This window comes from Mus caroli, unplaced genomic scaffold, assembly GCF_978045245.1.
Source record: "Mus caroli unplaced genomic scaffold, Mus_caroli_1 scaffold_6, whole genome shotgun sequence".
Taxonomy (NCBI): Eukaryota; Metazoa; Chordata; class Mammalia; order Rodentia; family Muridae; genus Mus; species Mus caroli.
The window spans coordinates 66,718,374-66,777,910 of NW_028227261.1; the positions used below are offsets into that span (position 1 = coordinate 66,718,374).

Below are 59,537 nucleotides of genomic sequence, written 5' to 3' on the forward strand. Positions count from 1 at the left end.
GTGAATAAATAAACACAAATAAATAAATAAATACAAGCATACATACATACATGCATACATACATGTATACATAGAAATGAATTGAAGGAGAACAAATGCCTTTGCAGAAATATTTAGGCAAATTGTTTGAATTCCTGCCAAAATGAGTAACAGTTTTGGGATTTCAGAATCAGAGCAGTGAGATGCAGTGTTCTAGTCCAGGGAAGGTCTCTCCACACTTTGTCTCAGGACTCACTCCTTCTCACTCAGGCTTGCCAGCAAGTTGGCTGAGGAAGACAGGGCTCTCCAGACTTCTGCTCTGACCACCTCCCAGGCACAGGGGCTGTGTTTCTTCTCTCTCAGGTACACAGTGATCCTATGGAAGTATTTCCTCACAGCCAGCAGGGAGTCTTCCTGGGTCAGGGGGGATTCCTGCACCCCGACCTGTTGCATCAGACAGGCTTTGAGGTCATTGAACTGCTGATGGAGGTCATTGCAGAATGAGTCTAGGAGGGTTGCATCCCAAGCAGCAGATGAGTTCTTTGATGAGAAGAGGGTCAGGATCTGTTGGGTCAGCTCACTCAGGACAGGGATGGCTTGAGCCTTCTGGATCTGCTGGGCATCCACCTTCTCCTGGGGGAATCCAAAGTCCTTCCGGTCCTTCAGGCAGGAGAGAGGGGAGAGTCTCCTCATTTTTACCAGGAGTGTCAAGGCTCTCTTGTTCCTGAGGTTATGAGTCTGAAGGAGATCACATCCTAGAGAGCAGGTTGACCAGTAGCTCAACATCATCAGGACCATCAGGAAAGCACAGAGCCTAGCCATGGTGAATGTTGCCAATACTCCTGGTCTTCTGGGCTGTTTGGTCCTGATCCTTCCCCTCTAGGTTCTCTGAAGACCATCCTGGGTGGATGTGTCTTAAATAGGGCAAGCACTAGTTTTTACTTTCTGAATGCCCTTCCATCACTTTCCACTTGTCTTTTCACTTTCTTTAACTCATTCTCTGCTTGCGTCTGGATGTTTTTCTAAACCATTGTGGTTTTCATTATTGCTTCCTCGTTCACTGGACCTCACCAAAAGCTTTCTTACATTTCTTTTCCTAATTTGAATTTTCATTAACTGTTACAGCACTGATAAACTGTCCTTACTTGAAATTTACATATTTAGTATAAATCAAAGTTTTCTGTAAAATAGTCTATAAACATTAACCAAATTGATTTTATAATTAATTATTATTTTATTTATATTGCTTACAAAGTATTTAAATCATAATAGAAGGTATGGTTGTATGTTTCTCTCAATTAATATACATTGAAGCAAAGGGATACTTTAAAAGTTCCCAATATTTAAAGTCCTAAATTTGGTTTGTTTGTTTTTTTTTTTTTTGAGTTACCTTCATTAAAAGTAGCATAAATTTCCATGAAGCTTGATTTAATAATCACTGTATATTAGTTATTTATCTGATGATTTTAGTGCCATCAGGAGGATGCAGGGTGCACAAAGCTTGCTATTAAACTCAATGAGCTGAGTGTGAAACCACAGTTGCATTATAGAACCAATGCATGTACAAGAGCCGTCATCACAACATTCACAGCATTACAGGTTTGTGCATTCTCTATCTATCTATCTATCTATCTATCTATCTATCTATCTCTATCTCTATCTCTATCTCTATCTCCCTTTCTCACTCTCTATCTCTTCCCCCCTCTCTTTCTTTCTCTCTCATTCACACACACATACAATCACACAGAATTGCACATTCACGCAAACACTCACTTGTGACAAAGGCACCTCATGTGGGTTATTATCCTCTACCTGCATTCTTCTTTAACACACTGAATTCTTTCAGTTTAAAATTTCTTCTCTGTGGTTATAGCACCTTTTCCCTGATTTTTCTCTTTCATTGCATGGAATGTTGTTCTGATTTTATTTGTTATATTTATACATGGTCTTTTAGCTACCTGTGTCTCTGACTGTCACTTTCAAATCTTTTTCCAGAAATTCAAAACTTTGCTTTTTCTCTCAGAAATCTACCAGGCTCTTGCACATTCTTGGTTTTAAAGCACCTGACAAAAGAAATCCCAGTTGATTTATACTCCTAACAGACCAGTATTTGCTCCCCAGTGTCTGCTTGGAGACCCTCATTTGTTTTTTTTCATTTCTTTTTGTGTCATTTCACAGGACTGAGAATCCAGCAGAAATGGTCATAATGTTTTGTGCCCATCTCAATAAACTGAAGAATCAGAAACTCAGCCTTGTTTCATTTCCTGAAGCAAACAGCACAATCTCCCTTTTTTTACAAGTTAAATATCAGTGTCATTATTTGTCACCCATTTTTTTGTGAATAACACTGTAGTTCATAATTTTTCAGACACAAATATTATAAAATTTGGAGACTTACTTAATAATTAAAATAGGCAATAGGGGAGATAGCTGAATCAGGAAAAAGTTCTTCCGGTAAATGAAGAAATAGCTGATTGGTTTCTGAGAAGTCATGTAAAGGCCTGTCGAGGAGTACATGCCTGTAACCTTGACTCTGGGGAAGAGGCCCAGACCTGTACCTGTAACACTGTATTAGTCAGTGTTTTCCAGAGCACTTGAATTTATAGAATTTCTATCCGTTATACTCTCTATATATATGTATATATATGAAATATACACACATGTGTATTGTGTGTGGTATTAGAATGACTTACAGGATGGGGTCCAACCAATTCATAAAATGTCTGCCTATGAATGTAAGTTCAAAGAATCCAATAATTGTTCACTAGGATGGATTTCTTAGCTGGCATTCACTATGTGCCAGATTCCAATACCATTAGGCTCTAGTGTCAGTGAAGGAATGGATTGCTGGCAAGGGGAAAGCACACAGGCAACAGCAAAAGCATCTTTCTTCATGGACTTACACAGGCTTCCAGAAGAAGGCCTGGCTCATAGCACAGGTGAGTCTTCACACCTCAAAGATCTGAATTAAAGCTGTGTCTTTCCATTTTAGAGATCTTGATTAGGGTGGATTTTCCCACTCCAAGTTAAGCAAATCTTAATCACAGGTGTGCTCCTAACTTTGGGTTGTCAGTTAATTTCATTTTATTCAAGTTGACATCCAAGAACAGCCATCAAAAGATAACAGGCCAGTCAGTCTGAGAGCAATGGTGAGCCCTTGATTAAGTAAAATATCCAGTCACAGAAAATGAAGTCAAAACCTGACATTGATTGACATCTGGCAATAACTGTACAACAAATGTGTCCAATAGAGATTTTATAATCTAAAACATGTAACAACTATTTGTTGCAGTTAATTAAAATTAACTATTTATTATTCATAAAGTGAGTACAAAGTCTACAGCAGGGGCTGGAGAGATGGCTCAGTGGTTAAGAGCTCCGACTGCTCTTCCAGAGGTCCTGAGTTCAAATCCCAGCAACCACATGGTGGCTCACGACCATCTGTAATTAAATCAGATGCCCTCTTCTGGGGTTGTCTGAAGACAGCTACAGTGTACTTACATATATTAAATAAATAAATTTAAAAAAAAGTCTACAGCAATACTGAAAAATAAAAGAACTGGTACAGGTGACACCAGCCTAAAACTCACAATATTTTACAGACCTATAATGATAAAAAGAGCATAGGTTTGGTATCTGAACAGATGGTTGATCTATGGAATAGAATTGAAGACCCATATAGAATTCCTTACACTTACTGAAATCTTATTTTTAAGAAAGAATATAAAAGTACACACTGGAAATAAGAGACCAAATGAATGGTGCTCATCTAATTAGATGGTTGCTTCTACAAGAATAAAAATAGATCCATCATCCTGAAAAAGACTGAAATATCTAGCATCAAGAACCTTGATATATGACTTGATACACTAAATCTGATAAAGGAGAATGTGGTGAATAGGCTTCAACTCATTGGCAAGTGCAAAGGGCTATGGATGTGCTGAACTGTGCATGTAGAAGATAGAAATGGGTGTCACGTACACTCTATCACTCTCTTCTGAATACCTTCCCCACAGTGCCTCACACTGGCCTTGAAGCTTTCTGATTAAGCTAGGATGTTGGCCAGATTATTGGGGTGAACTTCCTCCTTTAGTTAAGATGTTACTGTGTTCTGCTCTATGTCAGTGGGTACTGGTCACTGCAGCTCAAGAATAGCAGACACCGAGAACTGGATATAGCCGTTTTCACACTCTCAATCCTGAAGCTTGACAAACTTGGCAGTCTCTAGCTTACATGGTGTTACTGTACACAGATGTGTCTTCATGGACAGCTGTGTGATGCTCCCTGACTGTAATGTCCTTTCTATGTGGCCTGGGTGTGCATTGAATCAAGTATGCTTATGAGTGTAGGAATGATAGCTCACCTACTGCATTCTCCTGTCTCAGTCTTTCCATTTCTTCTCTTGATTCCCAAATTTTGTTAATAAGAAAAAGTTATTGAATCAAAGGTGTGGAACAGTTCATGTTTGCTGAGCATGTTGATATCTTGAGCTATTTCATATTTTTTTATCATTTAACCATGAAAGTGATAAAAGTTACATTAAAAATAACCACCAAAGAAAGAGTACAGGAAGTCATATCTTAAACATGTTTAGTAGTCACACTAATAGCTATTTATCCAATAATTAAAATCCTCAACAAAGTCTACTTCAATTACAAGATCTGTACTACTGTAACTCACCTTGATAATCACTTGATTTTTGGCAAATACACAAATCACCAATGTATTTCCATATCTATATCTATAGATATAGATATATATCACTTATTCATCTGCTCTCTGTGAGGAATCAGACATGGAGACACTCATTTGGGCATTTTCACCTTCCAAAGAGACAGAGACATCATTCTCCTGCCCATGGAGTCAAGGGCCAGAACAAAACATCAAGGAGGAAGTTTTTGAAATTGAAAAGGAAGAGAAGTTCTAGCATTTCCTTGGCAGTTCTACATACAGATACACATTTCATTCATCTGTTCCAGTGTCCTTCAAAACTCAAAGAGGCTGAGGGGTCAAGAGTCCCTGGTATGTTGAGCCATGTCCCTGTAAATTACAGATCTTGCCCCAATAGACGTATGAACTAAGTTAATCTGCATTGATTTAGAGTGACCATGGCCTGGAACATAGATTCACATTGCACCATGTGCATGCGCCATTGTGGAGTAGGTTACCTGAACTACTGAGGTCACAGATCAAAGACAGTCATAAATCAGCATTGAGTGAACTCAATGTTGCTGGCCTCAGCAGGCTGAGGAGCAGGTGAAGAATCTCTTTTATGGCTTCACATGCAATCTTACAGAATTACGAGCTCAGGGTTGGTTGAATCAGTTTCTCAATGCATTACGTACTGATCAAAGTGATTTGAATTTGACTATGAATCCCTACAGTCCCAAGGGGGACTGCACACAGACCCCTTCTTTTCCAGAGATCTTCAGTTGTAGGAGACTAGAGGGAAAGGGCACAAAAGACCTTTCTATGCATACTTATCTGTCTGTTGTTCAGAAGACATGACCTACAGACCCGAGGGGGCTTTTCCTTCCTGAGTTTGAAGGGAATAGAGTCTTCCTGAAGTCAGTTCTTCTGGGGAAAAGTGTATTTTAGTGTGGATGAAACTCTGCCAGGAAACAGAATTCATAAGGAACTTGCTGGTTTGTTCTATGCATACCAGGCCAGTAGGTGGCTCTCTTCTTCTGTACATTTTTCTCGTGATTGAAGATTTGGTTTTCCTTTCCTTTCTCTCTTTCCTTCCTTTCTTCTTATTTTCCTTATTTCTCTTCTCTTCTCTTCTCTTCTCTTCTCTTCTCTTCTCTTCTCTTCTCTTCTCTTCTCTTCTCTTCTCTTCTCTTCTCTTCTCTTCTCTTCTCTTCTCTTCTTCTCTCTCTTCCTTCCTTCTTTCAACTTCTTTTTCTTTTTTCTGTCTTTCTCCTTTCTTTCTTCCTTTCTTCCTTTCTTTCTTTCTTTCTTTCTTTCTTTCTTTCTTTCTTTCTTTCTTTCTTTTTTCTTTTTCTTTGATGAAACAGCATTAGGTCATTAGAAGAACATTGTTGTAGGTCTAAAATTAAGAGGAAATCCTCATACATGAGCGTTTCATTCAAACCTTGAGCTCCTTCATTCTGGTTTCCACAGTAGTCATGTGTTTTCATAAGAAAAAAAAAACCTCCAGTCAGGAATCAAGATGTAATAGACAGCAGCTGTACAGTGAGCAGAGCTGGGTTATGCAGAGAGAATGAGGAGCACACACTAGGGCTTCCTGCATCAGAGAGGAGACAAGGGCAAGGACACTGAAGGATGGAATCTGGAACAGCAGGTAGGTACTGGGAGTCTATCAGAGAGAAAGCTGTGTGTGCACAGATATGTACATATATATATGTACATACATGCATGCATATATAAAGTTAATGTACTTTAAAAAAGCAAAGCTATGTACATACATACATGCATATATAAAGTTAATGGTATTATAGATCATATATACAGGACATCATATACAATATATGCATTTATCTGTAATTCTGTAATTAATTTCTGTAATTCTGTAATTACTTTCAATTTCAGTCTAACACACTGATACCCATATATTTGTCAGCCATTAATTCTTATTGAATATTGAATTCAGTGATTAATCTTCCGTGGTGCCCTATGTGTCTAGTGGCATAGATGTTCAGTTACTTATGACAGACAGCAAGAGCTTTCCGTTCCTCAACTTTCTGTACTTTTCCATTTGCTTTTTCTTCTTTCCTGAGGTGTTGATTTGATGGTTGATATCTCCAATTCTGTTCTATTTCTCTTCTCTACTTTTCCTAGAAAGAAAACCCTGGTGCAGGTTTATGGCACAGAACTAAAAATACAATGTCTTTGGAAATGAAAATCTAAGGAAGGAACTGATGCATCAACCAAATGACAAAGTAGTAGCAAAAATGTTAGCCACTAAGAAAAAAAATCTATGGCTATTAATAAGATAATGTTATGAAAGTGACTATACTTTCAGGTAGTCTTCAGCATCAATGCAATCCGCATAAAACTTTCAGTAATATTAACCTGAGAAATTTCATATTTAAAATATATGTTGAGCCATGAAGATAACAAAGAACAAAATCAGTGCTGTATTCATACTGTCAGAGAACCTGATTTGAAATTAGAGCTTATGTCTAAGAGAGGGTTCCTGCACTGGCCAATGCTTACCATAGAACCCTCTTACAGTCCTTGACAATGAAAAGAAAGACTCACAACTGGTCACTTAGAAGAAAATAAAGGGCTGATTTCCTGGCCTCAGAGATCATTAAAGAAGAGGGACCAGAAGAATTGGAAGAGCCAGAGGCAGTGGATGACTGCAGCAAAGCTGTGTTCTAAGACACAACAGGGTAGTTACTCATGTGAACTGAGAGTGGATATGACTGAATGAACAACACCAAGCCATACAAAATATCAGCTTAGAAAATGGAAACAATTTCACCCCCAGTTGAGGAACTATGTCAACTGATGGCTGCTAGGAGAAACAGATTCAGGTACCCTCAGGGAAGGGTCCCTAAGAGCGGCTACCCAAGTTCCACAAGATGGTGCTACTCATAGTTCAAAGAAGATGAAACAAAAGTAGCAATGAGGAGGAGGAGGAGGAGCAGGGAGAGGAGGAAGAAGAGGAGGATAATGAAGAACAGTAACAGACAGAGAAGAAGTAGAAAATGGGAAGAGGAAAGGTCCAGGAGATAGAGGATCAGTGGTGTTTCAAGGGGCTAATTTTATACTCATTTCACTTCCCTGGTGGGATTTATTCCTAGGACTGGTTTGTGAGGTTATTATGAGTGGGCTTAATTCCCAGTTTCTTCGTGGCTTGCTTTCTGTGCTATATAGGCAGGCTAGTCATTTTTCTTGATCTTTATTCTTGATCTCACTCATATTTAGAATCAAAACCAATTAAACTCATTAATTATGAGTAGATGATAAGTATATGACATCACAGAAATCAGGTGCTAAATTAATCCAGAGAATATTTTGTCAAATTGGACTAAGGAATATGACAGGAGCAAGATTCTCTGGTTTCTACTGCACAGCATACTGTCTATACATCCAGAAAAATACTGCATACTAGAGAGAAGAAGATAAAAAGATTTAGGGTTTGTCTAAATACTGTACAGTGCATGTATGTATCTTCTCTGATATTTAGAAACTGTTCATTTGTACAATATTTATAATGTAGGCTCTAATGTTAAAAATATTTGATAATGTTAAAGAGATATCAAATTAACTAATCTAAAGTGTCTTATGAATCAAATTTATTTGAATAGAAAATAAGTTAATTACAAATGATAATTTGGTACATCAAAAATATAAGACTGAAATATTTAACACAATGACCTTAAATTATATTAATAGCACAATAAATAAATAAATAAATAAATAAATAAATAAATAAGAAAGAACAAATGGATTCAGATACAAACATGGTTTTGCATATTGAAAATAATTGCTCAAGATTGCTGAAACATCTATGCAGGTTGTTTGTACTCATATATGAAAGTTATGAGAGTTTTTAAAGGAGAGCTTATAAAGTGAGATGCAGTGTTCTGGTCCAGAAAAGTCCTCTCCACACTTTGTCTCAGGACTCACTCCTTCTCCTCACTCAATCTTGCCAGCAAGTTGGTTGAGGAAGACAGGGCTCTCCAGACTTCTGCTCTGACCACCTCCCAGGCACAGAGGCTGTGTTTCTTCTTTCTCAGGTACACAGAGATCCTGTGGAAGTATTTCCTCACAGCCAGCAGGGAGTCTTCCTGGGTCAGGGGAGGTTCCTGTACCCCCACCTCCTGCATCACACAGGCTTTGAGGTCATTGAGCTGCTGATGGAGGTCATTGCAGAATGAGTCTAGGAGAGTTGCATTCCAAGTAGCAGACAAGTCTTTTGATGTGAAGAGGTTCAAGATCTGCTGGGTAAGATCTCTTAGCACAAGGATGGCTTGAGCCTTCTGGATCTGTTGGGTATCCACCTTCTCCAAGGGGAATCCAAAATCCTTCCTGTCCTTCAGGCAGGAAAGAGGGGGGAGTCTTCTCATTTCTTCCAGGAGTGTCAAGGCCCTCTTGTTCCTGAGGTTATAAGTGTGAGGCAGGTCGCATCCTAGAGAACAGGTTGACCAGTAGCTCATCACTATCAGGATCATGAGGAAAGCACAGAGCCTAGCCATTGTGGGTCTTGTAGATGCTGGTCGCTCTCTGGGCTGTGGGTTTGAGTCTTCTCCCACACGTTCTCTGAGAGCCTGCTGTGCACATCTCTCTTAAATAGGGACAAATACAAGTTTCTCCTTTCCCAATACCCTCCCCTTGCTTTCCAATTCTCTTTTCACTTTCTTTACTTCACTCTCTGCTTGTGTCTGGGATTTTGCCCTCCCCTCCCCTGCCCCCTGGGGATGTGGGTTCAATCATTGCTTTCAGTTTCACTACTGCCCTCAGAAAGCTACTCTCCAGGGTTTCTTTTTAAATGACACTTAAATTGTCATTAACCACTACTCCACAGATATACAATCTCTGTGTGAAAACTGCACATTTACTGCAAACACAAAATTTCCCCTATGACTGTATTTTAAAGTTATTGTAATTCATTTTACAACTTTTTTGTTTTATTTATACTATTTACATAAATATTTCTGTCAAAAAGTAAAGTATGGGGGTAACTGGAACCAGTAGGATCCAGGGATGCAGGAAACCTGCCCGACAAATTTTGCTGGTCAGCACCAGTCTACCTTGGGCTCAAACGTAGTGGACAGTCCCATGGTCCCCAGAGGAGTCTCCACTCCCAGGTGTTCTAGCATGTCCAGGATTTTGGGATCACTGTTGAGTAGAACACAACATCTGTTCCAACACCACCAAAAGTGACTGGGACCAGCAGGATCAGGAGATGAAGAAAACCAGCCCAACCAGTGGCTTGGGTTCCTTCCAGTTGGCACTGGTCTAGTTTGGATGCAAACTCAGAGGACAGTCCCACAGCCCCCAGAGGAGGTATCACTCCCAGGTGCTCTAGCATGCCCAGGATGTTAGGATCCCAGGATCTTGGTCACACCAGGATCTCAGGGTTGCAGAGGAAGCTTGACTCCCAGGAACTCTGACACACCCAGAATCTCAGGATCACAGGATGCGGCAATCACAGGATTACAGAGACAGCTGGACTCTGAGCTATTCTGACTCAACTGGGATTACAGGGAGGACAGGCTCCAATCAGATACAGCAAGGGTAGGGAGCTCTTGAGATAATCAGATGGCAGGAGGCAAGCATAAGAACAGAAGCAACAGAAACCAAGTTTACTTATCATCCTCAGAACATTCTCCCACCATAACAAGTCCTGAATACACCATCACACCAGAAAAGCAATACATGTATTTAAAGTCATTTCTCATGATGATGATGCAGCACTTAAAGATGGACATAAATAACTCACTTAAAGAAATAGAGGAGAACAAAGGTAAACAGGTAGAAACCCTTAAAGTGGAAACACAAAAAGCCCTTAAAGTATTACAGGAAAACACAAGCAAACAGGTGATGGAATTGAACAAAACTATCCAGGATCTAAAAATGGAAATAGAAACAATAAAGAAATCACAAAGGGAGACAAGTCTGGAGACAGAAAATCTAGGAAAGAAGTCAGGAGCCATAGATGCAAGCATAATCAACAGAATACAAGAGTTAGAAGAGAGAATCTCAGGTGCAGAAGATTCCATAGAAAACATTGACACAACAGTCAAAGAAAATGTGAAATGCAAAAAGATCCTAACACAAAACATCCAGGAAATTCAAGACACAATGAGAAGATCAAACCTAAGGATAATAGCTATAGACAAGAAGGAAAATTTACCACTTAAAGGGCCAGTAAATATCTTCAACAAAATCATAGAAGAAAACTTCCCCAACCTAAAGAAAGAGATGCCCGTGAACATACAAGAAGCCTACAGAACTCCAAATAGTTTGGACCAGAAAAGAAATTTCTCCCACCACATAATAATCAAAACACCAAATGCACAAAACAAAGAAAGAATGTTAAAAGCAGTAAGAGGAAAAGGTCAAGTAACATATAAAGGCAGACCTATCAGAATTACATCTGACTTCTCCCCAGAGACGATGAAAGCCAGGAAATCCTGGGCAGATGTCATACAGACCCTAAGAGAACACAACTGCCAACTGAGACTACTATACCCAGCAAAAATCTCAATTACCATAGATAGAGAAACCAAGATATTCCATGACAAAACCAAATGTACACAATATTTCTACAAATCCACCCCTTCAAAGGATAATAAATGGAAAACAACAACATAAGGAGGGGATCTACATCCTAGAATAAGCAAAATAATAATAATAATAATAATAATAATAATAATAATAATAATAATAATCTTCCAACAAACCCAATAGAAGATAACCACACAAACATAAAAATAATATCAAAAATAACACGAAGCAACAATCACTATTACTTAATATCTCTTAACATCAATGGACTCAATTCCCCAATAAAAAGGCATAGACTAAAAGACTGGATACATAAACAGGACCCAGCATTTTACTGTATACAGGAAACACAATTCAGTGTCAAAGACAGATACTACCTCAGAGTAAAGAGCTAGAAAACAATTTTCCAAGCAAATAGTCCCAAGGAACAAGCTGGAGTAGCTATTCTAATATTAGATAAAATCGACTTCCAACAAAAAGTTATCAATAAAAATAAGGAAGGAGCCTTCACACCCATCAGAGGAAAAATCTACCAAGAAGAACTCTCACTTCTGAACATCTGTGCTTCAAATGAAAGAGCATCCACTTTCATAAAAGAAACTTTACTAAAGCTGAAAGCACACATTGTACCTCACACAATAATAGTGGGGAACTTCAACACCTCACTCTCAATGATGGACAGACCAGAGAAACACAAACCAGAGACACAGGGAAACTAACAGAAGTTATAGAGCAAGTGGATTTAACAGATATCTATATGACATTTTATCCTAAATCAAAAGAATATATCTTCTTCTCAGCACCTCATGGTACTTTCTCCTAAATTCACTGTATAATTGGACAAAAAACAAGCCTCAAGAGATACAAAAATATTGAAATAATCCCAGGCATCCTATCAGATTACCATGAATTATCTTCAGTATGATTGTCTTCAATAACAACAAAAACAACAGGAAGCCCAAATACACATGGAAGCTGAACATCTTTCTACTCAATGATAATGTGGTCAGGGAAGGAATAAAGAATAAAATTAAAGACTTTTTAGAATTTAATGAAAATGAAGGCACGACATACCCAAACTAATGGGATACAATGAAAGCAGTGCTAAGAAAAAAACTCATAGCTCTGAGGGCCTCCAAAAAGAAACCTGAGAGAGCATACACTAGCAGCTTAGAAGTTGAAAGCCTTAGGAAAAAAAGAAGCAAATACACACAAGAGGAGAAGACCACAAGAAATAATCAAATCAGGGCTAAAATCAGGGCTGAAATCAACCAAGTAGAAACGAAACAAACTGTACAAAGAATCAACAAAACCAGGAACTGGTTCTTTGAGAAAATCAACAAGATAGATTAAACCCTTAGCCAGACTAACTAGAGGGCCCAGAGACAGTATCCAAATTAACAAAATTTGTAAGAAAAATGGATATGTCAAAACAGAAACTGAGGAAATTTAAAAAATCATCAGGTCCTACTACAAAACCCTATACTCAACAAAACTGGAAAATCTGAATGAAATGGCCAGTCTTCTAGCAGATACAAAGTCCCAAAGTTAAATCAGGATCAGGTAAGACACCTAAACAGTCCTGTAACCCCTTAAGGAAATAGAAGTAGTCATTAAAATTCTCCCAACCAAAAAAAATCCCAGAACCAGATAGGTTTAGTATAGAATTATATCAGACCTTCAAAGAAAACCTAACACCAGTACTCTTCAAACTATCCCACAAAATAGAAACAGAAGGAACATTACCTAATTCGTTCTACAAAACCACAGTTATACTGATATCTAAACCACACAAATACCCAACAAAGAAGGAGAACTTCAAACCAATTTCGCCTATGAATATCAATGCAAAAATACTCAATAAAATTCTCACAAACCACGTCCAAAATCACATCAAAAGAATCATTCACCATGATCAAGTAGGCTTCATCCCAGTGATCCAGGGATCATTCAATATATGGAAATCCATCAACATAATCCACTATATAAACAATGTCAAAGAAAAAAAAAAACACATGATCATCTCATTAGATGCTGAAAATGCCTTTGACAAAATACAACATTCCTTCATGTTAAAAGTCTTGGGAAGATCAGGAATTCAAGGCCTATACCTAAACATAATAAAAGCAATACACAGCAAATCAATAGCCAACATCAAACTAAATGGAGATTAACTTGAAGCAATCCTACTAAAATTAGGGACTAGACAAGGCTGCCCACTCTCACTCTATCAATTCAGTATAGTACTTGAATTTCTAACTAGAGCAATTAAACAACAAAAGGAGGTCAAGGGTATACAAATTGGTAAGGAAGAACTCAAGATATCACTATTTTTGGATGATATGATAGCATATGTAAGTGACCACAAAAATTCCACCAGAGAACTCCTACAACTGATAAACAACTTCAGCAAAGTGCCTGGATATAAAATTAACTCAGACAAATCAGTAGCCTTCCTTTACAAAAAGGAAAAATGGGGTGAGAAAGAAATTAGGGAAATCACACTCTCCACAATTGTTACAAATAATATAAAATATCTTGATGTGACTCTAACCAAGCACGTGAGAGATCTAACCAAACAAATGAAAGATCTATACAACAAGAACTTCAAGTCTCTGAAGAAAGAAATTGAAGAAGACCTCAGAAGATGAAAAGATCTCCCATGCTCATGCATTGGCAGGATTAATATAGTAAAAATGGCCATCTTACCAAAAGCAATCTACAGATTCAATGCAATTCCCATCAAAATTTCTACTCAATTCTTCACAGAGATAGGGCAATTCTCAAATTCATCTGGAGTAATAAAAAAACCAGGGTAGCAAAAACCATTCTCAACAACAACAAAAAACTTGTGGTGGAATCACCGTCTCTGACATCAAGCTATACTACAGAGCAACTAAAGAAATGTTCAACATCCTTAGACATCAGGGAAATTCCAATCAAAACAACTCTGAGATTCCACCTCATACCAATCAAAATGGCTAAGATCAAACCTCAGATTGTAGCTGGTGTTGGCAAGGATATGGAGAAAAAGGAACACTCCCCTATTCCTCATGGGATTACAAGCTGGTACAATGACTCTGGAAATCATGTTGGTGGTTCCTCAGAAAAATGGAAAGAGTTCTACTTGTGGATAGAGCTATACCACTCCTAGGCATGTTCTTGAAGATGCTCCAACATATAACAAAGACTCATGCTCCACTATGTTTGTAGCAGCCTTATTTATAATAATCAGAACCTTGAAACAACCCAGATGTCCCTCAACAGAGGGCTAGATACAGAAAATGTGGTACATTTATACAATGGAGTACTACTCAGCTATTCAAAACAATGATTTCATGAAAGTCACAGTCAAATGCATGGAACTAGATAATATCATCCTGAGTGCAGTAACCAACTCTCAAAAGAACACACATGGTATGTACTCACTGATCAGTGGATATTAGCAAAAAAGCTTGGAATATTTATGATACAACTCACAGACTATATGAATCTCAAGAAGAAAGAAAACCAAAGTGTGGATGCTTCAGTCCTACTTAGAAGGGGAAACAAAATAATCATGTGAGGTAGAGTGAGGGAGGGACCTGGTAGGGAGAGAGGAGGAGGGAAAGGGGGAAGCAAAGGGTGTGGGAGGATACTGGGGAGTAGTACAGAGGGTCAGGAAATTCTTTGGAGGTATGTAGTAGTGGGGAATGGGGAACTAGAAGTAGCCATTAGAAAATCCCAGATCCTAGGGAAGCAAGAAGTCTAAAGGAAATGCAGGGGCATAGAGTGGAGCAGAGACTGAAGGAAAGGCCATCCAGAGACTGCCCCACCTAGGGATCCATCTCATCTCCAGACACCAAACCCAGACACTATTGCTGATGTCAAGAAGCACTTACTGACAGGTGTCTGTTATAGCTGTCCCCTGAGAGGCTCTGCTACAGCCTGACCAACATAGATACAGATGCTCACAGCCAACCATCAGATTAAGTATAGGGAGCCAGGTATCCCAGTGAAATAGTTAGGGGAAGGACTGGTGAATCTAAAGGGCTTTTCAACCCCATAGGAAGAACAATATCAACCACCCAGACTGCCCCCCCTCAAGAGCTCCCAGGGACTAAACCACCAACCAAAGAGTACATATGGAAGAACCCATGGCTCCATCTGCTTATGTGAGCAGAGGATTGCCTTGTCTGGCATCAATGGGAAGGGAGGCCCTTGGTCCTGTGGAGGGTCAAGGCCCTATCATAGGAAGGTGCTAGATCTGTGAGACAGGATTGGGTTGGTGTGTGTGTGAGCACCCTTATTGAAGTGGGGGTGTGTGTTAGGGGGTTGGTGGAGAAACTGGAAGGGAGACAACATTTGAAATATAAATAAAGAAAGAAATAATTTTTAAAAAGAAGGCAACACATGAAATTGGGAGGGAAATCTGGAGTCCTAAAGGATACATTTTATACAGATATCACATCCTTGCTTATGTTTATCCCAAAGGATATTTCTTGAGGCCCTTATGACTTTGTGGATTCTGAGAAATCAATCAGCTATTTCTGCATTTACTTGAAGAAAGTTCCTGCCTCGGCTATCTCCTTTTTGAGTATTTTAATTATTTAGTAAGTCTCCAAATACTTACCATATTTGTATTTGGAAAAGCACGAGCCATAGCTATATGCAGAAAAATTAGGGGACAAATAATGACACCGATATTTAACTTGTAAAAAAGGGAGAGTGTGCTGTTTGCTTTAGGAAATGACATAAATAAGGCAGAGTTTCAGGTTCTTCAGTTTATTGGGAAGGACAAAACATTATGAATAGTCTTGGTGGATTTTCAACCCTGTAAAATTACACAAAAAGAAATAAAAAACAAAATGAGGGTCTTCAACAGACATGGTGATGTGAATACTGGTTGGTTCAGATCAGAAATCACCCAGGATTTCATTTGTCAGATGCTTTGGAATCAACAATGTGAAATAGCCTTGTAGATTTCTGGGAGGAAAAGCAAAGTGCTGAATTGCTTGTAAAAGATTTGAAATCAATAGTCAGAGACAAAGGTAGCTACAAGATCATGTACCAATATAACAAAATCAGAGCAACATTTCATGCAATGAGGGAGAAGATCATGGAAAACTCTTTACTCAGAAAAGAAATCTTATACTTGAAGAATTCAGTATGTCAAAGAAAAAAAAAGACAGAGGTTCACAGCCCACATGAGGTGCTATTTCTCTTCTCTACTTTCCTAGAAAGAAAACCCTGCTGTTGGTTTGTGGCACTGAACCAAAAATATGACATTATTGGAAATGAAAGCCGAAAAAGGAACTGACGTGTCATCTAAAGGACAAAGTAGTAGCAAAAATGTTAGGTACTAAGATAATTAGGACAAGATCTAAGGCCATTAATAAGATAATGTGATGAAAGTGACTATGCTTTCAGGTGTGATCTTCAGTGTCAATGCATATAAAACTTTCAGTAATATTTTTCTCAGAAGTATCACCTTGATATCACTTGATTTTCTGCAAATACACAGACCACCAATATATGTCCCTATCACATATAATCTTTTTACCTATTTCGCTGCTCCCACTGAAGAATCAGACATGGCAACATTCATATAAATATGTGCATTGCCCAAAGAGACAGAAACATCTATCTCCTGACCATGGAGTCAGGGGGAAAATGAAAAGCATCAAGGAGGAATTGCTGTAATTGACAGATTAGTCTTAAGAGGAGTTGATGAAGTGCTAGCGTATCCTTGGTAGTCCTACACAGATACACATTTCATTCATCTGTTCCAGTGTCCTTCAAAACTCAAAAACTCTGAGGGTCAAGAACCCCTGATATGCTGAGCCATGTCCCTGTAAATCACAGAACTTGCCCCAATAGACATATGAACTAAGCTATTCTGCTTCAATTTAGAGTGACCATGGCCTGGTCACAAATTCACATTGCACTATGTGCATGTGCCATTAGGTTACCTGGACTACTGAGGTCACAGATCAAAGACACTCATAAATCAGTGCATTGACTGAACTCAGCCTGCTGGCCTCAGGAGGCAGAGCTGCATGTGAAGAATTTCTTCTATGGGTTCACATGCCATCTTACAGAATTCCTACCCTGTGATTGGTTGTCTCAGTTTCACAGTGTATTGCCTACTGATCATAAGGGTGTGAGTTTCTCTGTGAATCCCTACTAGGTGGACTGCACACAGACCCCTCCTTCTCAAGATCACTTTGTTTATAGGAGGCTAGAGGGAAAGGACACAAAAGACCTTGTTATGCATACTTATCTGTGCATTGTTCAAAAGACACGGCCTGGGGAATGGAGAAGATTTCCCTTCCGAAGATGAATTTGAAGGGAATGGACTCTTCCTGAAGTCGTTCATCTTGAGAAAAGTGTGTTTCCATGAGGAGGAAACTCTGCCAGAAAACAATTCTGTAAAGAACTTGACCGAGTTGGATTAGGTTTGTTCATTGCAGGCCAGGCCAGTAGGTGGAGCACTTCTTCTCTAAAACTTTCTAATAATTGAATATTCGGTTTCCTTTTCCTTTCTCTCTTTACATCCTTTCTTCTTTCTTCCTTCGATCCTTCCTCTTTACTCCTTTTGCTCAGAACTTCCTCCCTTCCTTTCTTTTTTCTGTCTTTCATCTTTTTTTGTTTTTCTTCTATTTTGTTAAAGGAGAAAGCATTAGGTCTCTAGAAGGTAATTGTCTAAGGTCTAAAATTAAGATGAAATTCTTATACATGAGAGATTCATTCAGACCTTGAACTCCTTCATTCTGGTTTTCACAATGGTCATGTGTTTTCAAAAATAAAAGCTCAAGTCAGGAATCAAGATGAAATAGAGAGCAGCTGTACTGTGAGCAGCGTTGGGTAATGTGGAGAGAATGAGGAGCGCACAGTGGGGCTTCCTTGCATCAGGGAGTGGGAGACAAGAACAGTGACACTGAAAGATGGGGTCTGGGACAGCAGGGAGGTACTGGGGGGTTATCAGAGAGAAAGCTGTGTGTGTGCACATATGAACATATACATTTACACATATATATGCATATATAAAATTAGTACTATATACATCATATATACAGGACATCATATATGATATATACATTTATCTGTAATTCTACTTTCAGTCTCAGTGTAACACACTGGTGCCCATATGATATATTTGTCAACCATCAATTCTTATTGAATATTGAATTCAGTGATTAATCTTCAGTGCCCAATGTGTTTAATGGTATAGTTGTTCAGTTACTTGTAACAGACAGAATGGCTTTCAGTGCCTCAACTCTCTGTACTTTCCCATTTACTTTTTCTTCTATCATGAGGTGTTGGTTTGATCGCCAAAGTCTCCAATTCTGTTCTACTTCTCTTCTCTACTTTCCGAGAAAGAAAACCCTGATGTTGTTTTGAAGCACTGAACCAAAATATGACGTTATTGGAAGTGAAAGCTGAACAGTGAATTGACTTGTCATCTAACAGACAAAGTAGTAGCAATAATGTTATGTACTAAGATAATAAGGACAAGATCTATGGCCATTAGCAATATGTTATGAAAGTGACTATGTTTTCACTTGATCTTCAGTGTCAATGCAATCCATGTAAAATTTTCAGAAGTATTTTGCTCAGAACTATCATATTTAAAAAATGTGAAGCCATCAGGATAACAATGAATAAAGAAGTGTTGTGTTTATGCTGTCACAATACCTGATTTGGAAATAGAACTTACACTATAGAGAGGGTTCCTGCAGAGGCCAATGCTTACAAGAGAAACCTCTAGCAGTCCATTCCAATGAACAGAGAGACTCTCAACTGGTCACTAGGCAGGAAAAAAAAAGAAAAAGGCTGACTTCCTCACCTCAGGGATCTTTTGAGAGGGAGTAGAAGAATTGGAAGAGCAAGAGGCAGTGGATGACTGCAGCAAAGATGTGTTCTTAAACACAATGGGGTAGTTACTCATGTGTATTGAGAGTGGCAATGACTGAATGAATAATAGCAAGCCAGACAAAATATGAGCTTGGAAAATAAAGGCAAGTCGATCACCAGTTAAGGAACTATGTCCACTTATGGCTGCTTGGAGAAACAGATTCGGGTATCCTCAGGGTTGAGGCCCCCAGAGAGATCAATTACCCCTGTTCCAGAGATGGTGCTGTATCATGCACAACTAGTTGTTCAATGAAGATGGAGCAAAGGAGGAAGAGGAGGAGGAGGAACAGAGAGAGAAGTAGAAAATGTGAAGAGGTAGGGTCCAGGAAATGGAGAAAGAGTAGTGGAGTTTCAGAGGGTAAATTCTAGAGTCATTTCAGGTTCCTCATGAGATTCACTACCAGGACTGGTATAGGAGTCTTATTACAAGTAGAGCTAATTCCCAGTTTCTTCTTCTCCTGCTTTTCTGTGCTGTATAGGCAGGCTACTCCTTTTTCTTGATTGGTTTGCATTGCTATACATAATCTTCCTCATACTTAGAACACTAAACAATTACACTCATTAGCAGTAAGGGTAGATGATCCATATATGACATCAAGGAAATGAGATGCTAAATGAATCCAGGGAATATTTGGTCAAAGTGAACCAAGGAATATAATAGGAGCAAGATTCTCTGGTTTAGCCAGGTAGTGGTGGCACATGCCTTTAATTCCAGCACTTGGGAGGCAGAGTCAGGTGGATTTCTTAGTTCAAGGCCAGCCTGGTCTATAAAGTGAGTTCCAGGACAGCCAGGGCTACACAGAGAAACCCTGACTCAAAAACAAAACAAAACAAAAACAAACAAACAAACAAAAAGATTCTCTGGTTTTCTACTGCACAGCATGCAGTCTATACATTCCGAGGAACACTACATGCAGAGAAGAGAAATATGTTTAATGTTTGTCTAAATACTGTGCAGTGTATGTGTGTATCCTCTCTAGTATTTGGAAACTGTTCATTTGTACAATATTTATGCAGTATGCTCTAATGTTAAAAATATTTGATAATGTTAAAGAGATACCAAATTAACAAATCCCAAGTGTCTTATAATGCAAATTTATTTGAATACAAAATAAGTTAATTGCACATAATAAGTTGCTAAATTAAAAATATAAGACTGACGATTTAACATAAATACCTTAAATTATTAATAGCAGAATAATAAATAAATAAATAAATAAATAAATAAATAAATAAATGAACAAACAAGAAAGAACAAATGGATTCAGATACAAACATGGTTTTACATATTGAAAATAATTGCTCAAGATTGCTGAAACATCTATGCAGGTTGTTTGTACTCATATGTGAAAGTTATGAGAGTTTTTAGAGGAAAGCTTATAAAGTGAGATGCAGTGTTCTGGTCCAGAAAAGTCCTCTCCACACCTTGTCTCAGGACTCACTCCTTCTCCTCACCCAATCTTGCCAGCAAGTTGGCTGAGGAAGAGAGGGCTCTCCAGACTTCTGCTCTGACCACCTCCCAGGCACAGGGGCTGTGTTTCTTCTCTCTCAGGTACACAGTGATCCTGTGGAAGTATTTCCTCACAGCCAGCAGGGAGTCTTCCTGGGTCAGGGGAGGTTCCTGTACCCCTACCTCCTGCATCAGACAGCCTTGCAGGTCACTGAGCTGCTGGTGGAGGTCATTGCAGAATGAGTCTAGGAGGGTTGCATTCCAAGCAACAGATGAGTCCTTTGATGTGAAGATGTTCAGGATCTGTTGGGTCAGCTCACTCAGGACAGGGATGGCTTGAGCCTCCTGGATCTGCTGGGCATCCACCTTTGCCTGGGGGAATCCAAAGTCCTTTCTGTCCTTCAGGCAGGAGAGAGGAGAGAGTCTCCTCATTTTTACCAGGAGTGTCAAGGTTCTCTTGTTCCTGAGGTTATGAGTCTGAGGAAGGTCACATCCTAGACAACAGGTTGGCCAGTAGCTCATCACCGCCAGGACTATTAGGAAAGCACAGAGCCTAGCCATGGTGAATGTTGTCAATGCTTCTGGTCTTCTGGGCTGTTTGATCCCGATCCTTCCCCTCTAGGTTCTCTGAAGACCATCCTGGGTGGATGTGTCTTAAATAGGGCAAGCACTAGTTTTTACTTTCTGAATGCCCTTCCATCACTTTCCACTTGTCTTTTCACTTTCTTTAACTCATTCTCTGCTTGCGTCTGGGTGTTTTTCTAAACCATTGAGATTTTCATTATTGCTTCCTCTTTCACTGCTCCATACCCAAAGCTGGTTTTGAGGGTTTTTCTTCCTAATTTGAATTTGTATTAACTGTTCCAGCACCAATAAACTGTCTTTGTTTGTAATTTACATATTTATTGTAAATCAAAATTTCTTGTAATATATTCTGTAAACCTTAACTATATTGAATTGACAATTATTGTTTTGTTTGTATTGTTTACAAACTATGTAAATAATAATGCAAGGTATTGTTTCAAGTGTCTCTCAATTAATATACATTGAAGTAAATGTATACTCTAAAATATTTAAAGTCCACTGGGCAGTGGTAGTGCACACCTTTAATCCCAGCACTTGGGAGGCATAGGTAGACAGAATTCTGAGTTTGAGGCCAGCCTGGTATACAAATTGTGTTCCAGGACAGCAAGGACTCTACAGAGAAACCCTGACTCAATAAAACAAACAAACAAAAAAAATAAGTCCTCAAGTTGGGTTCTTTGAGTTACCTTCATTAAATGTTATATAAATTTATATTAAATTTAATTTAATAATCAATGCATGTTAGCTACTTATCTGATGATTTTAGGGCCATCAGAAGGATGCAGAGTCCAGAAACGCTCACTGGTAAACTTGAGCTGAGTGTGCGTACTGGAACCCACGGATGCAGTAGAGAATCAGTGCATGCACAGGAGCCCTCACCACAACATTCACAGCACTTTAGGCTGTGCATATGCATGCTCTGTCTCTGTCTCTGTCTCTGTCTCTGTCTCTCTGTCTCTCTCTTTCTCAATCTGTCTCTCTCTCTGTCTCTCTCTGTCTCTCTCTATCTGTCTCTCAGCAATAGCAGACACAGAAACCTGGATATGGCCATGTTCACTCTCAATCCTGAAGCTTGACAAACTTGGCAGTCTCCAGCGTACACAGTGTTACTGTACACAGATGTGTCTTCATGCTGTGTGATGCTCATCGATTCTAAGGTCCTTTTTATATAAACTGAGTGTGCATTGAATCAAGTCTGCTTATGGGTGCAGGAATGATATAATCCAATAGTTCCTTAGCTACTGCATTCTCCAGTCTCAGTCCTTCAATTTCTCTGTGTTTATTCCTACAGTTTATTTATTAAAGATGAGGTATTAAATTAATAACGACGAGGTGGACCTCAATATAACATCACATATTTTCTGAGCAGGTTTATATGTGGAGCTATTTCATAACATTTTTATGATATAAACATGAGCGTGATGAAAGTTACACTGAAATAACAAACAAATAACAATACAGGTAAACATGACTGAAACAGGTTTAGAAGTCACAGCATCAGTCATTTATCCAATAATTACAATCCCCAACACAGTCTGCTTCAATCACCAGATCTGCAGCTCACCTTGATATCACTTAATTTTCTGAAAATACACGGATCACCAATATATGTCCCTATCACATATAATCTTTTAAAATATTTCTCTGCTCCCACTGAAGAATCAGACATGGCAACACTCATATAAGCATGCTCATCACCCAAAGAGACAGAAACATCTATCTCATGACCACAGAGTCAGGGGAAAAAACTCAAGGATGAATTGTTTTAATTGACAGGTTAGTCTTAAGAGGAGTTGATGAAGTGCTAGCACATCCTTGGTAGTCCTACATACAGATACACATTTCATTCATCTGTTCCAGTGTCCTTCAAAACTCAAAAACTCTGAGGGTCAAGAGCCCCTGATATGTTGAGCCATGTGTCTGTAAATTACGGAACTCCCCCCAATAGACATATGAACTAAGCTATTCTGCTTCAATTTAGAGTGACCATGGCCTAGTCACAGATTCCATTGCACTATGTGCATGTGACATTTTGGAGTAGGTTACCTGAAGTACTGAGGTCACAGATCAAAAGAAATCATAAATCAGTACATTTGTCAAACCCACAGTTGCTGGCCTCAGCAGGCAAAGCAGGCAAAGCATTTCTCTTCTATGGGTTCACATGCAATCTTACAGAATGCCTCGCTCAGAGTTGGTTGTCTCAGTTTCACAGAGCATTACCTATTGATCAAAAGGATGGGATTTTGGCTGTGAATCCCTGCTAGAGGGATTGCACACAGGCACCTCCTTCTCGAGATCACTTCGGTTATAGGAGGATAGAGGGAAAGGACACAAAAGACCTTGTTATGTGTACTTATCTGTCCATTGTCCAGAAGATATGACCCGGGGAACAGAGAGGATTTCCCATCTGAAAATTAGTTTGAAGGGAATGGACTCTTCCTGAAGTCAGCTTATCTGGGGGAAAGTGTGTTTTAGTGTGGAGGAAAGTGCCAGGAAATAGAATTCATGAGGAACTTTCCTGTTTGTTCTTTGCAGGCCTGGCCAGTAGGTGGCTCTCTTCGTCTCTAAATTTTTCTCATGATTGAAGATTTGGTTTCCTTTTCCTTTCTCTATTTTCTTTTTTTACTTTCTTCTTTTTCCCCCCACTCCTTCCCCCTCCCTCCCTCCCTCCCTCCCTCCTTCCCTTCCTCTTTCTTCTTTCCTTCAACTTCTTTTTCTTTTCTGACTTTCTCCTTTCTTTCCTTGTTTTTCTTTTCCTTTGATGAAATAATCAGCACTAGGTCATTAGAAGAATATTTTCTAAAGTCTAAAATTAAGAGGAAATTCTCATATATGAAAGTTTCATTGAAGCCTTGAACTCGTTCATTCTGGTTTCCACAGTGGTCATGTGTTTTCAGGTTAAAAAAAAAACCCTCCAGTCAGGAAACAAGATGAAACAGACAGCAGTTGTACAGTAAGCAGAGCTGGGTAATGCAGAGAGAATGAGGAGTGCACAATGGGGCTTCCTGCATCAGGGAGGGGGAGACAAGGACAGTGACACTGAAAGATGGGGTCTGGGACAGCAGGGAGGTACTGAGAGTCTATCAGAAAGAAATCTGTATGTGCACACATATGTACATATATAAAATTAATGGTATGTAAAACATATATACAGGGCATCATATAATATATACATATCTCTGTAATTCCACTTTCAGTTTCAGTTTAGCACACTGGTCCCCATATAATATATTTGTCAGTCATGAATTCTTATGGAATATTGAATTCAGTGATTAATATTCAGGGCCCAATGTGTCTAATGGTATAGATGTTCAGTTACTTGAAACAGGCAGAATGGCTTGCAGTGACTCAACTCTCTGTGCTTTTTTCATTTATTCTTTCTTCTCTTCTGAGGTGTTGGTTTGATGGTTGATATCTCCAATTCAGTTCTATTTCTCTTCTCTACTTTCCTAGAAAGAAAACCCTGATGTTGGTTTGTGGCACTGAACAAAAAATATGATGTCATTGGAAATGAAACTGAAAAAATGAACTGATGTATCATCTAAAGGACAAAGTAGTAGGAAAAATGATAGGTACTAAGACAATGAGGACAAGATCTATGGGCATTAATAATATAATGTTATGAAAGTGTCTATGCTTTCAGGTGATCTTCAGTGTCAATGCAATCCATATAAAACTTTCAGTAATATTTTTCTCAGAAGTATCATATTTAAAATCTATGTCGAGCCATCAATATAACAATGAACAATGAAGTGCTGTGTTTCTGCTGTCACAATACCTGACTTGAAAATAGAATTTACATTATAGAGAGGGTTCCTGCAGAGGCCAATGGTTACAACAGAAACCTCTAGCAGTCCATTCCAATGAACAGAGAGACTCTCAACTGGTCACTAGGCAGAAAATAAAGGGCTGATTTCCTTGCCTCAGGGATCTTTTGAGAGGGAGTAGAAGAATTGGAAGAGCCAGAGGCAGTGGATGACTGCAGCAAAGATGTGTTCTTAAACACAACAGAATAGTTACTCATGTGGGTTGAGAATGGAAATGACTGAATGAAAAAGACCAAGCCAGACAAAATATCAGCTTGGAAAATAGAGGCAATTCGACCTCCAGTAGAGGAACAATGTCCACTGATGGCTGCTAGGAAGGACAGATTCTGGTTTCCTCAAGGTTGAGGCCACCCAGAGAGATCAATTACCCATGTTCCAGAGATGGTGCTGTATCATGCACAACGAGTAGTTCAAAGAAGATAGAGATAGGTAGGAAGAGGAGGAGGAGGAAGAGGAAGAGAAGGAAGAGGGGTAACAGACAGAGAAGTAGAAAATGTGAAGAGGAAGGGTCCAGGAAATTGTGAAGGATTAATGGTGTTTTGGAGGTTTAATTCTAGAGTCATTTCAGGTTCTTCGTGAGATTTATGCCCAGGTCTGGTATTATTACTGGTATTATTAATTGGTTATTACAAGTGGAGCTAATTCCCAGTTTCTTCTTGTCCTGCTTTTCTGTGCTATATAGGCAGGCTACTCCTTTTTCTTGACCTGTTTTGCATTGCTATACATGATCTTCCTCATACTTAGAACCCTAAACAATTAAACTCATTAGCAGTAAGGGTAGATGATCCATATACAACATCAAGGAAATAAAATGCTAAATGAATCCAGGGAATATTTGGTCGAAGTGAACCAAGTAATATAATAGGAGCAAGATTTTCTGGTTTTCTACTGGACAGCATGCTGTCTATACATTCCGAGGAACACTACATGCAGAGAAGAAGGTGTATATATTTAGTGTTTGTCTCAGTACTGTGCAGTGTATGTGTCTACCCTCTCTGGTGTTTGGAAACTGTTCATTTGTACAATATTTATGCTGTATGCTCTAATGTTAAACATATTTGATAATGTTAAAGAGATACCAAATTAACAAATCCCAAATGACTTAAAATGCAAATTTATTTGAATACAAAATAAGTTAATTGCACATGATAATTTGCTAAATTAAATATATAAGACTGAAGAATTAACATAAATACCTTAAATTATATTAATAGCAGAATAAATAAATAGATAAATAAATAAATAAATAAATAAATAAATAAATACTAATGGGTGCAGATACAAAAATGGCTATACATGCTGAAAATAATTGCTCAATATTGCTGTAGCATCTAGGTAGGTTGAGTGTATTCATACTGAAGGTAATGAGAGTCTTAAAGGGGGAGCTTATAAAGTGAGATGCAGTGTTTTAGTCCAGGGGAGGTCTCTCCACACTTTGTCTCAGGACTCACTCCTCCTCATTCAGTCTTGCCAGCAACTTGGCTGAGGAAGACAGGGCTCTCCAGACTTCTGCTCTGACCACTTCCCAGGCACAGGGGCTGTGTTTCTTCTCTCTCAGGTACACAGTGATCCTGTGGAAGTATTTCCTCACAGCCAGCAGGGAGTCTTCCTGGGTTAGGGGAGGTTCCTGCATCCCAACTTGCTGCATCAAACAGCCTTGCAGCTCATTGAGCTGCTGGTGGAGGTCATTGCAGAATGAGTCTAGGAGGGTTGCATTCCAAGCAGCAGATGAATCCTTTGATGTGAAGATGTTCAGGATCTGCTGGGTCAGCTCACTCAGGACAGGGATGGCTTGAGCCTCCTGGATCTGCTGGGCATCCACCTTCTCCTGTGGGATTCCAAAGTCCTTTCTGTCCTTAAGACAGGACAGAGGAGAGAGTCTCCTCATTTGTGCCAGAAAGGTCAAGGCTCTTTTGTTCCTGAGGTTATGACTCTGAAGGAGATCACATCCTAGAGAGCAGGTAGACCAGTAGCTCAACACCATCAGGACCATCAGGAGAGCACAGAGCCTAGCCATGGTGAATGTTGCCAATGCTTCTGATCTTCTGGGCTGTTTGTTCCTGATCCTTCCCCTCTAGGTTCTCTGAAGACCATCTTGGGGGGATGTGTCTTAAATAGGGCAAGCACTAGTTTTTACTTTCTGAATGCCCTTCCATCACTTTCCACTTGTCTTTTCACTTTCTTTAACTCATTCTCCACTTGTGTTTGAGGGCATTTTTCTAACCCATTGAGATTTTCATTATTGCTTCCTCTTTCACTGCTCCATACCCAAAGCTGGTTTTGAGAGTTTTTCTTCCTAATTTGAATTTGTATTAACTGTTCCAGCACCAATAAACTGTCTTTGTTTGTAATTTACATATTTATTGTAAATCAAAAATTCTTGTAATATATTCTGTAAACCTTAACTATATTGAATTGACAATTATTGTTTTGTTTGTATTGTTTACAAAGTATGTAAATAATAATGCAAGGTATCGTTTCAAGTGTCTTTCAATTAATATACATTGAAGGAAAGGTATACTTTAAAATATTTAAAATCCACTGGGCCATGGTGGTGCACCACTTTAATCCCAGCACTCAGGAGGCAGAAGCAGGCAGAATGCTGAGTTTGAGGTCAGCCGGGTATACAAACTGTGTTCAAGTACAGCCAGGACTATACAGAGAAACCCTGTCTCAATAAAACCAAAAAAAAAAAAAAATTGTCCTAAAATTGGGTTCTTTGAGTTGCCTTCATTAAGTGTAATATAAATTTATATAAAATTTATTTTAATAATAAATGTATGTTAGCTATTTATCTGATGATTTTAGGACCATCAGGAGGATGCAGGGTCCAGAAACGCTCACTGTCAAACTTGATGAGCTGAGTGTGCATCCTGGAACCCACGGATGCAGTAGAGAACCAGTGCATGCACAGGAGCCCTCATCACAACATTCACAGCACTACAGGCTGTGCATATGCACACTCTGTCTATGTCTCTCTCTGTGTCTCTCTCTGTCTCTCTGTGTGTCTCTCTCTATCTCTGTCTCTGTCTTTCTCTGTCTCTCTATCTCTGTCTCTGTGTTTCTCTCTCTGTCTCTCTTTCTGTCTCTCTCTCTCTCTCTTTCTGTCTCTCTCTCTCTCTGTCTCCTTCTCTCTGTCTCTCTGTTTCTCTCTTCCTAAACATATATATATATACATATATGTATATGTATTTGTGTATATGTATATATGTATATGTGTGTATGTATATGTACAGTGAAATACACACACAGGTACATGTGTATCCCTGGTGTTAGAGTAGCTTAAGGATGTGGTCCAACCAATTCAGAAAATGTCTGCCTATGACCATAAGTTCAAAGAATCCAGTAATAGTTCACTAGGTTGGATTTCTTAGCTGGCATTCACTATGTGCCAGATTCCAATACCATTAGGCTCTAGTGCCAGTGAAGGAATGGATTGCTGGCAAGGGGAAAGCACACAGGCAATCAGAAAAAGCATCTTTCCTTCATGGACTTACATAGGCTTCCAGCAGAAGGCCTGGCTCATAGCACAGGTGAGTCTTCACACCTCAAAGATCCGAATTAAAGCTGTGTCTTCCCATTCTAGAGATCCTGATTAGAGTGGATTTTCCCACTTCAAGTTGAGCAAAACTAGGTCACAGATGTGCCCCTATCTTTTGGGCTTTCATTTAATCCCACATTTAGTCAAGTTGACATCCAAGAACAGCCATCACAAGCTCACTCCCAGTCAGGCTACAGCAATGGTGAGCCCTTGCTTATGTGAGAGATCCAGTAACAGAAAGTGAATTAAAAACCTGACATTGATTGACATCTGGCACCACTGTATGCACATGCAAATGTGAATATGCAGCATATGTGTACAATAGGGATTTTACAATCTAAGACATGTAATAACTATATGTTGCAGTTAACTAAAATTAACTATTTATTTTCCATAAAGTGAGTACAAGTTCTATAGCAATACTGAAAATAAAAGAACTGGTACAGGTGTCATGAGCCTTGAACTCACAATGTATTACAGACCTACAATAATAAAAAGAGCATAGGTTTGGAATATAAACACATGCTTGATCTATGGAATACAATAGAAGATCCAGCCATAATTCTTTACACTTACTGAGATTTCATTTTGAAGAAAGAGTAGAAAGGTTCACACAGGAAATAGGAGATCGTCTTCAATGAATGGTGCTGAAGTGTTTAGATGGTTTTCTCTAACAGAATAAAAGTGGATTCATAATCATTCTGTAAAATACTGAACTGCCTAGCATCAAGGACTTGGATGTATGACTTAATACACGTAATCTGATACAGGAGAAAGTGGTGAGTAGGCTTCACCACCTCAGCAATGCAAAGATTCTCAGCTGTGCTGGCCTGTGCATGTGCATGTGTGTATGGAAGACTGAGATGGGTGTCAGGTATGCTCTATTGCTCTCTTCCTAATGCCTTACTCACAGTGCCTCACACTAGCCTTGAACCTCACTGATTTAGTTAGGATGTTGGCCAGATCATTGGGTGGACCTCCTCCCTTAGTTTCTCTGTCCTGCTTTATATCAGTGGGTACTGATCACTGCAGCTCAGCAATAGCAGACACAGAAACCTGGATATGGCCATGTTCACTCTCACTCCTGAATCTTGACAAACTTGGCAGTCTCCAGCATACACAGTGTTACTGTACACAGATGTGTCTTCATGCTGTGTGATGCTCATCGATTCTAAGGTCCTCTTTATATAAACTGAGTGTGCATTGAATCAAGTCTGCTTATGGGTGCAGGGATGATATAGTCCAGTAGTTTCTCACCTACTGCATTCTCCAGTCTCAGTCCTTCAATTTCTCTGTGTTTATTCCTACAGTTTATTTATTAAAGATGAGGTATTAAATTAATAAAGACGAGGTGAAACTCAATACAACATCACATATTTTCTGAGCAGGTTTATATGTGGAGCTATTTCATAACATTTTTATGATATAAACATGAGCGTGATGAAAGTTACACTAAAATAACAAACAAATAACAATACAGGTAAACATGACTGAAACAGGTTTAGAAGTCACAGCAACAGTCATTTATCCAATAATTACAATCCCCAACACAGTCTGCTTCAATCACCAGATCTGCAGCTCACCTTGATATCACTTGATTTTCTGCAAATACACGGATCACCAATATATGTCCCTATCACATATAATCTTTTAAAATATTTCTCTGCTCCCACTGAAGAATCAGACATGACAACACTCATATGAGCATGCTCATCACCCAAAGAGACAGAAACATCTATCTCATGACCACAGAGTCAGGGGAAAAAAACTCAAGGATGAATTGTTTTAATTGATAGGTTAGTCTTAAGAGGAGTTGATGAAGTGCTAGCACATCCTTGGTAGTCCTACATGCAGATACACATTTCATTCATCTGTTCCAGTGTCCTTCAAAACTCAAAAACTCTGAGGGTCAAGAGCCCCTGATATGTTGAGCCATGTGTCTGTAAATTACGGAACTCCCCCCAATAGACATATGAACTAAGCTATTCTGCTTCAATTTAGAGTGACCATGGCCTAGTCACAGATTCCATTGCACTATGTGCATGTGACATTTTGGAGTAGGTTACCTGAAGTACTGAGGTCACAGATCAAAAGAAATCATAAATCAGTACATTTGTCAAACCCACAGTTGCTGGCCTCAGCAGGCAAAGCAGGCAAAGCATTTCTCTTCTATGGGTTCACATGCAATCTTACAGAATTCCTCGCTCAGAGTTGGTTGTCTCAGTTTCACAGAGCATTACCTACTGATCAAAAGGATGTGATTTTGGCTGTGAATCCCTGCTAGAGGGATTGCACACAGGCACCTCCTTCTCGAGATCACTTCGGTTATAGGAGGATAGAGGGAAAGGACACAAAAGACCTTGTTATGTGTACTTATCTGTCCATTGTCCAGAAGATATGACCCGGGGAACAGAGAGGATTTCCCATCTGAAAATGAGTTTGAAGGGAATGGACTCTTCCTGAAGTCAGCTTATCTGGGGGAAAGTGTGTTTTAGTGTGGAGGAAAGTGCCAGGAAATAGAATTCATGAGGAACTTTCCTGTTTGTTCTTTGCAGGCCTGGCCAGTAGGTGGCTCTCTTCGTCTCTAAATTTTTCTCATGATTGAAGATTTGGTTTCCTTTTCCTTTCTTTATTTTCTTTTTTTTACTTTCTTCTTTTTCCCCCCACTCCTTCCCCCTCCCTCCCTCCCTCCCTCCCTCCCTCCCTCCTTCCCTCCCTCCTTCCCTCCCTCCCTCCTTCCCTCCCTCCTTCCCTTCCTCCCTCCCTCCCTCTTTCTTCTTTCCTTCAACTTCTTTTTCTTTTCTGACTTTCTCTTTTCTTTCCTTGTTTTTCTTTTCATTTGATGAAATAATCAGCACTAGGTCATTAGAAGAATATTTTCTAAAGTCTAAAATTAAGAGGAAATTCTCATATATGAAAGTTTCATTGAAGCCTTGAACTCGTTCATTCTGGTTTCCACAGTGGTCATGTGTTTTCAGGTTAAAAAAAAAAACCCTCCAGTCAGGAAACAAGATGAAACAGACAGCAGTTGTACAGTAAGCAGAGCTGGGTAATGCAGAGAGAATGAGGAGTGCACAATGGGGCTTCCTGCATCAGGGAGGGGGAGACAAGGACAGTGACACTGAAAGATGGGGTCTGGGACAGCAGGGAGGTACTGAGAGTCTATCAGAAAGAAATCTGTATGTGCACACATATGTACATATATAAAATTAATGGTATGTAAAACATATATACAGGGCATCATATAATATATACATATCTCTGTAATTCCACTTTCAGTTTCAGTTTAGCACACTGGTCCCCATATAATATATTTGTCAGTCATGAATTCTTATGGAATATTGAATTCAGTGATTAATATTCAGGGCCCAATGTGTCTAATGGTATAGGTGTTCAGTTACTTGAAACAGGCAGAATGGCTTGCAGTGACTCAACTCTCTGTGCTTTTTTCATTTATTCTTTCTTCTCTTCTGAGGTGTTGGTTTGATGGTTGACATCTCCAATTCAGTTCTATTTCTCTTCTCTACTTTCCTAGAAAGAAAACCCTGATGTTGGTTTGTGGCACTGAACAAAAAAATATGATGTCATTGGAAATGAAACTGAAAAAATGAACTGATGTATCATCTAAAGGACAAAGTAGTAGGAAAAATGTTAGGTACTAAGACAATGAGGACAAGATCTATGGGCATTAATAATATAATGTTATGAAAGTGTCTATGCTTTCAGGTGATCTTCAGTGTCAATGCAATCCATATAAAACTTTCAGTAATATTTTTCTCAGAAGTATCATATTTAAAATCTATGTCGAGCCATCAATATAACAATGAACAATGAAGTGCTGTGTTTCTGCTGTCACAATACCTGATTTGAAAATAGAATTTACATTATAGAGAGGGTTCCTGCAGAGGCCAATGGTTACAACAGAAACCTCTAGCAGTCCATTCCAATGAACAGAGAGACTCTCAACTGGTCACTAGGCAGAAAATAAAGGGCTGATTTCCTTGCCTCAGGGATCTTTTGAGAGGGAGTAGAAGAATTGGAAGAGCCAGAGGCAGTGGATGACTGCAGCAAAGATGTGTTCTTAAACACAACAGAATAGTTACTCATGTGGGTTGAGAATGGAAATGACTGAATGAAAAAGACCAAGCCAGACAAAATATCAGCTTGGAAAATAGAGGCAATTCGACCTCCAGTAGAGGAACAATGTCCACTGATGGCTGCTGGGAAGGACAGATTCTGGTTTCCTCAAGGTTGAGGCCACCCAGAGAGATCAATTACCCATGTTCCAGAGATGGTGCTGTATCATGCACAACCAGTAGTTCAAAGAAGATAGAGATAGGTAGGAAGAGGAGGAGGAGGAAGAGGAAGAGAAGGAAGAGGGGTAACAGACAGAGAAGTAGAAAATGTGAAGAGGAAGGGTCCAGGAAATTGTGAAGGATTAATGGTGTTTCAGAGGTTTAATTCTAGAGTCATTTCAGGTTCTTCGTGAGATTTATGCACAGGTCTGGTATTATTACTGGTGTTATTAATTGGTTATTACAAGTGGAGCTAATTCCCAGTTTCTTCTTGTCCTGCTTTTCTGTGCTATATAGGCAGGCTACTCCTTTTTCTTGACCTGTTTTGCATTGCTATACATGATCTTCCTCATACTTAGAACCCTAAACAATTAAACTCATTAGCAGTAAGGGTAGATGATCCATATACAACATCAAGGAAATCAAATGCTAAATGAATCCAGGGAATATTTGGTCAAAGTGAACCAAGGAATATAATAGGAGCAAGATTTTCTGGTTTTCTACTGGACAGCATGCTGTCTATACATTCCGAGGAACACTACATGCAGAGAAGAAGGTGTATATATTTAGTGTTTGTCTCAGTACTGTGCAGTGTATGTGTCTACCCTCTCTGGTGTTTGGAAACTGTTCATTTGTACAATATTTATGCTGTATGCTCTAATGTTAAACATATTTGATAATGTTAAAGAGATACCAAATTAACAAATCCCAAATGACTTAAAATGCAAATTTATTTGAATACAAAATAAGTTAATTGCACATGATAATTTGCTAAATTAAATATATAAGACTGAAGAATTAACATAAATACCTTAAATTATATTAATAGCAGAATAAATAAATAGATAAATAAATAAATAAATACTAATGGGTGCAGATACAAAAATGGTTATACATGCTGAAAATAATTGCTCAATATTGCTGTAGCATCTAGGTAGGTTGAGTGTATTCATACTGAAGGTAATGAGAGTCTTAAAGGGGGAGCTTATAAAGTGAGATGCAGTGTTTTAGTCCAGGAGAGGTCTCTCCACACTTTGTCTCAGGACTCACTCCTCCTCATTCAGTCTTGCCAGCAACTTGGCTGAGGAAGACAGGGCTCTCCAGACTTCTGCTCTGACCACTTCCCAGGCACAGGGGCTGTGTTTCTTCTCTCTCAGGTACACAGTGATCCTGTGGAAGTATTTCCTCACAGCCAGCAGGGAGTCTTCCTGGGTTAGGGGAGGTTCCTGCATCCCAACTTGCTGCATCAAACAGCCTTGCAGCTCATTGAGCTGCTGGTGGAGGTCATTGCAGAATGAGTCTAGGAGGGTTGCATTCCAAGCAGCAGATGAATCCTTTGATGTGAAGATGTTCAGGATCTGCTGGGTCAGCTCACTCAGGACAGGGATGGCTTGAGCCTCCTGGATCTGCTGGGCATCCACCTTCTCCTGTGGGATTCCAAAGTCCTTTCTGTCCTTAAGACAGGACAGAGGAGAGAGTCTCCTCATTTGTGCCAGAAAGGTCAAGGCTCTTTTGTTCCTGAGGTTATGACTCTGAAGGAGATCACATTCTAGAGAGCAGGTAGACCAGTAGCTCAACCCCATCAGGAACATCAGGAGAGCACAGAGCCTAGCCATGGTGAATGTTGTCAATGCTTCTGGTCTTCTGGGCTGTTTGTTCCTGATCCTTCCCCTCTAGGTTCTCTGAAGACCATCTTGGGTGGATGTGTCTTAAATAGGGCAAGCACTAGTTTTTACTTTCTGAATGCCCTTCCATCACTTTCCACTTGTCTTTTCACTTTCTTTAACTCATTCTCCACTTGTGTTTGGGCATTTTTCTAACCCATTGAGATTTTCATTATTGCTTCCTCTTTCACTGCTCCATACCCAAAGCTGGTTTTGAGAGTTTTTCTTCCTAATTTGAATTTGTATTAACTGTTCCAGCACCAATAAACTGTCTTTGTTTGTAATTTACATATTTATTGTAAATCAAAATTTCTTGTAATATATTCTGTAAACCTTAACTATATTGAATTGACAATTATTGTTTTGTTTGTATTGTTTACAAAGTATGTAAATAATAATGCAAGGTATCGTTTCAAGAGTCTTTCAATTAATATACATTGAAGGAAAGGTATACTTTAAAATATTTAAAATCCACTGGGCCGTGGTGGTGCACCACTTTAATCCCAGCACTCAGGAGGCAGAAGCAGGCAGAATGCTGAGTTTGAGGTCAGCCGGGTATACAAACTGTGTTCAAGTACAGCCAGGACTATACAGAGAAACCCTGTCTCAATAAAACCAAAAAAAAAAAAAAAAAATTGTCCTAAAATTGGGTTCTTTGAGTTGCCTTCATTAAGTGTAATATAAATTTATATAAAATTTATTTTAATAATAAATGTATGTTAGCTATTTATCTGATGATTTTAGGACCATCAGAAGGATGCAGGGTCCAGAAACACTCACTGTCAAACTTGATGAGCTGAGTGTGCATCCTGGAACCCACGGATGCAGTAGAGAACCAGTGCATGCACAGGAGCCCTCATCACAACATTCACAGCACTGCAGGCTGTGCATATGCACACTCTGTCTATGTCTCTCTCTGTGTCTCTCTCTGTCTCTCTGTGTGTCTCTCTCTATCTCTGTCTCTGTCTCTCTCTGTCTCTCTCTTTGTCTCTGTGTTTCTCTCTCTGTCTCTCTCTTTCTGTCTCTCTCTCTGTCTCCTTCTCTCTGTCTGTCTCTCTGTCTGTCTCTCTGATCCAGCCATCATTCTTTACACTTACTGAGATTTCATTTTGAAGAAAGAATAGAAAAGTTCACACAGGAAATAGGAGATCGTCTTCAATGAATGGTGCTGAAGTGTTTAGATGGTTTTCTCTAACAGAATAAAAGTGGATTCATAATCATTCTGTAAAATACTGAACTGCCTAGCATCAAGGACTTGGATGTATGACTTAATACACGTAATCTGATACAGGAGAAAGTGGTGAGTAGGCTTCACCACCTCAGCAATGCAAAGACTCTCAGCTGTGCTGGCCTGTGCATGTGCATGTGTGTATGGAAGACTGAGATGGGTGTCAGGTATGCTCTATTGCTCTCTTTCTAATGCCTTCCTCACAGTGCCTCACACTGGCCTTGAACCTCACTGATTTAGTTAGGATGTTGGCCAGATCATTGGGTGGACCTCCTCCCTTAGTTTCTCTGTCCTGCTTTATATCAGTGGGTACTGATCACTGCAGCTCAGCAATAGCAGACACAGAAACCTGGATATGGCCATGTTCACTCTCACTCCTGAATCTTGACAAACTTGGCAGTCTCCAGCATACACAGTGTTACTGTACACAGATGTGTCTTCATGCTGTGTGATGCTCATCGATTCTAAGGTCCTTTTTATATAAACTGAGTGTGCATTGAATCAAGTCTGCTTATGGGTGCAGGGATGATATAGTCCAGTAGTTTCTCACCTACTGCATTCTCCAGTCTCAGTCCTTCAATTTCTCTGTGTTTATTCCTACAGTTTATTTATTAAAGATGAGGTATTAAATTAATAAAGACGAGGTGAAACTCAATACAACATCACATATTTTCTGAGCAGGTTTATTTTTTTTGTCAATATTTTTTTTGATTTTTAATATTTTTATTACATATTTTCCTCAATTACATTTCCAATGCTATCCCAAAAGTCCCCCATAGCGCCCCCCACTTCCCTACCCACCCATTCCCATTCTTTTGGCCCTGGCATTCCCCTATAATGGGGCATATAAAGTTTGCAAGTCCAATGGGCCTCTCTGAGCAGGTTTATATGTGGAGCTATTTCATAACATTTTTATGATATAAACATGAGCGTGATGAAAGTTACACTAAAATAACAAACAAATAACAATACAGGTAGTCATGACTGAAACAGGTTTAGAAGTCACAGCAACAGTCATTTATCCAATAATTACAATCCCAACACAGTCTGCTTCAATCACCAGATCTGCAGCTCACCTTGATATCACTTGATTTTCTGCAAATACACGGATCACCAATATATGTCCCTATCACGTATAATCTTTTAAACTGTATCTCTGCTCCCACTGAAGAATCAGACATGACAACACTCATATAAGCATGCTCATCACCCAAAGAGACAGAAACATCTATCTCCTGACCACAGAGTCAGGGGAAAAACTCAAGGAGGAATTGCTGTAATTGACAGATCAGTCTTAAGAGGAGTTGATGAAGTGCTAGCATATCCTTGGTAGTCCTACATACAGATACACATTTCATTCATCTGTTCCAGTGTCCTTCAAAACTCAAAAACTCTGAGGGTCAAGAGCCCCTGATATGTTGAGCCATGTGTCTGTAAATCACAGACTTTGACCCAATAGACATATGAACTAAGTATTCTGCTTCAATATAGAGTGACCATGGCCTGGTCACAAATTCACATTGCACTATGTGCATGTGCCATTGTGGAGTAGGTTACCTGGACTACTGAGGTCACAGATCAAAGACACTCACAAATCAGTGCATTGACTGAACTCACCCTGCTGGCCTCAGGAGGCAGAGCTGCATGTGAAGAATTTCTTTGATGGGTTCACATGCCATCTTACAGTATGCCTACCCTTTGGTTGGTTGTCTCAGTTTCACAGTGCATTGTCTACTGATCATAAGGGTGTGAGTTTGTCTGTGAATCCCTACTAGGTGGACTGCACACAGACCCCTCCTTCTCAAGATCACTTTGTTTATAGGAGGCTAGAGGGAAAGGACACAAAAGGCCTTGTTATGTGTACTTATCTGTGCATTGTTCAAAAGACACGGCCTGGGGAATGGAGAAGATTTCCCTTCCGAAGATGAATTTGAAGGGAATGGACTCTTCCTGAAGTCGTTCATCTGGGGAAAAGTGTGTTTTAGTGTTGAGGAAACTCTGCCAGGAAACAATTCCTTAAAGAACTTGACAGAGTTGCATTAGGTTTGTTCTTTGCAGGCCAGGCCAGTAGGTGGAGCACTTCTCTAAAACTGTCTCATAATTGAATATTCAGTTTCCTTTACCTTTCTCTCTTTTCTTCCTTTCTTCCTTTTTCCTTTTTTTAAAATTATTTTTATTACATATTTTCCTCAATTACATTTCCAATGCTATCCCAAAAGTCCCCCATACCCCCCCCACTTCCCTACCCACCCATTCCCATTCTTTTGGCCCTGGCATTCTTCTATATTGGGGCATATAAAGTTTGCAAGTCCAATGGGCCTCTCTTTCCAGTGATGGCCGACTAGGCCATCTTTTGATACATATGCAGCTAGAGACAAGAGCTCCGGGGTACTGGTTAGTTCATCATGTTGTTCCAACTATAGGGTTGCAGATCCCTTTAGCTCCTTGGGTACTTTCTCTAGCTCCTCCATTGGGGGCACTGTGATCCATCCAATAGTTGACTGTGAGTATCCACTTCTGTGTTTGCTAGGCCCCGGCATAGTCTCACAAGAGACAGCTATATCTGGGTCCTTTCAGCAAAATCTTGCTAGTGTATGCAATGGTGTCAGCGTTTGGAAGCTGATTATGGGATGGTTCCCTGGATATGGCAGTCTCTAGATGGTCCATCCTTTCATCACAGCTCCAAACTTTGTCTCTGTAACTCCTTCTATGGGTGTTTTGTTCCCAATTCTAAGAAGGGGCACAATGTCCACACTTTGGTCTTCATTCTTCTTGAGTTTCATGCGTTTAGCAAATTGTATCTTATATCTTGGGTATCCTAAGTTTTGGGCTAATATCCACTTATCAGTGAATACATATTGTGTGAGTTCCTTTGTGATTGTGTTACCTCACTCAAGATGATGCCCTCCACCCTTCCTCTTTCTTCCTTTGTTCCTTCTTTTCTTTTTCTATCTTTGTCTTTTTAGTTTTTCTTCTTTTTCATTGAAACAGAAAGCACTAGGTGTCTAGCAGATCATTGTCTAAGGTCTAAAATTAAGACGAAATTCTTATACATGAGAGTTTCATTCAAACTTTGAACTCCTTCATTCTAGTTTCCACAGTGGTAATGTGTTTTCAGAAAAAAACTTCATTCAGGAATCAAGATGAAATAGAGAGCAGCTGTATGGTGAGCAGAGCTGGGTATTGCGATAATGAGGAGCACACACTGGGGCTTCCTGCATCAGGGTAAGGGAGACAAGGACAGTGACATTGAATGATGGGATCTGGGACAGCAGGGAGATACTGGGTGTCTATCAGAGAGAAAGCTGTGTGTGCACACATATGTACATATACATACATATATAAAATTAATGGTATATGCATCATATATATAAGACATATATGATATATACATATATCTGTAATTCCATTTTAGTTTCAGTCTAACACATTGAAGCCCATATAATATATTTGTCAGCCATAAATTCTTATTGAATATTGAATTCAGTGATTAGTCTTTCATGCCCAATGTGTCTAATGGCATAGATGTTCAGTTACTTGTGACAGACAGCAAGGGTTCTCAGTCCCTCAACTATCTGTACTTTCCCATTAACACTTTCTTCTTTCCTGAGGTGTTGGTTTCATGTTTGATGTCTCCAATTCTGTTCTCTACACTCGTAGAAAGAAAACCTTGATGCTGGTTTGTGGCACTGAGTCAAAAATATGATGTCGATGGAAATGAAAGCTGAAACAGGAACTGATGTGTCATCTAAAGGACAAAGTAGTAGCAAAAATGTTAGGTACTAAGATGATAAGGACAAGCTTTATGGCCATTAATAAGATAATGTTATGAAAGTGACTATACTTTCTGGTGATCAATGTAATCCACATAACACTTTCAGTAAAATTAATCTCAGAAGTGTCATTTTAAAAATACATTTGGAGCCATGAATATAACAAAGAATGAAAGCAGTGCTGTGTTCATACTGTCACAATACCTGATTTGAAATTAGAGCTTACATTATAGAGAGGGTTCCCGCACAGGCCAACACTTACCACAGATCCCTATCGCAGTCCAAGCTAGTGAACAGAGAGACTCACAACTGGTCACTGACAGAAAATAAAGGGATGATTTCTTGGCCTCTAGGATCATTGAAGAAGAGGGAGTAGAAGAATTGGAAGAGCAAGAGGCAGTGTGGATGACTGCAGCAAAGCTATGTTCTTAGACACAAGAGGGTAGTTATTCATGTGAACTGAGAGTGGCTATGACTGAATGAACAAGACCAAGACAGACAAAACATCAGCTTGGAAAATAGAGGCAATTCCACCTCCAGTTGAGGAACTATGTCAACTGATGAGTGTTGGGAGAACAAGATTCAGGTATCCTCAGGAAGGGGCTCAGAGAGCAGCTACCCATGCTCCACAAGCTGGTGGTGTACCCTGCTCAAAGAAGATGAAGCAAAAGTAGCAGGATAAGAATGATGGTGAGGAGGAGAAGCAGGAAGAGGAGGAAGAGGAGGAGGAGGAGAGTGAAGAACAGTAACAGACCAAGAAGTAGAAAATGGGATGAAGCAAGGTCCAGGAAACAGAGAAGGAAGAGTGGTGTTTCAAAGGGTAATTTTAGAGTCATTTCACTTTTCTGGTGGGAATTATTCCCAGGACTGGTTTATGAGGCTATTATGAGTGGTGTTTATTCCCAGTTTCTTCTTCTTTTGCTTTTCTCTGCTTTATCGGCAGGCTACTCATTTTTCTTGATCTCTTCTCTGTTACTTTACATGATCTCATTCATATTTAGAACCCAAAACAATTAAGCTCATTAATGATGAAAGTAGATGATTGGTATGACATCCGGGAAATTAGATGCTGAATTGATCCAGGGAATATTTGGTCAAAGTGGAATAAGGAATATGACAGGAACAAGATTCTCTTTCTCTCTACTGCACAGAATGCTGTCTATACATCCAGAAGAATACTGCATACTGGAAAGAAAATATAAAAATATGTAAGGATTGTCTAAATACTGTGCAGTGTATGTGTCTATCTTCTCTGATATTTGGAAACTGTTCATTTGTACAATATTTATAGTGTAGGCTTTAATGTTAAAAATATTTGATAATGTTACAGATAGCAAATTAACTAATTCAAAGTGTCTTCTAAAGCAAATTTATTTGAATATAAAATAAGTTTAACAGAAATGATAATTTGTATTATGAAAAAAATATGAGATTGAAAGATTTAATATAAATACCTTAAATTATATTAATAGCATAAATAAATAAATAAATAAATAAATAAATAAATAACAAATAGGTGCGGATACAGGCATGGATTTACATACTGAAAGTAACTGCTCAACATTGTGAAACAATAGGCAGGTTGATTGTATTCATACTGAAGGTAATGAGAGTTTTAAAAGGAGAGCTTATAAAGTGAGATGCAGTGTTCTAGTCCAGGGGAGGTCTCTCCACACTTTGTCTCAGGACTCAAGCCTTCTCTTCACTCAGTCTTGCCAGCAAGTTAACTGAGGAAGACAGGGCTCTCCAGACTTCTGCTCTGACCACTTCCCAGGCACAGAGGCTGTGTTTCTTCTCTCTCAGGTACACAGTGATCCTGTGGAAGTATGTCCTCACAGCCAGCAGGGAGTCTTCCTGGGCCAGGGGAAGTTCCTGCACCCCCACCTCCTGCATCAGACAGCCTTGCAGGTCATTGAGCTGCTGATGGACATCATTGCAGAATGAGTCTAGGAGGGTTGCATTCCAAGCAGCAGATGAAGCCTTTGATGTGAAGAGGTTCAAGATCTGCTGAGAAAGATCTCGCAGCACAGGGATGGCTTGAGCCTTCTGGATCTGCTGGTTATCCACCTTCTCCAAGGGGAATCCAAAGTCCTTCCTGTCCTTCAGGCAGGAAAGAGGGGGGATCCTCCTCATCTGTGCCAGAACCTTCAAGGCCCTCTTGTTCCTGAGGTTATAAGTGTGAGGCAGGTCACATCCTAGAGAACAGGTTGACCAGTGGCTCATCACTATCAGGATCATGAGGAAAGCACAGAGCCTAGCCATTGTGGGTCTTGCAGATGCTGATGGCTCTCTGAGCTGTGTGTTTGAGTCTTCTCCTCCAGGTTCTCTGATAAGCCTGCTGTGTGCATCTATCTTAAATAGAGACAAACACAAGTTTCTCCTTTCTAAATACCCTCCCCTTGCTTCCCAATTCTCTTTTCGCTTTCTTTACTTCACTCTCTACTTGTGTCTGGGCTTTTTTCCACCCTCAGGCATGTGGGTTCCATCATTGCTTTCTCTTTCACTGCTGCCCTCAGAAAGCTACTCTACAGGGTTTCTCTTTAAATTAGACTTGAATGGTCGTTAACCACTACTCCACAGATATACATTCTCTGTGAGAAATTTACACATCTATTGCAAACACAAAATTTCCTCTATGATTGTATTTAAGTTACTGTAATTCATTTTACAATTATTTTATTTTATTTATACCATTTACATAAATATTTGTGTCAAAAAGTAAAGTATAATGGAAAATGTTTCTAAGGTAGAAGTATTGTTGTGGCCTGGACGTGGTGCTGCACAGTTTAATCTCAGAAGAGGCAGTTGGGTGTCTGAGTTCAAGGCAAGCCTAGTCTACAGAGCAAGTTCCAGGACTATGAGGACCTCACAGAAAACCCTGTGTCTACAAAAATCATACTGATGTAATAATACATACTGATGTAATTATTCAAAATTTTCAATTTTTAGAGGCTAAAAATTAAGTTATTTTCTTCATATTACCTTCACTAACTCCAATATTAATTTTCATAAAAGATTAGTTATGCCATCACTGTATATTAGCTATTTATCCTATAATTTTCATGGTATCCTGAGGGCTATGTATGCAAAAATCAAACACGCTGTATTTGATTTCTGGAACACAGGGATGCAGTAGACAACCAAGGCCTGTATGGTGGCCTCTGGCCGCCATATCCATAACTAGGCAAGCTTGTGCCTGCCTACACACGTTCTGTGTGCCACTCTGTCTCAGCATGTGTCTGCCTCTCGTTCTCTCGTTCTCTCATTCTCTCTCTCTCACACACACACACATACACACACACAAATCACACATTTACACACACTCACTCATCATGAATATGCATACACACAGACACACTCTTATATAAAGATGCACAGAAATATACAAACACATTCACACAATACACACATAGCCACAACCCACACACACATACTCACAGAGATAAGCATTCTCATCCACAAATGCACACACATACTCACACTCATAAAGAGACACACAAATAGACATTCTCACATGTATATGCATACACATACTCACACAGAGACATAGACACGAATATGCACACATGTACAAACATACACATACATCCGTACATATACTCACAGACTCACACATACATACATTCCCATAATACTTATACACATAAAAACTCCCCATTCATTCACACATATTCTCTCATATAAGACAGTTTTCAAGATATGAACACACACTAGACAAATATTTAAACACACATAGACACATGTATAGATTTCACCATAAACATATGCCATCATTCAAACAAACACTCACACAGACACATACACACATGCAAAAATTCCCACACATTCTCACAAACTCTCACAAACCTTTGCATACACACAGTCACATTCTACTATAACACAACACACACAGAAACTTATGTACATGTTCATGTACAGACATACATATGTATACACTTATACAAACTCACATGCATACATACTCAAATGTATACAAACACACACATATACAGGCACACATGCAGTTAAACATAAACGGAGTGACAATCAGACACATGTACACACATGCATATATATATATATATATATACACAGATAAACACATGCACACACACACACACATTCACACAGACAGAGAGACATTCACACACACACACACACACACAAGAGTAATAAGATATTTAAAATCTCAAAACTTACATTTTCATTTATTTTGTCTCATAACCTTAGACCATTAACACCATGGATTTCTGAATCCGTTGCATAGTTGGAAGACTGTGTGTCTCAAGAGTTTACTCATTTCATAGTCTGCAAGATGCAGACAGGGAAAGTTTGTCCTTAGGATGAACCCCCCTAACCGTCCTCCAGCAAAACCTCACTACCTAATAGTCTGCTCATCTGAAATAATCAATGGGTTTTCATTGATAAAGTTTGTTCCTGGAGGATACATTGAATGCTCCAGTGCCCTGTGAGTAGTGCTTCCCTGAGTACCAACCTCCAACATGTGGAACCCCAGTGACGTTTTGCATCCAAGCCAAAACATACAGATAAGTATCTGAACTTTGTATTTATTTTTTAAGTATAGAATAGAGTTTATTTAAGGCATGGGGAGGGGAGTTAAGAGGGGAGCAGAGGCAGAGAAAGGCAGAGAGAAGGAGAGAGTAGAGGCCGGCCATGACCATGAGGAGAGAGGGGGTAAGGGAATGGGGAGAGAGGGGGAGCGAGGGGGCAAGACGCAAGAGGCAAGGGAGAGAAGCAGGAGTAAGACTGAACTTTGTATTTCAAATGCTTGACATCTCACACTCTATGCCATGAGTACTATTAAAGCCACACAAATCAACATGCAATGTTTATAATTATGCTCAGGATACTGTAGTATCAGTCAGAACTATACACACTGTTCTTATCAAATCCCAGTAGAAGCAGTTCTAGCTTCTCTGCACCGCCTCACAGCAGAAAGGGATCTGCACAGTCATTTCTTTGTACTGCAGATTTCAAAGTCTTTGCACTCATGTTGAAAGATAGAAATAGATTGAGTTTATTTAGTGGCAACAATACGTGTTCTATGTATGGTTTTATATATTTAAAAAGCCCTTCTCTGTAGGAGAATATTAGAGTTACTATTTTCTTTTTTTTTCCATTTTTTTTATTGGGGCCTGGCAAACACAGAAGTGGATGCTCACAGTCAGCTATTGGATGGATCACAGGGCCCCCAATGGAGGAGCTAGGGAAAGTACTCAAGGAGCTGAAGGGATCTGCAATCCTATAGGTTGAACAACAATATGAACTAACCAATACCCCACCCCCACCCCTGAGCTCGTGTCTCTAGCTGCATATGAATCAGAAGATGGCCTTGTCGGCCATCAGTGGAAAGAGAGGCCCATTGGTCGTGCAAACTTTATAGAGTTACTATTTTCATTGTGGAAAAAAATTGTATCTAACTGGAATAATTTGCTTTTGTGTTGTTGATAGAAAATTTTAGTTTTTTCTACTTTCAGAGCACACACGGTGTCAGACACTTGGTGACTATGTTTCCTCATCTTTCTATGTCTGCTAACCTTGGAAATTATTTCCTTGGCTTTGCAGAGCTTTCTCAGTGCCCTTCCATCTACTGGGTCTCCATAGCCTTCTAATGCCTCTGACTTGGAATCTTAAATCAGAAAGTCTGCTTTTCTGTCATTCCTGTGGATCCACATAGATGTCTGAAGTGTAATTATCAACTGATTAGGAAGATGAAAGAAATGCAGGAATGTTCATAGGGCTAGTATAGAGAGAACAGGATCCTTTAGCTTGTATCTCTGTCTGAAAGTCCATTACTCCTTCCTTGAGAGAATATAGCATTCACACTTACACAAACACACACCAGGCAGTGACTGAGCAGAACCTTCACAGCACAGGGTCTCCTCAGGATGGAAAACCAGATGGTGCTTTTCCTCTTTACTCTCACAGGTGACTCATTACAGACGAAGTGGTTTCTCTGACATCTTTCTCTCTCTAAGAAACAAACTCCTGTTGGTCACATGGCCGTGCTTCACTGATCCCTCAAAGTCAGGATCAATGAGAACACTCCCTTTCTGCCCACAACTTCTGTAGTGTGGTCTGCAGTGTCCTTCAACAACTAACTGACCCTCAGTACTGGTTCTTCCTTAGGGTGGATGTGTGTAGGGAGATGACCAGGGCCTACCTGGACTTTTGGGGTTTGAGCTGAGGTGAAACACAGAGTTGAGCAAAGGCTGTAGACCAAATGATCCATGGCCTTATAATCTTACTTTTTATGCTTTGTTAAGCTTTGGTTTCTTTTTCTTTAACTCTCTGGGATTTATTGAATGCTGTATCTTTATTATACAAATCTCTGTGCTTTATGAAATTCTGTATCTGAATTTTTAACTCTCAGTGCTTTATTAAACTTGGCGATTTACCTCATTATTACTGTTCTGTGCTTAAATAAGGACTGAAAACTCTCTATTAACTGTTACTGCTTTGTGTGTCAATAAGCGCTAAAACTTAACTATTTATGCTTAAATAAGCCCTGGGGAAACTTAACTGTCTTTCTCTTATTATTTGTGCTTAAATAAGTGCTGACATCTGATGGTTAACACATGCTGCTTAGCAGCAGGGAATTAAGTAAAAGGATTTATTGCTTAGAGCTCCTTTCTTTGTCAAGTAAGCCAGGAGCCTCTCACAGGCAAGGCAGGAGACTGAGAGCTAGTTACTCTTTTTGAACCAGAGAGAAAAAGGAAAGAAAAGAAGTCACTCATATATCACACACATCACACAAATACTTGCGCGCACGCACAGAGAGAGAGAGAGAGAGAGAGAGAGAGAGAGAGAGAGAGAGAGAGAGGGAGAGGGAGAGGGAGAGGGAGAGGGAGAGGGAGAGGGAGAGGGAGAGGGAGAGGGAGAGGGAGAGGGAGAGGGAGAGGGAGAGGGAGAGGGAGAGGGAGAGGGAGAGGGAGAGGGAGAGGGAGAGGGAGAGGGAGAGGGAGAGGGAGAGGGAGAGGGAGAGGGAGAGGGAGAGGGAGAGGGAGAGGGAGAGGGAGAGGGAGAGGGAGAGGGAGAGGGAGAGAGAGGAGGAGGAGGAGGAAGAGGAGGAGGAAGAGGAGAAATTAGCTGCTCTACTTTTTTATTGCTTTCAGCTTCTTATAGCTTTTTGACAAAAAGTTCTCTATGTAAGAAAGAACTACCTCATAGGTCAAGTGTTATAAAAATGAGGGTGTTACAGAAAGGAATCAGTAACAAGTCCAAAACCGAGTTGCATACTGTAAGCTCGTTATAAGTTCAAAGCAACAGTTTTTACATAGCCTTGCCTTACCATAGTACACACCTGTGGCTTCAGCCTTGGACCTGAATTTTTTCCTTGAACACAAATTTGTCCCAAGCCTATTTCTCTTTTTACTATAATTATGAAAGCTCATTGTATTTTTGTAAAAGATTTATTTATTTTACTTATATGAGTACACTGTAGCAGTCTCCTGACACACCAGAAGAGGACATCAGATCCCATTACAGATGGTTGTGAAGCACCATGTGGTTGCTGGGAATTGAACTCAGGACCTCTGGAAGAGCAGTCAGTGCTCTTAGCCGCTGAGCCATCTTATTACGCAACATTTGCTTACTCTTTTTAGGAGTATGCTCATTCTATTCTTGACTCTAGCCTTATTACATCTTTCTAGCAAAACAACTTTTAAAACATTCTTCTTCAAACTATTTGAATTAAATCAGGAATTCTGTAAAAATCATCAGTTTATCTAGGCAATATTAATTCATAAAAGTTCATCTTTGTATTGTTCTGCACAAAATTTACCAAATAGGAAGGGTTGATGCCCAGGAATTGTTAGACAATGTAATAGTGATAGGACAGACATATCAAAAGCAAGAAGCAATACAGGGATGAAGTCTTTCAGGGCCTTGCCTCTCAGAGCTTACCCATCATAAAGCATGGAAAAAAACCAGTGGGCCATCTCCAGGAAAGTCACCCACTTATCCTTCAAAAATCCTGATAGAGTCTGATCCCAGGATGGTGCTTCTTCTGGAACTCTATGTGACTTATTCAGTAGCTATCAAATTTAATAGCACTCTGCTATACAGAGAATCTCATCCTCAGCCCTCCATCTTGTTCCAATCTCCACGAGAGTGCAGTTACAAGCATGGCTTCAGAACTCAGCCTGGAAGTCACTTCCCCTTGGTTTAAGCTTCATAAATAATACAGAACTACTGCTTTTAGCTGTAGAGTTCATGTGAAGGACTTGTGTTTTCAATTGAACACACATTTAGTTCCCAACAGTACATGAGAATAGAATAATAGTTACCCAAGTGAGGGAGGTAAGAGGCTTGTAAGTCTGGGGATGAGTTAATCAAAAGAGACCAAGTCACAATTTGACAGAAGAAAGATATTGTGCCTTCTTTCTTCACACTGTTCTGGGTGCATATGCAGAAGATAACTGTGTACTGGGAAAATGTAAAGATTTTACCATCAATGAATGAGAAGTTTGAGATGTGTACATCTACTCATGTATACACTAAGCATTAACACATTCATCCCCAATACTTTTCTCATCCCCAATACTTTTCACCCTGGCCTTGTATCTAATTTTTATACTGCAAAGTATTAGTATAAAACATTGATAATATTGAAAAGATGTAATGAATGAAAAAGTCAAAGCAGATTTGTTTAGGAATAATTTATAGAACATAGAAAACTCACTGGGTATATATGTGTTTGTTACACTGAAGAAAATATGAATATGCATCAAATTAAAATAGAAAATAAGTTATATTAAATATATAAATAAATAAATCTGAATGGAGGGAGAACAAATGCCTTTACAGATTTACAGAGCATTGCTAATTACTGCAGAAGCATCTAGGCAACTTGCTTCAATTAATGCGAAAATGTATGATATTTTTGAGATGGTAGATTCTGGGCAGAGAGGTGCAGTGTCCTAATCCTGGAGATCCTCTCTACTTTGTCTACTTTGTCACTCCTTCTCCTCATCCAATCTTCCCAGCAACTTGGCTGAGGAAGACAGGGCTCTCCAGACTTCTGCTCTGACCACCTCCCAGGCACAGGGGCTGTGTTTCTTTTCTCTCAGGTACACAGTGATCCTGTGGAAGTATTTCCTCACAGCCAGCAGGGAGTCTTCCTGGGTCAGGGGAAGTTCCTACACCCCCACCTCCTGTATCAGACAGCCTTGCAGCTCATTGAGCTGCTGGTGGAGGTCATTGCATAATGAGTCTAGGAGGGATCCATCCCAAACAGCAGATGAGTCCTTTGATGTTTTGGACCTGCTGGGTCAGCTCATGCAGAACACAGAGGGCTTGAGCCTTCTGGATCTGTTGGGCATCCACCTTCTCCTGGGGGAATCCAAAGTCCTTTCTGTCCTTCAGGCAGGAGAGAGGGGAGAGTCTCCTCATTTTTACAGGAGTGTCAAGGTTCTCTTGTTCCTGAGGTTATGAGTCTGAGGAAGGTCACATCCTAGACAACAGGTTGGCCAGTAGCTCATCACCACCAGGACCATTAGGAAATCACAGAGCCTAGCCATGGTGAATGTTGCCAATGCTGCTGGTCTTCTGGGCTGTTTGGTCCTGATCCTTCTCCTCTAGCTTCTCTGAAGACCATCCTGGGTGAATGTTTCTTAAATAGGAGAAAAACACTAGTTTCTATTTTTTGAATGTCTTCCCCTCTCATTACAATTCTTTTTATGCTTTCTTTAACTCATTTTCGTTTTGTGTCTGGGCATTTTTTTATCAATCATTTTCGTTTTCATTATTGTGTCAACTTTCTCTGCTCTTCTCAACAAAGCCACTGAAAAGTTCTCCACGGACTGAATTTTCATTAAATTTCACTGTGTGTGTGTGTGTGTGTGTGTGTGTGTGTGTGTGTGTGTGTGTGTGTGCGTGTGTGCGTGCGCGTGTGCGTGTGTATCATGTATGTAACATCTAATCTAATATAAAGAATGAAAAGAATTTCACCCAAAATATGTTCTTAATGGCTGTTGAATGACTCAGTCATCAGTATTCTTACAGCACACACATGAGTACCTGATTGGTTTCCCAGCACTCATGTGAATTCCGGTAGAGAATTACATATAACTAATCCTGAAGCTTGGGAAGGGAAACAGACGGAACCCTAGAAATCAATGCCATCCCATCTAAGTAGGAGTTGGAGTTTCTTCCATGTGACCAAAGACAGTTGGAAGCCTTTGAAATCAGAGAGCAGGCAGAAGAAATATTTCAAAACTTTTCTCCATCATTTTTCTTCCTTTTTATAGGGAAAGTTTCATCTGTGTGTTTTCTCTGTGGCTTCAAAGAACAAGGTTCAAATACTGAATTTGAAATCAGATTTTACTTTTTCCAATAAACCTCAGCTATACTGAATATAAAGAGAAAGTCTCATTTCCAGTGAAAATAATCAGTATGGTAGAAAGTCAAAGTGCATATGAAAATATACACCCAGTATCCAAATTGGCTTCATATCTAAGTATTACACTTTTGGGAACAACTATTTAACCTGTCCCCTCTGTCTTCCTTGCTTCTTTGAAATTGGAAATGATGCTCTCATGGTTCGATGAGTTTCCTTTACTGTGTAGACGCTGGGCAGAGCTGTCATGGCACAGAGACTCTTCAGAACACAGAAGTAGACTATGTTTTGTTGTTACTGCTATTCCCATTGGTGACTTGTTACAGTTGAAGGCGCTTTGCTGATCATTCTCTCTCTCAGGAACCAGGTCCTGCAAGCCATGAGGTTGTGCCTCACTGTTCCCTCAAAGTCAGGATGAAAACAGACATCTCCCTTTCTGTCCACCTTTTGTGCTCTGATGTCTATAGTGTTCTTCAGCCTATAATAATAGCCCCTACTCTAAACGCTAATTCATTCTCTTTCGTGTATTGCCCTTCCTACCTCCTTCCCCCCTGTCTATCTCTCTGTCTCTCCCTGTCTCTCTGTCTCTGTGTCTCTGTCTCTTTCTGTGTCTCTGTCTCTCTCTGTGTCTCTGTGTCTCTGTCTCTCTGTTTCTCTGTCTCTCTGTCTCTCTCTCTGTCTCTCTCTGTCTCTCTGTCTCTCTGTCTCTCTGTCTCTCTCTCTCTCAGTGTGTGTGTGTGTGTGTGTGTGTGTGTGTGTGTGTGTAGAGTCTGATACTAATATGTCATCATCCCAAGTACTATGCTACTTGGTTGGTAGGTTTTGAATCTGTTCACACTTTCTGCTTCAGAGTAGCATAATATCATTAGCCCTCCCTGTGGAAGGCCCCTGCCTGAGAGCGTGCTTATTACATCCTGATGATATCAGCACTCATTCTGGATATGGTATGTCCTTGGTTTTCAAAATTGTATGTTCTATAAGTCTACTGTTCTTATGTTTGCTGTGTTCATGTGGAGGGCTTTTTTATTTCAGTAGAGACCCACACACCCAGGAATTAGTTTCAAGAATACCCAGTCTATAACAACAAAACTGTTTTATCTATATTTTTTGACATTTTTTCAGGTTTTTTTACGTTTCATTCACAGCAATAAGTACTATTTGTTCTGCCAAATGCTCTTTTCATAAGCTACACGTAATCATCAAATACTTATTATGTTTGAAATATTTGTAAAGACATACACACCGATGGTTGAGCATTTGGTTGTTGTTCAAGTGGAAACAAAAACTAAAGTTGTTAATCCAGTTTGGTTGAAGTAAGGGAGGAAGGAGTCTTGCATCCCCATTTCATTCATCTTCAAACTGCGTAGTAGAGACATTCAGACAAATTTTCTAGAGAGGAAGAATTCTACATTCTTCAGTTTGGCCAGTTGGTTTTCAGTCTTGCTTTGGTCAAGTCTTTCCTTACTATGCTCCGTTTCCTACCTTTTGGAATGGTAATGTATGTGTGGTGCCATTGTATATTGGAAGTATATGATGTAATTTTTCCATTTTAATTTTATAGGAGATTACAGTTAAGAGATAGCCATGAGTCTCACAGGAGACTTTGAACTTTGGAGTTTTTTCTTTCTTTTTCTTTTTTTTTTTTAATTGGATATTTTCTTTATATTTCAAATGTTATCCTCTTTCTCGGTTTCCCTCCCTCCTGGAAACACCCTATCACATCCTCCCTCTCCCTTGCTTCTATGAGAGTGTTCCTCCACCCACCTACCCACTTCCACCTCCCCGCCCTCGATTCCCCTACACTGGGGCATCTATGGGGCCTTCATAGTACCAAGGGCCTCTCCTTCCATTAATGCATGACAAGGCCATCCTCTGCTACATATGCAGCTGGAACCATGTGTACTCTTTTGTTGACATAGTTCCTGGGAGTTCTGGGGGTCTTGTTGGTTGATATTGTTGTTCTTCCTATGGTGATGCAAACCCCTTCAACTCCTTCAGTCCCTTCTCTAACTCCTCTATTAGGGACTCCACGCTTATTCCAATGGTTAGCTGCTAACATCTGCTTCTCTATTTGTAAGGTTCTGGCAGGACCTCTCAGGAGACAGCCATATCAGGCTCCTTTCAGCATGTACTTCTTGGCATCCACAATAGTGTCTGGGTTTGGTACCTGTATATGGGATGAATCCCCAGGTGGGACAGTCTCTGGGTGGCCTTTCCTTCAGTCTCTGCTCTACACTTTATCTCCATATTTGCTCCTGTATTTTGTTATCCTTCTAAAAAGGACCGAAGCACCCCTTTGGCCTTCCTTCTTATTGAGCTTCCTGTGGTCTGTGAATTGTAAACTGGTTATTTGGAGCTTTTGGGATGGTATCCACTTATTAGTTGAGTGAATACTATGTGTTTTCTTTTGTGATTGGGTTACCTCACTCAGGATGATATTTTCTAGTTCTATCTATTTGCCTGAGAATTTCATGAATTCATCATTTATAATAGCTGAGTGTAAATGTAACACATTTTCTGTATCCATTAATTCCTCTGTTGAAGGACATCTGGGTTCTATAGGGCTGTATGAACATAGTGGAGCATGTGTCCTTATTACATGTTGGAACATCTTCTGGTATATGCCCAGGAGTGGTATAGCTGGGTCCTCAGGTAATACTATGTGAAATTTTCTGAGGAACAGCTAAACTGATTTCCAGAGAGGATGTATCAGCTTGCATTCCCACCAGCAATGGAGGAGTGTTCCTCTTTCTCCATGTCCTTGCCAGCATCTGCTGTCACCTGAGTTTTTGATTTTAGCCATTCTGACTGGTGTGAGGTGGAATCTCAGGGTTGTTTTGACAATAAGACAAAAAGGCAATCAACAGATTGGGAAAAGATCTTCACCAATCCTACATCGGATAAAGGGCTAATATCCAATATATACAAAGAACTCAAGAAGTTAGACTTCAGAGAACCAAATAACTCTATTTTAAAAATGGAGTACAGAGCTAAACAAAGAATTTTCAACTGAGGAATATCGAATGGCCAAGAAGCACCTAAAGAAATGTTCAATATCCTTAGTCATCAGGGAAATGCAAATCAAAATTTTGGACTTTTAAATAGGGCTAAAACTGGTAGACTATGGGTGTCAGGAAATCTTTGACATTAAACTGAATGCATTTCTGTTTTATGATATGGCTACAAGCCTATGGGGGCCAGGGAGTCGAACGTGGTGTTCTGAATAAGAATGCTCCCATAGATTCACAGATTTGAATGCTTGGTCACCAGGGAGTAGCACTCTTAGGAGGTGTGGCCTTGCTGGAGGAAGTGTGTCACTGGGGGCTGGGCCTTGAAGTTTCAGATGCTCAAGTCAGTTGCAGTATCTGTCCTTTCTTCCTGCTGCCAATCCAGATGTAGAACTCTCAGCTCCTTCTCCAGCACCATGTCTGCCTACGTGCCAACATGCTTCCCTCCATGATGATAATAGACTAAACTTCTCAACTACAAGCCAGGCCCAATTAAATGTTTTCCTTTCTAAGAGTTGTCATGATCATGGTATTTCTTCACAGCAATGGAAACTCTAAGACATTTCTAAGCCCCACTGCTACCTCTGGAGAGAAGCTAAACCCCTGGACCATAGTTGCATAAGCTCCCCTATACTGATCATATAAAATCACATTCCTAAGCAGCTGTATCTCAGTCTGATGAGGTCTTGGTTTAGATTCTACTTTAGAATGAATTTGGATTTTCACAAGATGGAAACTTTGTTAGCTGGAATCTTTGCTATGCAGACACCATGTCCTATGTCCCAGTTTGAAGTGCCTATCTTCTCTTTGCCTGTCTCACTGATCTTTGCTTTGCCACCTTCTTGTCTGAGACTTTAAACTTGCTCATATTTCTTTCCTTACTAAACCTCAGTTTCTCATGGTTCTGAGTCTCTTTTTGATCTTTCTCATTGTAAAGCTCAGTAGTAGCAGTGAGGAATAGTCATGTCAAAGCCTGAATGCTATCTATTCTTTGAAAATCCACCACTGTGGGGTTGATAGCTGGAATCTACTCTATCACAGTGCATGGTCGGGCCGCTTAAGGAGGCAGAAGGAGGGGAGTTTGACTGCGCTTGCCAGGGCAGGGCAGGAGTGAAACACCACTTAGGAGTTGGGAAAGCAGTCTTTGGTGTGGGAATCCTGGAGCTAGTTCAGGGGTCCCCAGGTCTAAGAGGCCCTGGGCTGTGGGGTTCTCTGGCTCTTGGACATCCAGGGGCCCTGGGAGTCACAGAAGAGCAGAAAATGGAATGGAGGGGCATGGCAAGGGCTGGAGACAGTGTCTAGCCCGGGGGCAGGGGGCAAGTGGAGCTCTGGTTTGTCCCATTGAGGTGATTGTCCTTATCTTGGTGGTGACAAGCTTGGTGGCGGTTGTGGCTGGGAGCCCAGAGAGGCCTTCTATGGGAAAATAGGCTGCTGCTCTGTAGGCAAACCTTCTCATGGCTCCCCACTGCAGATCTTGATGAAAAGAGATAGTCCATGGTTCTAAACAGGTTATTGTATAAAACCATACCCCACTTCTCAAACACTTTTTTGCAGGGAGGAATGTCTGGGAAGGGAAGAGTATTGGCTAAGCCCTCTGGGCCTCACGGTACCTCATTAGCATGGAGAACTCTGTTTTGGGTCTACATGGCCACAGGTCATGTCTGTTTTATGTGAGATGCATGGCACATGTACCAAGTCAGGAGCCTGGCAAGGAGCTGGGAGTCAACTAAGCCTCAAGTGTGTACCCACCTAGTCTTTGGGTCTCAACCTGCTCTACCTTACCAAACTTCCTGGCATGGTTTAATGCCCCCCACACCACCAATAAAATTAGTCCATAACCTTGAAATTCAGCCTTAGGTTCAGGACAGGAGCAGAGCACAACCTGATCCTACCAGGGTGTCACATGAATGGCCCTTAGACCAACTTGATCAAACATTTCTTCCCTCCGAAAGCTATGAGTCAGGCCTCAACTTTCTGTGTTCTTTTGGTATTCTTGTCTTCTGATCTCCCACCAGAATGTCCCAGTAAGTCCTTCTCACAGTATTCAGGGACTTGTCTATCCCAGATCTACAAACAGTCTGCCTACAAATCAGTGTCAATGGCCTCAGAACAAAACGGTCAGATTTATCACATCAACCAAAATAATCAGATTGACCACAACAATGGCCTTACTTCTTGATATCAGTTCCTTGTAGCAGTTTCCTATTGTCACCGTGAGACACAGTCTCTCTCTCTCTCTCTCTCTCTCTCTCTCTCTCTCTCTCACACACACACACACACACACACACACACACACACACACACACACACACACACACACACACCTGTTAAAAGTAACTCAAAGAAGGAAGGACTTACAGACTAGTAGCACCGCCAATCATTTAGAGGAACTCATGGTGGCAGGAGCATAAGGTACCTGGTCACATTGTAACTTCAGAGATGAATGTTTTTCTCTCACTTTCTCCTTGTTATTCAGTCAAGCACTACAGCCTATGGGATTATCTATATTTAAGTTGTATCTTCTTATTTTAATTAACACAAGTAATTGTTCAGAGAGATGTTCAGAGGCCTGTCTTTGGCAACTTGAGTTGTCAATCAAAATCGACCTTATGTCACTCATATTAATGACTAATGGTCCTTGTTGTGTGGATCCTAATCCCCAGGAATGATTGCACGATTAAATATGCCTACTCAGAGCATAATGCACCAAGCAGGAGGAAAAGCGGGAGCTGATCTAGCAACTTGATTGAACTAGGTTAAAGCCATAAATTAAACTTCACAAAAGACTTTACTACCAAGAGAAGCTGTAATTTCTCAAGTTCACTATGTTTTTTGTTGCTGCTGCTGCTGCTGTTGCTGTTTTCTTCTTCTGAGCAGGCCTTGTACCACTTCTCACTAAATGTACTCAAAGTCTCTAACCCTCTGTACATGCATACACTAGGTGCAATACATTTGTATTTTAAAGAAACTGAATTATGGGTAGTATCTAAGAGTTTCCCTGGAATGTCTGGGTTCCATGAATAAGGATCTCTGCACTGTGATAATGTGCTGATTTTTAGGGAAAACACATATACACACAGGCACACCCATATGCCCACATGTTTGCAAAGAATGCTAAAATAACCTGCACAGCCCCTTTCTAATAGTCCTGGGGCCTCTGTGACCTTAGTCACCCATGCTGGGGACACTAGCTGTTGGTGCCTTCTCCCTGGAACAGCAGTGGGCTCTCAGAAGCTTCTTCAGTCATCTCCCTTTTCTAAATGAAAACTTTTAAATGGTTAAGTTCACATAGCCCAGTGCTTGCTCCATCCCTCAGAATGCTCTAGAAATGTTTCATACCACTCTGCTTCTCTTCTGTGTTCTCTCACAGGACACATTTGCATTCTGAGCAAATAGACTTCCTGTGCTTTGTCTTCTAGTGGAGCAAAGATGAAGAAATACCTGAACAAGGGAAAGATGGGCTCCTACGTCCTTAACCAGTTCACTGGGGGTTGACTTATGTGATTAAGGCTCTTTATTTAAACATGTTCTGTATATTATTGGACATTAGTGGGTCTTGACAACTGCAACTTGGGAAGCTTCAAATCATGGCCACAGTCATACTCTTGGTTCTGAGGCTCTAAATGGTAGTTAATTCTATCTGGCCCTGCACATTGATCTTTCCCCAAAAAGACTGTGTTCACTGAATCATTGCAGCCACAATCCTGTGTTCCTTGTCATGTGGATTAGACAATGCTCATCAGAGCTTTAGCAAAAGGATTAATGTCTGGCAGATCAATAATACTCTTCCAACTCATTCCATGGACATCCAGTCCATCTTCTCAGTTCTATAATTTTGAAAATACATAAAAAGTCAATGTTGCATTACGAAACAAAATATAGCTATAGATAAGTCCAGGGCAATGTGTTAGTATGGAGACAATAATAAACTTTCAGGTGTAATTATTTATATTGAAAAATGTTGATGATACAAGCAATGACAAAAATAGAAGTGGTCAAATGGGAATATTTTATGTAATCACATGGTCAGCCAAGCTTACACCACTACCAAGTCCTCCAAACTGGTTTCTAGGGGCTGAGATCCTCTCAGGAAGGAGGATCATGGGTGTTGCTGCATGTTGATTACAAAGAGACGTTCACGGTGCCATGGTCAATTTTAAAATTGTGAGAAAGGGTTTCCAGTGTTTTATCTACAAAAAGAAAATAGTGTTTGAGGAGATCCATGTTTAAAGTGTATAAAACTTGACAGCGTATGCACATGTATGAATTATCACTCAGTACTACATAAAGATGGACAATTTTCATAATTTAAGGCATCAACCAAGATGAAGTTCAATTTAAAACGCATCTATGTCACCCTGAGCCCTGACTAGACCATTTACAAGGGTAGAGAAGAGAGAAGTCTAAGGACAAAGTCCTTCCCTATGTAAACCCTAGTCCTGATCAAGTAACAGGGCTAGAACAAGTTGTTCTCTGACCACAGGCAGAGACCAGGCTGGTCCCAATTGAAGTGAAAACTCCAATTCTCTTTAGCAGTCACACTAACTCCTAAGTTCCAATGTACTGTAGAACTCCTTGGTGCTTGTGGGAGCTACATAGTCTCTAGGTGTCAGTGGGCTATCCGAATAATTTCTCATGATGTTTTACCTACGTCTGTGTTCTCTCTAAGGGCCCAGTGAGGTTGATATTGGTGCATGCTAATCCCTTCTCAAAAGGGGTACGATGCTCTGCTGATAATAGGTAAGTAAGAAGGGACTTCAAGAGAGAAGGAACTTGTAAAACAAATACTGTAGTTAGCAGCTTGTATGGAACCTCAGAAAAAAGGCTTCCAGGTTGATGGAACATGAGATGAGAAATACCTCTCTCCCGACCTGAGGCCTGTAGAGCCGGAGTGTTTAATATTTCAGGTCCTCCAATGCCCTCTGAAACAATTGGAATCAAAAGAGACTTTTGAGAATTTTGTGCACACAAAGCTGTCTCTAAGGAAACTATGGCTTTTTGAGTTACGGAGAAATTTTTCTTTTCAAGATTCAAAGACCAAGCAAAGAGGTTCATCGTCCTCTGGGATAACTTCCTTCAAGGGAAGATTTTCAAAAACCAAACAATCTAAAGGAAAACCTGAGACAAGGCAAAGTCTGAGAGTCAGGAGTTCCCAGCTTACAAGAAGCTACCCAGAATCCCGTGACAGGAGAGAGAATGGCTCGAACACCCAACAGCGCCAAAGAGCCTTGCTGCAACAAGGCACGTTTTCCAACCCCCGTGGCCCATGGACATCCCCCATCTGTGATCGAAACCTCCCAAGGAATCCCGAGATCATCAATTTATTCAGAAGCCACCTCAAATGCACGAGCACAGGTTTTCTTTCAAACGTCTTTCGCAGTGTATGATGTACAGTAGGATGCTGCGGGGCTTCAGGCAGGGAAGACATGAAGACCTCGATGTTCTTTGTGGATGCACACCCATTACGCCGGTTGGTGCTGAATGCGAATCCATGCGTCTGCTTTGAATGGAGAGAGGGGGCGTGGTGTCACGGGAGCAGAGAGATTCCTGCACGTGGCTTCTCCTCATCTTGGGCCTCTTCTCACAGACAGTGGGAACGCCGGAAGGTCCCCTTGCAATTGGACTCTGACGATCTCCCAGGAGCAAGGGCTGTGTGCCTTTGCCTTCAGATAGCGGAAGAAGCCTAGGAAGTAGGTGCGGATGGCCAGGGCAAAAGGCAGTGGACAGGCCTGGCCCTGCTCTCTTGGCCTCTTCAGCACTTGCAGCTCACGCCACAGGCTAGATAGTAGCTGGTCCAGCGCCCTCTTTGGCCAGGCAGCTCTGCTGGCCTGTGTGTCAAAGAGGTGGAGGACCTGCCTGAGGGTCTGGGAGTAGCAACTGGTGGTTTCTCCCAGAGTCATCTGTGTGATGTTAGTTCCTTTCTTCCAGGGACATGGGAAATCGGTCCTGTCCCGCAGGCACTGGTGACCCGGCACGCTTTGGAGCTCTGCTAGGAAGCGCGCGGTTTCACTGCGCTCCAGGTGCAGGCTGCCAGATTTACCAGAATCAAGTGAGCTGGCTGGGCTGCAGCTCAGCATCACCCCTCCCACCAGGAATAGATGCACAGGCAGCATGCTGAAGCCTGACGTTTGCGGGGCTGGCCTGCAGGGGGAGCGCTTGCCATTGAGCCTGGAGTTTGCTGCTTTAATAGTTCACTCAGAGCTTCGAGCTCTGGCTCGCTGACCGTGCTGCGCTGGACGCGACTTCTGAGGCCAGGAGCTGCAGCAGAGGGCGCGGGCCACCGGAGGGCAGCAGCGGGCGCCAGCGGAGGCCGTTCGCCCGGTTCCGCGCGCGACTCCGGGCCGGCATGGAGTGTCTCCTGCCTCTCTCCCGGGCCCCTTCGCGTACAGGACTGTACGCGACCCATCGCGGCTTGAGAATTGAACCCAGACGGAATTGGTGGGCCAGGGGACATGTTTTAGGGGAACCGGGAAGGCTCCAAAGCCCAGAGAGCAGCATTTGGTTTGGTTGGGCTGGGTTTGGTTTGGTCTCCTTTGGTTCGGTTTCCTTTCGTTTGTTTGATTTGCATCTTGGTGTTTTTGGGTGGCCAGCCAGACCCTTCCAGCTCTCTAACGCGACTGGAGAAGAAGGAAGTGGAGTTGGCAGAGAGGAGAGCTGGGCCCCAACAGGCAGAGAGTTCCAGAGAGGGGACAGACAGTATGGCCTTGCCCCTCTCCCCCTCAGGAGCTCTGCTGAGCAGGGCGCACT

At 40.4% G+C, this 59,537-nt stretch overlaps 7 protein-coding genes and 1 pseudogene across 7 annotated transcripts; all 8 read right to left on the bottom strand.

The window, feature by feature from the left end:
• Window positions 1-231: 231 nt before the first annotated feature.
• On the bottom strand, window positions 232-801 carry LOC110288628 (interferon alpha-5-like). The gene has a single exon (XM_021154923.3). The coding sequence runs from the start codon at window positions 799-801 to the stop codon at window positions 232-234; it is 570 nt and encodes a 189-aa protein (XP_021010582.2).
• A 7,775-nt stretch (window positions 802-8,576) lies between these two features.
• Window positions 8,577-9,158, bottom strand: LOC110288627 (interferon alpha-4). The gene has a single exon (XM_021154922.2). The coding sequence runs from the start codon at window positions 9,147-9,149 to the stop codon at window positions 8,577-8,579; it is 573 nt and encodes a 190-aa protein (XP_021010581.1). The 5' UTR covers window positions 9,150-9,158.
• Window positions 9,159-20,518: 11,360 nt separating this feature from the next.
• On the bottom strand, window positions 20,519-21,091 carry LOC110288626 (interferon alpha-7). Its single transcript, XM_021154921.2, has one exon. It carries the CDS (start codon window positions 21,089-21,091, stop codon window positions 20,519-20,521), a length of 573 nt encoding a protein of 190 aa, XP_021010580.2.
• Window positions 21,092-26,389: 5,298 nt separating this feature from the next.
• LOC147004256 (interferon alpha-12-like) lies at window positions 26,390-26,959 on the bottom strand. The gene has a single exon (XM_085838428.1). The coding sequence runs from the start codon at window positions 26,957-26,959 to the stop codon at window positions 26,390-26,392; it is 570 nt and encodes a 189-aa protein (XP_085694554.1).
• Window positions 26,960-33,824: 6,865 nt separating this feature from the next.
• Window positions 33,825-34,394, bottom strand: LOC147004257 (interferon alpha-12-like). Its single transcript, XM_085838429.1, has one exon. It carries the CDS (start codon window positions 34,392-34,394, stop codon window positions 33,825-33,827), a length of 570 nt encoding a protein of 189 aa, XP_085694555.1.
• A 6,738-nt stretch (window positions 34,395-41,132) lies between these two features.
• Window positions 41,133-41,705, bottom strand: LOC110292605 (interferon alpha-11). Its single transcript, XM_021160030.2, has one exon. It carries the CDS (start codon window positions 41,703-41,705, stop codon window positions 41,133-41,135), a length of 573 nt encoding a protein of 190 aa, XP_021015689.1.
• Window positions 41,706-48,400: 6,695 nt separating this feature from the next.
• LOC110292606 (interferon alpha-7-like) lies at window positions 48,401-48,964 on the bottom strand (annotated as a pseudogene).
• Window positions 48,965-58,354: 9,390 nt separating this feature from the next.
• On the bottom strand, window positions 58,355-58,903 carry LOC110293653 (interferon omega-1-like). Its single transcript, XM_021161529.2, has one exon. It carries the CDS (start codon window positions 58,901-58,903, stop codon window positions 58,355-58,357), a length of 549 nt encoding a protein of 182 aa, XP_021017188.2.
• Between the last annotated feature and the right edge of the window lie 634 nt (window positions 58,904-59,537).

Excerpts from the sequence above, each read along its gene's own strand:
- LOC110288628 (XM_021154923.3), bottom strand. The coding sequence starts at position 801 with ATGGCTAGGCTCTGTGCTTTCCTGATGGTCCTGATGATGTTGAGCTAC.
- LOC110288627 (XM_021154922.2), bottom strand. The coding sequence starts at position 9,149 with ATGGCTAGGCTCTGTGCTTTCCTCATGATCCTGATAGTGATGAGCTAC.
- LOC110288626 (XM_021154921.2), bottom strand. The coding sequence starts at position 21,091 with ATGGCTAGGCTCTGTGCTTTCCTAATAGTCCTGGCGGTGATGAGCTAC.
- LOC147004256 (XM_085838428.1), bottom strand. The coding sequence starts at position 26,959 with ATGGCTAGGCTCTGTGCTCTCCTGATGGTCCTGATGGTGTTGAGCTAC.
- LOC147004257 (XM_085838429.1), bottom strand. The coding sequence starts at position 34,394 with ATGGCTAGGCTCTGTGCTCTCCTGATGTTCCTGATGGGGTTGAGCTAC.
- LOC110292605 (XM_021160030.2), bottom strand. The coding sequence starts at position 41,705 with ATGGCTAGGCTCTGTGCTTTCCTCATGATCCTGATAGTGATGAGCCAC.
- LOC110293653 (XM_021161529.2), bottom strand. The coding sequence starts at position 58,903 with ATGCTGCCTGTGCATCTATTCCTGGTGGGAGGGGTGATGCTGAGCTGC.